Source organism: Pseudorca crassidens, chromosome 2, assembly GCF_039906515.1.
Source record: "Pseudorca crassidens isolate mPseCra1 chromosome 2, mPseCra1.hap1, whole genome shotgun sequence".
NCBI classification, from domain to species: domain Eukaryota; kingdom Metazoa; phylum Chordata; class Mammalia; order Artiodactyla; family Delphinidae; genus Pseudorca; species Pseudorca crassidens.
This window is the reverse complement of record NC_090297.1, coordinates 126,928,160-126,994,982: the sequence shown is the minus strand read 5'-3', so window position 1 is coordinate 126,994,982 and position 66,823 is coordinate 126,928,160. Positions and strand designations below refer to the sequence as shown.

The following is a 66,823-nucleotide window of genomic DNA, read 5'->3' as shown; positions in this document are numbered from 1 at the left end:
AAATTGGAAGGAAGTTAGTGAGGATTAGAATGAATCTAGGTAAAACTGTAGATGTGTCAATTGGTTGGAATCTGATAAACATCACTTGCTGGAAGTGAGGGGAAAGGAGAATTGATAAAGTTTGCTAAGGTTTAGAATAATATTTAAGGGGAAATAAGAGAAATCACAAAAGGCCCAGTTGAGGCTGAAAATCATTAATTTTTACAGTGGTTCCATCTGTATAATGTGTATCATTCTATCCAGTTTTGCCTATTGTCCCAATGTTGTAGCAAAGAAGATAATCATAGGCATAGAAGATAATCCAGAATGTAAAGATAGGTGTGCCTTGGAATTGATGATTTCATGAAAGAATTGTGCATATGATCAATTACATGAGTATCCTGGGTTCAGAAGGGGAAAAGGCTGATTGAGAGAAATGAAAGGTCAAAAGGTAGGGCTGTCTAGTGAGAGTCAGAAATAATGGTGCTTAAAAGATGGGAGTCCACAGAGAGTGAATTATTATAGCTAAAAATCTAATCAATGGAACAATTCCAGGTGGTAACAAGGTCCAGGTATGATCACAAGGATGGAAACCTGAATGAAGTAAAAACAGTCATTATTGAGGTATCAAGATGCTACAAAACTAGAATATTAGAAGGATTATCCAAATGGACATGTAGGCCTTCCAAGATGGTGCCAATGTACCAGGCATTTCAAGAATGTGAGCGTGTAAAGTAAGTAGATGTCAGAGACAGAACAACTGTCACAGGACCAGTGATACTTCAAGGACAGTGAAGGCCTGAAAGTGCGATTGGGAGTAGGGAAGACATTAACCTCACTTACCCACCTTTAGGTACATAGGGTGGGAAAATGGTCAACCACCTCAGCTAGGCAGCAGGAAATTGGTGGTCTTGGACCAGAGTCAGGTCTTAATTATGACTAAGGGATTGAGGAAGCATTCTATGAGTTAGGGTACAGAGAGGCTACAGGTATGGTAGTGAAAAAGCAGTGGAGCAATATGGGAATGAGGGTATTGGGGGGACTCTATTTTGGTAACCAGCCAATTTAGCCAACTGTTTGATGCCTAGTATGATTGAACAACTGTAGAGTTGCTCCATGCAACTCTGAGTGACATAGTCCCTGAGTCTCAGGTTCAGAGGTGAAGTCTGGATGCTGAGCCTGTGCATTTAAAGGCCTGAGATGGTTAGTTGTGCGCCTCACTTCTTAGAAATTTTAGGCTGATGCGGGCTGAAGCCTGCTAAGTGAATTTCATCATGAAGAATTTCCATACTCAGCTTTCTGACAGGTGATTATTGAATAACTATGTTCTAGGCAAGGTAAGATACTTAGGACATAGAGATGAGTAAGACAGGATCATGGTCTTTGTGTACGTAAAAAGTTTAGTGTAAGAGTATGATAAGTGAACATCTAGTGGAGCGTGCGTGCGGGAGTGCACGGGAAGGGCACTTAACCCTGTTTGAGAAGATCAAGGAACACTTCCTGACCAGGTCTTCATTTGGACTCAAGAGATGATTTGTATTTAGGCCAAGCTGGGTAGAGTGGAGATGCTGGTAGTTGAGGAAGAAGAGGAAATGGAGACCGTGAGCAAAATGAAAGTGCAAAGGCCTAGAGGCTTCAAAGCATTGGCATGTTTGTAAGTAGTTGAGAACGATGGGTTTGATATGGCTGACGGCTAAAAGAGTTTGGAGATGAGACAGACACACTGCAAGCCAAATCTGTTCTTTTTTGTGAGGGTTTTGGTGAGTCACTGGAGATTTTTAAAGCCAGAAAATGACATGATGAAATTTCCATTTTAAAAAGTTCATTTTAATGGCGGTGTGGAGAATGAATTGGAACCCTTTCCTCTCTAATCACTCACAAAAATTGGCATAATTGTAGCACTTCTCATGGCCAGCTGTATACTACAGATATTTGTGTAACCTGTCTTCTTTATTATTTTATGAGTTCTCAGATGCCAGGGAGCCTCATATTCAAAAGTACAATATCCACAACCATCTCTTAGCATGTTCTTGAACCTAATAGGTTCTCAGTAAGTGTGTGAATGCCAATATACTCTGTTATAGACAACAATCTTTCATATTTATCCTTGTTTCCCTCTTCTCCAGTTCCCGATTCATGCCCCACACTCAGAAATCAACATAGTTTCTTCTAGATATGGAACCCAAAATCAAAATAGATACTTTGACCAAAAATATTTTTCTTTAATTTTGAACTTACGTATATAAAAAGTCTGTGAAGAATAAGTTACATTTGGTTATACACTATTGCTTAACACTGCTTTGGAAAGCCCAGATGAGTGGTGTCTATGCTTTTGTGCATCAGGCACTTAGAATGTGATGAGGTCATTCATTTTGTTTGAAGGGCCAAAGTGACTTGTGGGTCTCCCGGGACCTCAGGAAGAGGGAAGGAAGTGGATTCTCTGCAGCTGGTCCAGGCTGAGACTCCTGAGAAGAACTCTGAGGAATGGCTTAGACTCTGCCTGAAAAATGGAGGCAAGGCCAGCACCCTGCCAGACACCAGCAGTGATGAAAATGACTAGTGACATGAGGGGGACAGAAGGGAAGGAAGCAGAAAATCTACTTGGGTAGGGGTGTCAGGTTCCTGTGAAGCAGTGGCTGGGGGGAGCGGGTGATCCATGGGGGAGGGAGCCAAGTGTATGCACAGGAGTCAGGAGGTTGAGGCCATTTGTAGTGACTGGGAAACTGCACGACCGTCTTGGGAAGACACAAGGTGGGAGCTACCACCATCCCCTAAAGATTCCAAGAGAGAGCAAGGGGCTTGGACTAGGCTGGACATTCCCAGTGTGGAAGGAAGAGATCAGGGACTGAATGAAGAGTGGGGGGTAACTACTGGGCATATACCCTGAGAAAACCATAATTCAAAAAGAGTCGTGTACCACAGTGTTCATTGCAGCTCTATTTACAATAGCCAGGACATGGAAGCAACCTTAGTGTCCATCATCGGATGAATGGATAAAGAAGATGTTGCGCATATATACAGCCATAAAAAGGAATGAAATTGAGTTATTTGTAGTGAGGTGGATGGACCTAGAGTCTGTCACACAGAGTGAAGTAAGTAGAAAGAGAAAAACAGATACTGTATGCTAACACATATATATGGAATCTAAAAAAACAAAAAAGTTCTGAAGAACCTAGGGGCAGGACAGGAATAAAGACACAGACATGAAGAATGGACTTGAGGACATGGGGAGGGGGAAGGGTAAGCTGGGACGAAGTGAGAGAGTGGCATGGACCTATATACACTACCAAATATAAAATAGATAGCTAGTAGGAAGCAGCTGCATAGCACAGGGAGATCAGCTCGGTGCTTTGTGACCACCTAGAGGGGTGGGATAAGGAGGGTGGGAGGGAGACACAAGAGGGAGGGGATATGGGGATATATGTATATGTATAGCTGATTCACTTTGTTATACAGCAGAAACTAACACACCATTGTAAAGCAGTTATACTCCAATAAAGAGTGGCCTTGTTAAACAAAAGGCGGAGCACAGAAGAAAAAAAAAGAAAAGAGTGGGGGTAGGAGTGGTAGAGACAGCAGAAACCCTGTCCTCCCCACTGTTTCCACAGGTTGTTGTGGCCCAGCAGAAAGTACACTGTTACAAAGTCACAAACTAGAACAGTAGGGAATTATGGTTATTGTTATATTTATATCTAATTTGTATCTAGAATTTTTTCATGGCTAATAGAATAATATGAGGTTTGTGCTCACTCCCTTGTATGGGAGAGGGGAGGAAGGAGGTTTACTTCTAGCTTCTAGAATTAAGGTTTTAATACTAATATTGAGCCATCACTATTGTCAGACGCCACATTTAATTATCACAGCAACTCTGGGAATTCCCTGGTGGTCCAGTGGTTAGGACTCCACGCTTCCACTGCAGCGGGCACAGGTTCGATCCCTGGTCAGGGAACTAAGATCCCACATGACCTGCAGTGTGGAAAAAAAAAAAATCATAGCAACTCAAGTAGGTACTCCTGTATCCTTTTACAGATGAGAAACTGAGGTTCAGAAATATATTAACAGCTTGGAAGTGGTTAAGTCAAGACTCCAGTGCTGACCTATGGGTCTCTGAAGACTGTGCTCCTAACCACTGGGCTCTATTGCTTCCTTAGTGCTTGTATAGTAAAGGGATCCTTCTGTACACATCCTGCCTCAGGTGAGCTTTCATAGAAGGCACTCTGGCCTGGGACACAGGTTTTCATTGAGGTGAGAAAGAAGAAGAACTGGGACTGACTCAACAGTTCTGGCTAGCTTTGCCCTGAGAAGTTCAAGTTCCCTTGGGCATGGAAAATGGGAAGGGAGGAGGAAATGTGAGGGTTTTGAGAGGAAATGAGAAAATCCCAGGTTGTAACTTGTGAGGGTGTGATTTGTCCTCCCCACAGTGTTCCCATAAACTCATTTATCTTTAGGGACCCTCTACCTTCATAATGTAAGATTCCCTCCCCCATGTACACATTCCAAAATACTGGTCAAGGGCATTATGTGAAATGGGATGGCATTGAAGGGTATTTTTGTGTGTGTGTGAATTTTTGAATTTTATTTTATATATTTTATTATACAGCAGTTTCTTATTAGTTATCCATTTTATACATATAAGTGTATACATGTCAATCCCAATCTCCCAATTCATCACACCACCACAACCACCCCCCTAGCCTCTTTCCCCCATTGGTGTCCATAGGTTGGTTCTCTACATCTGTGTCTCTATTTCTGCCCTGCAAACTGGTTCATCTGTACCATTGTTCTAGGTTCCACATATATGCGTTAATATATTTGTTTTTCTCTTTCTGACTTACTTCACTCTGTATGACAGTCTCTAGATTCATCCACATCTCTACAAATGACCCAATTTCGTTCCTTTTTATGGCTGAGTAATATTCCATTGTATATATGTACCACATCTTCTTTATCCATTCGTCTGTCAATGGGCATTTAGGTTACTTCCATGTCCTGGCTATTGTAAATAGTGCTGCAATGAACATTGGGGTGCATGTGTATTTTTTTTTTTTTTTGCATGGGTATTTTTGAATTATGGTTTTCTCTGGGTATATGCCCAGTAGTGGGATTGCTGGGTGATATGGTAAATCTATTTTTAGTTTTTTAAGGAACCTCCATACTGTTCTCCATAGTGGCTGTATCAATTTGCATTCCCACCAACAGAGCAAGAGGGTTCCCTTTTTTCCGCACCCTCTCCAGCGTTTGTTGTTTGTAGATTTTCTGATGATGCCCATTCTAACTGGTGTGAGGTGATACCTCATTGTAGTTCTGAGTTGCATTTCTCTAATAATTAGCGATGTAGAGCAGCTTTTCATGTGCTTCTTGACCATCTGTATGTCTTCTTTGGAGACATGTCTATTCAGGTCTTCTGCCCATTTTTGCACTGGGTTGTTTGTTTTTTAATATTGAGCTGCATGAGCAGTTTATATATTATGGAGATTAATCCTTTGTCCATTGATTCGTTTGCAAATATTTTCTCCCGATCTGAGGGCTGTCTTTTCATCTTGCTTTTAGTTTCCTTTGTTTTGCAAAAGCTTTGAAGTTTCATTAGGTCCCATTTGTTTATTTTTGTTTTTATTTCCATTACTCTAGGAGGTGGATCAGAAAAGATCTTGCTGTGATTTATGTCACAGAGTGTTCTTCCTATGTTTTCCTCTAAAAGTTTTATAGTGTCTGGTCTTACATTTAGGTGTCTAATCAATTTTGAGTTTATTTTTGTTTATGGTGTTAGGGAGTGTTCTAATTTCATTCTTTTACATGTAGCTGTCCAGTTTTCCCAGCACCATTTATTGAAGAGACTGTCTTTTGTCCATTGTATATCCTTGCCTCCTTTGTCATAGATAAGTTGACCATAGGTGTGTGGCTTTATCTCTGGGCTTTCTATCCTGTTCCATTGATCTATATTTCTGTTTTTGTGCCAGTACCATATTGTCTTGATTACTGTAGCTTTGTAGTATAGTCTGAAGTCAAGGACTCTGATTCCTCCAGCTCCGTTTTTTTCCCTCAAGACTGCTTTGGCTATTTGGGGTCTTTTGTGTCTCCATAAAAATTTTAAGGTTTTTTGTTCTAGTTCTGTGAAAAATGCCATTGGTAACTTGATAGGGATTGCATTGAATCTGTAGATTGCTTTGGGTAGTATAGTCATTTTCACAATATTGATTCTTCCAATCCAAGAACATGGTATATCTCTCCATCTGTTTGTATCTGTTTGTATCATCTTTAATTTCTTTCATCAGTGTCTTTCTTTCTTTCATGCAGTTTTCTGCATACAGGTCTTTTGTCTCCCTACATAGGTTTATTCCTAGGTATTTTATTCTTTTTGTTGCAATGGTAAATGGGAGTGTTTCCTTAATTTCTCTTGCAGATTTTTCATCATTAGTGTATAGGAATGCAAGACATTTCTGTGTATTAATTTTGTATCCTGCAACTTTACCAAATTCATTGATTAGCTCTAGTAGTTTTCTGGTGGCATCTTTAGGATTCTCTATGTATAGTATCATGTCATCTGCAAACAGTGACAGTTTGACTTCTTCTTTTCCAATTTGTATTCCTTTTATTTCTTTTTCTTCTCTGATTGCCTTCCAAAAGCTAGGACTTCCAAAACTGTGTTGAATAGTAGTAGTGAGAGTGGACATCCTTGTCTTGTTCCTGATCTTAGAGGAAATGCTTTCAGTTTTTCATCATTGAGAATGATGTTTGCTGTGTGTTTGTCATATATGACCTTTATTATGTTGAGGTAGGTTCCCTCTATGCCCACTTTCTGGAGAGTTTTTATCATAAATGGGTGTTGAACTTTGTCAAAAGCTTTTTCTGCATCTATGGAGATGATCATATTGTTTTTCTCCTTCAATTTGTTAATATGGTGTATCACATTGATTGATTTGCATATAGTGAAGAATCCTTGCATCCCTGGGACAAATCCCACTTGATCATGGTATATGATCTTTTAATGTGTTGTTGGATTCTGTATGCTAATATTTTGTTGAGGATTTTTCCATCTATATTCACAAGTGATATTGGTCTGTAATTTTCTTTTTTTTGTATTATCTTTGTCTGGCTTTGGTATCAGGGTGATGGTGGCCTTGTAGAATGAGTTTGGAAGTGTTCCTTCCTCTGCAACTTTTTCAAAGAGTTTGAGAAGGATGGGTGTTAGCTCTTCTCTAAATGTTTGATAGAATTCACCTGTGAATCCATCTGGGCCTGGACTTTTGTTTATTGGAAGATTTTTTAATCACAGTTTCAATTTCATTACTTGTGATTGGTCTGTTCATGTTTTCTATTTCTTCCTGGTTCAGTCTTGGAAGGTTATACCTTTCTAAGAATTTGTCCATTTCTTCCAGGTTGTCCATTTTATTGGCACAGTGTTGCTTGTAGTAGTCTCTTATGATGTTTTGTATTTCTGCAGTGTCCGTTGTAACTTCTCCTTTTTCATTTCTAATTTTATTGATTTGAATCCTCTCCCTCTTTTTCTTGATGAGCCTGGCTAATGGTTTATCACTTTTGTTTGTCTTCTCAAAGAACCAGCTTTTAGTTTTATTGATCTTTGCTATTGTTTTCTTTGTTTCTATTTCATTTATTTCTGCTCTGATCTTTAAGATTTCTTTCCTTCTACTAACTTTGGGTTTTATTTGTTTTTCTTTCTCTAGTTAGTTTAGGTGTAAGATTAGATTGTTTATTTGAGATTTTTCTTGTTTCTTGAGGTAGGCTTGTATAGCTTTTAGAACTGCTTTTACTGCATCCCATAGGTTTTGGATTGTCATTTTTTCATTGTCGTTTGTCTCTAGGTATTTTTATTCACAAACATCTCAAAAGTACTTAAACTGAACCCCTAATTTCCCATTCTCAAATCTGATTTTTATCGTATCTACTTTGTATCAGAAAACGGTGTCTCTATTGAATCTATTTTCATGCCAGAAAATCAGAATTAAAACACCTACTCCAGGACTTCCCTGGTGGTCCAGTGGTTAAGACTCCATGCTTCCAATACAGAGCACCCAGGTTTGATCTCTGGTCAGGAAATAGATCCCACCCGCATGCCACAACTAAGACCTGGCACAGCCAAATAAATAAATAAATTAATATGAAAAAACAAAACAAAAACACCTGCTCCTTCAATGTTACAGAGTTCAAGCTTGTATGGCCCATCACATGACAGGCCAATCAATGGAGAGATGAGGTTTTGGGGTGAGGAATAGTGACTTTATTCAGAAAACCAGCAGACCAAGATCTGTATAGCAGACTAATGTCCTAAAGAAACATCTTGTCTGGGTTTCAGTGCTAGTTTCTTTTATGGTACAGAGATGGGGAGGTGAGGAGGTAAAGTAAAAAAGGCAATAAACTACTGCACTTATTTCCTGGTTCTGACCAGACTCCAGAGGAGATGTGTTAATATTCTTTCCTGCAGCCATTTACAGGTGGGTGTGGTCAGGATATTTTCTGTGAGCTAAACAAAAGTGTTTTAGCTTAATATTCAGGCATGGGGGCAGGGTTCCTGGAGATGAATCCTAATGTATGTTTTAAGCTATAGGCAACCTTCCTTTAGTGATTAACTTGCTGCAGGGCGATAGAATACAAAAGTTAAAGAAACAGATCCAATATGGAGTCAGACTTGTTCTTCCCTATTACAAAAAATATATCTGATTGCCAACAGGCACATGAAAAGATACTCCATCTCGCTAATTATTAGAGAAATGCAAATCAAAACTACAATTAGGTACCACCTTGCACTGGTCAGAATGGCCATCATTAAAAAGTCTACAAATGGGAATTCCCTGGCAGTCCAGTGGTTAGGACTCTGTGTGTTTGCTTCCACTGCAGGGAGCATGGATTTGATCCCTGGTCAGGGAACTAAGATACTGCAAGCTGCACAGCATGGCCAAAAAAAAAAAAAAAAAAAAGTCGCAAGTAACAAATGCTGGAGAGGGTGTGGAGAAAAGGGAACCCTCCTACACTGTTGTTAATGTAAATTGGTGCAGCCACTATGGAGAACAGTATGGAGGTTCCTCAAAAAACTACAAATGGAGTTGCCAGCGATCCCACTCCTGGGAATATATCCAGACAAATCTATAATTCAACAAGATACATGCACCCAATGTTGATAGCAGCACTATTCACAGTAGCCAAAATATGGAAGCAACCTAAATGTCCATCGACAGATGAATGGATACAGATGTGGTATGGAATATCACTCACCATAAAACGAATGAAATATTGCCATTTGCAGCAACATGGATGGACCTAGAGATTATTATACTAAGTGAAATAAGTTAGACAAAGACAAATATTATAAGATACCACTTATATGTGGAATCTAAAAAAATAATACAAATTTACAAACAGAAGCAGATTTACAGACATAGAAAAGAAACTTATGGTTACCAAAGGGGAAAGGGGAGGGAGAAAGATAAATTAGGAGTATGGGACTAATAGATACACAGTGCTATATATAAAATAGACAAACAACAATGGTTTACAGTAAAACACAGGAAACTATATGTAATATCTTGTAATAACCAATAATGGAAAAGAATCTGAAGCTGTATACCTGAAACTAACACAGTATTTTAACTCAACTACAGCTAAATTAAATAAATAAAAATGAAAAGATGCTCAACATTATTATTCATTAGGGAAATGCAAATTAAAACCACAAAGAGATACTATTACACACCCACTAAAATAAGATAAAAAAGTCAGACTGTCCATGAAAACATTAATCAGTCGATCTAAGAAAGAAATGGAAAATTTTATTTGAGCCAACTTGAGGATAGTAACCTGGGAAGAAGTCTTTCAGAAATCTGAGGACTGTTCTGCCTATTAAAGGTCAAAGCACAGTTATATAAGTTTTTGAGACAGAGGGCTGTACATTAAATGACATATTATTGACAGTTTGCACAATTCAGATCTACAGGTACAAAGTAGTGGGTGGCCTCTTAAGATCAGGGAATGTTATCGCCTAAGGAGTTGTGACCCTTGCTGAGATTAAGAAGGAATGTTATCTCCTAAAGAGTCCTGGTTAATGCAGAGGCATAATACCTACTAAAGGGGAGACAGGAGGCTGAAATGGCAAAGAAAAATTTTATGTTTAAAATTTTCTCATCTTGCTATAAAATATGGATTTTATTTCATCAGACAATAACAAGTATTGATGAGGATATATAGAAACTGGAAGTCTCATGTATTTCTAGTGGGAATGTAAAATCACACAGCCACTTTGCAGTTTCTTTAACAGGAACTTTGCAGTTAAACAGGAACTTACCATAGGACCTTGCAATTCCACTTCTCTACCCCAGAGAAATAAAACAATGTCCACACCAAGACTTGTAGATGAATGTTAATAGCATCCATATTCATAAAAGACACCACCTGAAAACAATCCAAATGTCCATTGACTGGTGAATGGATAAATGTGTGTTATATGCACACCTTCAAGTGCTACTCAGCAATAAAAAGGAACAAACAGAAACTGTAACTCAGATTAGGACTTGAACCCACGATCCTTTTTTTTTTTTGCGGTACGCGGGCCTCTCACTGTTGTGGCCTCTCCCGTTGCGGCGCACAGGCTCCGGACGCGCAGTCTCAGCGGCCGTGGCTCACGGGCCCAGCTGCTCCGCGGCATGTGGGATCCTCCTGGACCGGGGGCAGTAACCCGTGTCCCCCGCATCGGCAGGCGGACTCTCAACCACTGCGCAGCCAGGGAAGCTCGAACCCACGATCTTTTAACTGAGATCACACACCTGGTCTCAGGACTTAATGAAGCTCAGGTTCTTGATGTCTCATTGCAGAATGAATTCAGTGAGAGACAAAGTTATAGGTAAGAAGTGGATTTATTGGACTTCTGTGGTGGTGCAGTTGTTAAGAGTCTGCCTTCCAATGCAAGGGACACGGGTTCGAGCCCTGGTCTGGGAAGATCCCACATGCCATGGAGCAACTAAGCCTGTGCACCACAACTACTGAGCCTGCGCTCTACAGCCTGTGAGCCACAACTACTGAAGCCCTCGTGCCTAGAGTCCGTGCTCTGCAACAAGAGAAGCTACTGCAATGAGAAGCCCGTGCACAACAACGAAGAGTAGCCCCTGCTTGCTGCAACTAGAGAGAGCCTGTGCCCAGCAAAGAAGACCCAACACAGCTAAAAATAAATAAATAAGAAAAATATGAAAAAAAAGTGGATTTATTTAGAGAGAAACACACTCCACAGAGTGTTAGCCATCTCAGAAGGTGAGAGTGAAACCAGGGTATGGGGTTGTCAGTTTTTATAGGGGTAGGTCATTTCATAGGCTAATGAGTGGGAGGAATGTTCCAGCTATTTTGGGGAAGGGACGGGGATTTCCAGGAATTGGGCTCACTTTTTGACCTTTGTGTTTGGCCTTGGAACTGTCACGGCACCTGTGGGTGAGTCATTTAGCTTGCTGATGTGTTACAATGAGTGTGTACTGAGGCTCAAGGTCTAGTGGAAGTTGACTCATCTGCCATCTTGGACCTATTTGGTTCTAATCAGTTTATGTTGTGTCCTCGGGCTATGTCATTCTTTTAAAGGTTGTCCCCTGCCCCTTCCTTCCTGTTTCAAAACTACAATGACATTGATGAATCTCAAAAACATTGTGCTAAATGAAACAAGCCAGACACAAAAGTCTATATAGTATATGATTCTATTTCTATGAAATTTCTAAAAAAGAGAAAACTGTGGAGACAGATATCGAAACTGAGCAGGACCCTTTGGGACCCTCCTGGGTACAAAAGCCCCTCCTTGCTTGGTCGTTGTGCTTTCCTTCACCACAATCCTGCGTCAGTAGATTGGCTTTGCTGTGCAAAATTTAGGTTCAATAACAACATCAGATTAGTTGTCTCACGTAGGGGTGGGAACAAATAGGTGCAAATGGGCACAAATGAACTTTTTGGGTGATTGTAATGATCACTGCACAACTGTATAAATGTAATAAAACTCATCAGACTCTAGGCTTACAATGGATTAATTGTATGGTAGGTCAATTATACCTTAATAAGGCTGTTAAAAAAACCTTTGTGGTACTTTTTGTTTACAACAATTATCTTGGTAAAAGCAGACACCCTTCCCATGACCTATAAGGTCTTGCTTTATTTGGCTTGTTTGGTTTTGCCTCCCTGCCCAATTACCTTGCTCACTGATTTCCAGCAGCGCTGTACTATCTTCTGCCTCAAGGACTTCCTACTGCTGTCCTCTGCCTGAGATACCTTTAACCTTCCACTCTAGCTGGAGAGCTATTACTAATCTTTTACATCTTAGTTTAAATGTCACTTCCTCAGAGAGATTTCCTGATAAAATCCCTTCACAGTTTAAATTAGGTCTGTCATTTTCTCTTACTAGACTGCTCCTTCAAAGCATTTTTCAGTCTGTAATCACGTATTTACTTGTGATGATTTAATTGCTATCTTTCCACTTGAATGTAAGCTCTAAAAGGGCAGGCACTATACCTATTTTACATATCATTTTCAGGAAGTATGCTCTAACGTTAAATTGATTCATATAAATTAAACAAGCAGGGACTTCCATGGGGGCGCAGTGGTTAAGAATCCACCTGTCGATGCAGGGGACACAGGTTCGAGCCCTGGTCCAGGAAGATCCCGCATGCTGTGGAGCAACTAAGCCTGTGTGCCACAACTACCGAAGCCCTCGCGCCTGGAGGCCGTGCTCCACAACAAGAGAAGCCACCACAATGAGAAGCACATGCACCGCAATAAAGAGTAGTCCCCGCTCGCGGCAACTAGAGAAAGCTCGCGCGCAGCAACGAAGATCCAACATGGCCTAAAACAAATGAATAAAATAAAAAATAATTAAAAAGCCAGTTCTTTAAAAATAAAATAAACAAGCAGATTAATTCATTTAATTACCCAGGATTACATATTGCAACTATAATATCTTGAAGGGTTCACTGCAAAGTGCACTGCTAAAATTAAAATATTTTATTGATTTTTCTTTTTACCAGTTGCAATTGGTAACATTTTCATTTTAAATTGGAGCATAGGATTTTTTCAGGCTAAAGTTATTGCAGGCAAGCTCTATGGTATAGAGGTTTGAGTCCTCATAGTTGTGCAAATGTTTCTATATACTTTGGCAAAGATACTCCCTTAATTGGCCATGTATCTGTAGGGAGCTGAACCATTGCCAAAACCTCATTTGAGAGGAATAATATTCAGGGAAGAGTTCTAAAGGATATGTAGTCCTTCCACATTATCAGATACCTGCTTACTCGTACTTGGCTATTTTGGTCCCTCCTAAAATTGCTTTCAGTGACTTATAACATCATTTAATACACAGAGCAACATTATAAGAAATGCTCCTCCTGACTTTATCACAGAAATGCAGTGTTCTATATTATCCAGCCCTTGTTTTTTTTATGAGAACCCACTGTCTTTCAGGTGCTTCAGACCTGAATATCCAGCTACCTCCTGGGCATCTCCACTTGGATGCAGAACCAGGGATGAGAGTGAAATGACTGAGTATAACGTTTACACACAGAATCCTCTTCTATTAGAGTTAGTAGGAATGACAGGCCTTTAAATTTTTAGCAGGATATAATTTTCCCTCAATAAAATATTAGTGGGTACCCCAATATGTAAAACAGATAAAAAAGCAGCAGTGTGGAGAGGGGGTGTGCACCTTTCTTTTGGAACATTCCAGAGAAAACGGGTCCCGGGTTTTCGTCTCTCCCACCCTCGGAAAGGAGAGCCCGAGTCTCCGCCCTGCCGAGTTCCTGCATTGGAGCCGTGTGGATGAAAGGCTCTTGGTGCTGCAGCCAGGAGTCAGTGCTGTGACTCTGACTTGGGAGAGCCAACTTCAGGACACTGGTCCACAAGAGACCTCCCAGCTCCACATAATATCAAATGGCAAAAATCTCCTAGAGATCTCCATCTCAACACCAACACCCAGTTTCACTCAACAACCAGCAAGCTACAGTGCTGGACACCCTATGCCAAACAACTAGCAAGACAGGAACACAACCCCACCCATTAGCAGGGCTGCCTAAAATCATAATAAGTCCACAGACACCCCAAAACACACCACCAGACGTGGACCTGCCCACCAGAAAGACTAGATCCAGCCTCATCCACCAGAACACAGGCACTAGTCCCCTCCACCAGGAAGCCTACACAACCCACTGAACCAGCCTTAGCCACTGGGGGCAGACACCAAAAACAACAGGAACTAAGAACGTGCAGCCTGCAAAAAGGAGACCCCAAACACAGTAAGATAAGCAAAATGAGAAGACAGAAAAACACACAGCAGATGAAGGAGCAAGATAAAAACCCACCACACCTAACAAATGAAGAGGAAATAGGCAGTCTACCTGAAAAAGAATTCAGAATAATGATGGTAAAGATGATCCAAAATCTTGGAAATAGAATAGACAAAATGCAAGAAACATTTAACAAGGACCTAGAAGACCTAAAGAGGAAACAAACAATGATGAACAACACAATAAATGAAATTAAAAATACTCTAGAAGGGATCAATAGCAGAATAACAGAGGCAGAAGAGCGGATAAGTGACCTGGAATATAAAATAGTGGAAATAACTACTGCAGAGCAGAATAAAGAAAAAAGAATGAAAAGAACTGAGGACAGTCTCAGAGACCTCTGGGATAACATTAAACACACCAACATTTGAATTATAGGGGTCCCAGAAGAGGAAGAGAAAAAGAAAGGGACTGAGAAAATATTTGAAGAGATTATAGTTGAAAATTTCCCTAATATGGGAAAGGAAATAATCAGTCAAGTCCAGGAAGTGCAGAGAGTCCCATACAGGATAAATCCAAGGAGAAATACGGCAAGACACGTATTAATCAAACTGTCAAAAATTAAATACAAAGAAAACATATTAAAAGCAGCAAGGGAAAAACAACAAATAACTTACAAGGGAATCCCCATAACGTTAACAGCTGATCTTTCAGCAGAAACTGTGCAGGCTAGAAGGGAGTGGCAGGACATCTTTAAAGTGATGAAAGGGAAAAGCCTACCACCAAGATTACTCTACCCAGCAAGGATTTCATTCAGATTCGACGGAGAAATTAAAACCTTTACAGACAAGCGAGCTCAGAGAATTCAGCACCACCAAACCAGCTTTACAACAAATGCTAAAGGAACTTCTCTAGGCAGGAAACACAAGAGAAGGAAAAGACATACAATAACAAACCCCAAACAATTAAGAAAATGGTAATAGGAACATACATATCAATAACTACCTTAAATGTAAATGGATTAAGTACTCCAACCAAAGACACAGACTGGCTGAATGGATACAAAAACAAGACACATGTATATGCTGTCTACAAGAGACCCACTTCAGACCTAGGGATATATAGAGACTGAAAGTGAGGGGATGGAAAAGACATTCCCTGCAAATGTAAATTAAAAGAAAGCTGGAGTAGCAATTCTCATATCAGACAACATAGACTTTAAAATAAACACTATTATAAGAGACAAAGAAGGACACTACATAATGATCAAGGGGTCAATCCAAGAAGAAGATATAACAATTGTAAATATTTATGCACCCAACATAGGAGCACCTCAATACATAAGGCAAATGCTAACAGCCATAGTAGGGGAAATCGACAGTAACACAATTATAGTAGGGGGATTTAACACCCCACGTTCACCAATGGACAGATCATCCAAAATGAAAATAAGTAAGGAAACACAAGCTTTAAATGACACATTAAACAAGATGGACTTAATTGATATTTATACGACATTTCATCTAAAAACAACAGAATACACTTTCTTCTCAAGTGCTCATGGAACATTCTCCAGCACAGATCATATCTTGGGTCACAAATATAGCCTTGGTAAATTTAAGATAATTGAAATTGTATCAAGTATCTTTTCTGACCACAACGCTATGAGACTAGATATCAATTACAGGAAAAAAATCTGTAAAAAATACAGACACATGGAGGCTAAACAATACACTACTAAATAATCAAGAGATCACTGAAGAAATCAAAGAGGAAATCAAAAAATACCTACAAACAAATGACAATGAAAACATGATAACCCACATCCTATGGGATGCATCAAAAGCAGTTCTAAGAGGGAAGTTTATAGCAATACAATCCTATATCAAGAAACAAGAAACACCTCCAATAAACAACCTAACCTAACAACTAAAGCAATTAGAGAAAGAAGAACAAAAAAACCCCAAAGTTAGCAGAAGGAAAGAAATCATAAAGATCAGATCAGAAATAAATGAAAAAGAAATCAAGGAAATGATAGCAAAGATCAATAAAACTAAAAGCTGGTTCTTTGAGAAGATAAACAAAATTGATAAACCATTAGCCAGACTCATCAGTAAAAAAAGGGAAAAGACTCATATCAACAGAATTAGAAATGAAAAAGGAGAAGAAAAAAGTGACACTGCAGAAATACAAAGGATAATGAGAGATTACTACAAGCAACTATAGGCCAATAAAATGGACAACCTGGAAGAAATGGACAAATTCTTGGAAAAGCATGACCTTTTGAGACTTTCAGTAAGAAATAGAAAGTATAAACAGACCAGTCACAAGCACTGAAATTGAGATTGTGATTAAAAATCTTCCAGGAAACAAAAGCCCAGGACCAGATGGTTTCACAGGCGAATTCTATCAAACATTTAGAGAAGAGCTAACACCTATCCTTCTCAAACTCTTCCAAAATATAGCAGAGGGAGGAACACTCCCAAACTCATTCTATGAGGCCACCATCACCCTGATACCAAAACCAGACAAAGATGTCACAAAGAAAAAAAACTACAGGCCAATATCACTGATGAAGATAGAGGCAAAAATCCTCAACAAAATTCTAGCAAACAGAATCCAACAGCACATTAAAAGGATCATACACCATGATCAAGTGAGGTTTATTCCAGGAATGCAAGAATTCTTCAATATATGCAAATCAATCGTGATACACCATATTAACAAACTGAAGGAGAAAAACCATATGCTCATCTCAATAGATGCAGAGAAAGCTTTTAACAAAATTCAACACCCATTTATGATAAAAACTCTGCAGAAAGTGCACATAGAGGGAACTTTCCTGAACATAATAAAGGCTATATATGACAAACCCACAGCCAACATTGTCCTCAATGGTGAAAAACTGAAACCATTTCTACTAAGATCAGGAGCAAGACAAGGTTGCCCACTGTCACCACTCTTATTCAACATAGTTTTGGAAGTTTTAGCCACAGCATTCAGAGAAGAAAAGGAAATAAAAGGAATCCAAATCGGAAAAGAAGAAGTAAAGCTGTCACTGTTTTTAGAAGACATGATACTATACATAGAGAAACCTAAAGATGCTACCAGAAAACTACTAGAGGTAATCAATGAATTTGGTAAACTTGCAGGATACAAAATTAATGCACAGAAATCTCTGGCATTCCTATACACTAATGATGAAAAATCTGAAAGTGAATTAAGAAAACAGTCCCATTTACCATTGCAACAAAAAGAATAAAATATCTAGGAATAAACCTACCTAAGGAGACAAAAGACCTGTATGCAGATAATTATAAGGCACTGATGAAAGAAATTAAAGATGATACAAATAGATGGAGAGATATACCATGTTCTTGGATTGGAAGAATCAACATTGTGAAAATGACTCTACTACCCAAAGCAATCTACAGATTCAATGCAATCCCTATCAAACTACCACTGGCATTTTTCACAGAACTAGAACAAAAAATTTCGCAATTTGTATGGAAACACAAACGACCCCGAATAGCCAAAGCAATCTTGAGAATGAAAAATGGAGCTGCAGGAATCAGGCTCCCTGACTTCAGACTATACTACAAAGCTACAGTAATCAATACAGTATGGTACTGGTACAAACACAGAAATATAGATCAATGGAACAGGATAGAAAACCCAGAGATAAACCCATGCACATATGGTCACCTTATCTTTGATAAAGGTGGCAGGAATGTACAGTGGAGAAAGGACAGCCTCTTCAATAAGTCGTGCTGGGAAAACTGGACAGGTACCTGTAAAAGTATGAGATTAGAACACTCCCTAACACCATACACAAAAATAAGCTCAAAATGGATTAAAGACCTAAATGTAAGGCCAGAAACTATCAAACTCTTAGAGGAAAATATAGGCAGAACACTCTGTGACATAAATCACAGCAAGATCCTTTTTGACCCACCTCCTAGAGAAATGGAAATAAAAGCAAAAATAAACAAATGAGACCTAATGAAACTTCAAAGCTTTTGCACAGCAAAGGAAACCATAAACAAGACCAAAAGACAACCCTCAGAATGGTAGAAAATATTTACAAATGAAGCAACTGACAAAGGATTAATCTCCAAAATTTATAAGCAGCTCATGCAGCTCAATAACAAAAAAAAGAAACAACCCAATCCAAAAATGGGCAGAAGACCTAAATAGACATTTCTCCAAAGAAGATATACAGACTGCCAACAAACACATGAAAGAATGCTCAACATCATTAATCATTAGAGAAATGCATATCAAAACTACAATGAGATATCATCCCACACCAGTCAGAATGGCCATCATCAAAAAATCTAGAAACAATAAATGCTAGAGAGGGTGTGGAGAAAAGGGAACCCTCTTGCACTGCTGGTGGGAATGTGAATTGGTTCAGCCACTATGGAGAACAGTATGGAGGTTCCTTAAAAAACTACAAATAGAACTACCATATGACTGAGCGATCCCACTACTGGGCATATACCCTGAGAAAACCATAATTCAAAAAGAGTCATGTACCAAAATATTCATTGCAGCTCTATTTACAATAGCCAGGAGATGGAAGCAACCTAAGTGTCCATCATCGGATGAATGGATAAAGAAGATGTGGCACATATACACAATGGAATATTACTCAGCCATAGAAAGAAATGAAATTGAGTTATTTGTAGTGAGGTGGATGGACATAGAGTCTGTCATATAGAGTGTAGTAAGTCAGAAAGAGAAAGACAAATACTGTATGCAAACACATATATGTGGAATCTAAGGGGAAAAAAATGTCATGAAGAACCTAGGGGTAAGACAGAAATAAAGACACAGACCTACTAGAGAATGGACTTGAGGATATGGGGAGGGGGAAGGGTAAGCTGTGACAAAGTGAGAGAGTGGCATGGACATATATACACTACCAAACGTAAAATAGATAGGTAGTGGGAAGCAGCCGCATAGCACAGGGAGATCAGCTCGGGGCTTTGTGACCACCTAGACGGGTGGGATAGAGAGGGTGGGAGGGAGGGAGACGCAATAGGGAAGAGATATGGGAACATATGTATATGTATAACTGATTCACTTTGTTATACAGCAGAAACTAACACACCATTGTAAAGCAATTATAGTCCAATAAAGATGTTAAAAAAATAATGATAAAAAGCAGCAGTGTGGGTTGGGTTGAGGAGAAGCCATGCTTTAGTTTTTTCCTCCCACACAATTATCTTTGATCCCCTGAAGTAGATAACAGCGAAGTTAAAAACCACTGATCTAGTCCAATCCCTTCATTGTTGTGACTCCCACTGAAAAACAGGCATACGATTCATTTAATTGAATGTAAACATAGTAAACGACTTCTCAGAAAGCTCTACAGGAAAATTTCCTCAAATACTTAGCAGACATTAATACAGTCTACAGTGACAGGAGGCTGCCCAAGATTAGCAGTATGTGAGTTGGATCCGTCAATGCTGCATGAGGATTCACCAAATGTGCTCTGGCTTGTTTATCATCTTGTCTCCCGAAGGGTGGCTTTTTTTTTTTTTTCCCAAAGATGTGACTTTTTAATATTTCACCCCAAATATTCCTTTCTTTTCTTTTTTTTTGAATTTTTATTTTATATTGGAGCATAGTTGATTAACAATGTTGTGTTAGTTTCAGGTGTACGGCAAATGATTCAGTTATAAATATATATGTATCTATTCATTCTCAAATTCTTTTCCCATTTAGGTTATTGCAGAATATTGAGCAGCATTCCCTGTGCTATACAGTAGGTCCTTGTTGGTTATCTATTTTAAATATAGTAGTGTGGCTTTTGAAGGCTTCTCTAAAAATTGAGTCACAAGGGGGAGCTCTTTGTTAATGTTCATGTTTTGGGTGGGACTTCTCAAAGTTTCCCACTGAAGTATAATATTAATACTTTAATATTACTAAGTCTGGGCAGCCCTGGGCACTGAGCAAAATACTTCTGTGAGGTTTGGGAGAGAAGGAACATATGGCAGCAAAGCCCTCACATGGCCCAATTTCTTTGAAGTCCCCTGATTTATCTCAAAAAATAATGCAAATACTGTATTCTATTCCATAAATTGTCCACATTTATTTTAATACTAAAACAGTGTTTTACATTATTTGGCACTTAAATTATTAATATCCCACATTTTTCTCTATCCCACTATACTCCTTGAAAAAATTAATGCTTCTAAAATGTGTGCAGTTCTAACTAAGGTCACTTGTGCTCTCCAACTCAGTAAATCCAACAATCAAATCTCCTATGTACTCCTATTTTCCTCCATCCTGGTTGCCTTTGATACGGTTGATCTTGCTCACCTTCTGAAGTACTCTTTTCTCCGGTTCCCTGAGACATAGCATTTATCTCCTCTGCTGGACTCTGCTCTGAGCCCTAGTCTCTTCCCTTCTCTCTTTTCTGTTTCTCCTTTTCCCCTCTCTCCTTTTTCTCTTTCTTTTTAAAAATTAATAAATAAATAAATTAATTAACTTTTGGCTGCACGCGGGCTTTCTCTAGTTGCGGTGAGCGGGAGGCTACTCTTTGGTACGGTGCGCGGGCTTCTCATTGCGGTGGCTTCTCTTGTTGTAGAGCACGTGCTCACACGCGGGCTTCAGTAGTTGTGGGACGTGGGCTCTAGAGCGCAGGCTCAGTAGTAGTGGCTCAAGGGCTTAGTTGCTCCACGGCATGTGGGATCTTCCTGGACCAGACATTGAACCCGTGTCCCCTGCACTGGCCGGCGGATTCTCGACCACTGTGCCACCAGGGAAGTCCCCCTTCTCTCCTCTTCTATTTAACTCTCCGTAGGTTATTTTATTCAATGTTTTGGCTTCAAATACTTTTTACAAGCTAATGCATTCCAATTTTCATCACAACCCTGATTTCTCCCCTGAGCTGTGGACTCCTGTATCGAACTATTTATGTGATATTTTCACTGGTATTTGTAACAGCTGCTCAAACCTCATGTGTCTAAAACAACTCCACCATGCCTCACTTTGAGGCTTTTTTCATTCATTGTGCTGCATGCTCAGTGGGCATTTCCACTGAGTCTTCAGTTGGCGGAGGGGGGCGCGGATTTCCTCTACTCCTTTAGGTTCTGGTGGCTGCTCTGAGTATTAAACTGACATGAGACAGATTAACAGAAGAAAATCAAACAAAAATTTAATAACATATACATGGGAGAGACCCAGGAAAACTGAGTAACTCACCAAAATGGCCGAAGCCCTCACATTAAATACCATCTTCAGCTGAAGACCAAACAGGATATTGGGGTAGTAGTTTGGGACTTTAAAGGGGAGGAAGGCAATTCACATGGAGATGGAAAAGAAAATGTTTGGAAAACAGGTGTTTGCTGGGCCATACAGAGACAATGGGACACAGAGTGACCTCTGATCTCTAGGTCCTGCCAAGTCTCCCCCAGCACACCTAGCCCATATTTTTTGTAGACATCTCTGGTAATAGCACTATTCCAGGAACAGACCCTTTATCTATTCTTTATGCAACTAAGTGGGAGGTAAAAAGAAAGACTTCCTGAGACTTCTGCTTTCTTAAAAATAATCCTCATGCCAAAGAGATACATTTTGGGGTGGCAAATTTTGCTTCCCTACAGTAATTTTATCATGCTTAATCTCTTCTTCTGAAAGTCCTGTTATTCAGATGTTAAATTTCCTAGATGGGTCCTTAAATTTTCTTTGCTTTGGTATTGTCCATCATTTTATTTTTTGGTCCCACTTTCTGTGAGAATTCCTGAACTTTATCTTCTATTTATTTATTTATTTTTTTGATTTCTACAAGCTCCTTCTTGTTCTATTGCTCCTCTTACAATAATATTCTGTTCTTGTTTTATGGGCCCAACACTATCTTTTTTCTCTTAGAGGACATGAATTATAATTCTTTTTTTGTTTGTTTGTTTGTTTTTGGCTGTGCCATGCAGCTTGCGGGATATTAGTTCCCTGACCAGGGATTGAACCCACGCCCTCAGCAGTGAGAGCACCGAGTCCTAACCACTGGATTATAATTCTTTTGACATTAATTCCCTGAATTTCCTGAATTATAATTCTTTGGATGTTAATTCACGCATTATTTTTATTCCTCCAACTTCTTTTCTTCTGTGTTTGTTTTGGTCCCTGCCTTCTGTATGAGATGATTTCCTGAAACATATGTTGACCCTTGTCTTTTTGTTCACATTTCAGAGCACAGTACCAAACTGTTGATTTGTGACTTTGTGTGCTTGTGCAGGACTTTTCTGCCAGTGGGATTGATCATGATGTAATCAGGCTGGGATTTTAGGCTCTCCACTTTTTTTGCTGGGGTCTCCTAAAAGTTAGAATCCAGAAATTTTTCTCTAGAGCCATTCAGATTTTCCAGAGAAGTGCCACTCTTATGCCTGGATGCAGGGCAGGGAGAAGGGATCTGGGGCTCATCCTTCAGAATGGAGACTTTAACTCTCCTGGTTTTATCTACTTGCCCCATCCCTACCCTTTGCCATGCTGGATGCCTCTAGATCCTGAGCTTTCCTAAGGTTCTGTGGCCTTTTATGACATTTATGTCTATGTTAATTTAGGCTGTAAACTTTCTCTACTGTTAGCCAGTTACTTACCTTCCATATGCTTTTTATTTATTGAAAATGTGATGACATTGCCCATCTGTTGTTGTCTTTTTTCCCCCTTTACTGTTGTTTTAAAGAGATGAAATAAAAATAATCACATGTTCTATCTGCTATGTTTAACCAGAAGTTTTAATAAGACTTATTTTTTATACAACATACTAGAAGATACTTCAGAATGCATATTTCTTTTCTTGAGGGATAGTCTACTTAGTTTAACCAAGCTGCCTTTGAATAGTGGAGAAGATAATTCTGAATATGGAAAAATACTTCTAGTTATGAATGAAAATTATTTCTCTGGAAGAGTCAAGCTGAGTAAATGTTGATCTTAATCTGGAACTTGGAAAGAAGGCATTACGTATGAGTAGTGGTAAGAAATGTTGACCTAAAGCAAATAGACTGCTAGATATTTCTCCAGGAAAGATGAGTTTATTGGGGTCAGCAGAAAATGGCAATTCCGGGTCTGCAACCATGGCGAGCCATATGAAAGTCCCCACATGGCAAGGGAAGGAGAACACTTTTATAGTGGGGAAAAGGAAGATGGGACGGCGATAGTAAAAAAAGAGTCCATGGCTTTTCATTGACTGAGTTCTTACCAGGAAAGAAGAGGAGTCTTTCTTCTTCCTGTTGGGCTCTGCTAAGGACAAGAGAGCTCCCCTTCCTGGTTTCCCAACTCTACTTAATTGAGGTTTCTATCTATTAATTTTTTCTTTTTATAGAAACATATGCAGAAGAGAAGGAAATTGGATGTGGACTCAAGTTCCAAAGTGGACTCTGGAGAACTGTCTCAATTACAGAGGTGTCAGGTAGTCAGATGACTACCATTCAAGAAGTTTGCCACTGTACTGCGGCTCTCTAACCATCAGAAAATACTTTACTTCTGGAGAGGACTGATTTGAGCAACTTTGTGCAAAAGCATTCAGAGGAGGGCTGAACACCAATTAGAGGGGAAGTAACTATGTACAATTTAGATGAGGGACAAAAATTCAGTTCCATCCATCCATCTATCCATCCATCCTCCTATCCATCTTCAGTTGTTTGGTTGCTTGATTAATTCAACATGTATTTATTGAACCCTTATTTTGTACCAGATTTGAGCTAGATGCTGGGGAAATAATGGAGGCCAAAACAGATATGGTCTCTGTCTTTCTGGCACTTACACTCTAATGGATATGATAAAGGTTAATTAACTAATGGTTATAAATGTGTAATTACAAATTGTGAGAAGGGTTCTGAAGCAAACGCACACAATACTATAAGAAAAAATAATAGGAGACTTGACCTAACCTGGGGAACAGGGCATCTCCCCTGATGAACAGGTGTTTCAGTTGTGTCCAGGTTGATGGGTTGAAATCACCATGGTGGGGGTGTTTATACTGTGAGAATCTACAATCACTACACTTTCTTTAGACATTTGCCAGCATCCCCTTGGGAGAAGGGGAAGGTGATGTATGCACTAATCACCTACTAGGACTCAGACACTATATATATATATATATATATATATATATATATATATATATATATATATATATCTAGGAATATAGCTTAGGTAGTTTTATTCCTAGATATTTTATTCTTTTATTCATTTCTTTTTCATTTATTTCTGATCTGATTTTTATGATTTCTTTCCTTCTGCTAACTTCGGGGTTTTCTTGTTCTTTCTCTAATTGCTTTAGGTGAGAGGTTAGCTTGTTTATTCGAGATGTTTCCTGTTTCTTAAGGTAGGATTGTATTGCTATAAACTTCCCTCTTAGAACTGCTTTTGCTGCATACCATAGGTTTTGGGTCGTCATGTCTCCATTGTCATCTGTTTCTAGGTATTTTTAAATTTCCTCTTTGATTTCTTCAGTGATCACTTCGTTATTAAGTAGCGTATTGTTTAGCCTCCATGTGTTTGTATTTTTTACAGATTTTTTCCTGTAATTGATATCTAGTCTCATAGCGTTGTGGTCAGAAAAGATACCTGATACAATTTCAATTTTCTTAAATTTACCAAGGCTATATTTGTGACCCAAGATATGATCTATCCTCAAGATTGTTCCATGAGCACTTGAGAAAAATGTGTATTCTGTTGTTTTTGGATGGAATGTCCTATAAATATCAATTAAGTCCATCTTGTTTAATGTATCATTTAAATCTTGTGTTTCCTTATTTATTTTCATTTTGGATGATCTGTCCATTGGTGAACGTGGGGTGTTAAAGTCCCCTACTATGAATGTGTTACTGTCGATTTCCCCTTTTACGGCTGTTAGTATTTGCCTTACGTATTGAGGTGCTCCTATGTTGGGTGCATAATTATTTACAATTTTATATCTTCTTCTTGGATTGATTCCTTGATCATTATGTAGTGTCCTTCTTTGTCTCTTCTAATAGTCTTTATTTTAAAGTCTATTTTGTCTGATATGAGAATTGCTACTCCTGCTTTCTTTTGGTTTTCATTTGCATGAAATATCTTTTTCCATCCCCTTACTTTCAGTCTGTATGTGTCTGTAGCTCTGAAGTGGGTCTCTTGCAGACAGCATATATATGGGTCTTGTTTTTGTATCCATTTAGCCCATCTGTGTCTTTTGGTGGGAGCATTTAGTCCATTTACATTTAAGGTAATTATCGATATGTATGTTCCTATTCCCATTTTCTTAATTGTTTTGGGTTAGTTATTGTAGGTCTTTTCCTTCTCTTGTGTTTCTTGCCTAGAGAAGTTCCTTTAGCATTTGTTGTAAAGCTGGTTTGGTGGTGCTGAACTCTCTCAGCTTTTGCTTGTCTGTAAAGGTTTTAATTTCTCCATCAAATCTGAATGAAATCCTTGCTGGGTAGAGTAATCTTGGTGGCAGGTTTTTCTCCTTCATCACTTTAAATATGTCCTGCCAGTCCCTTCTGCCTTGCAGAGTTTCTGCTGAAAGATCAGCTGTTAACGTTATGGGGATTCCCTTTTGTGTTATTTGTTGTTTTTCCCTTGCTGCTTTTAATATGTTTTCTTTGTATTTAATTTTTGATAGTTTGATTAATATGTGTCTTGGCGTATTTCTCCTTGGATTTATCCTGTATGGGACTCTCTGTGCTTCCTGGACTTGACTGATTATTTCCTTTCCCATATTAGGGAAGTTTTCAACTATAATCTCTTCAAATATTTTCTCAGTCCCTTTCTTTTTCTCGAACCCCTATAATTCGAATGTTGGTGCATTTATTGTTGTCCCAGAGGTTTCTGAGACTGTCTTCAGTTCTTTTCATTCTTTTTTCTTTATTCTGCACTACAGTAGTTATTTCCACTATTTTATATTCCAGGTCACTTATCCGCTCTTCTGCCTCTGTTATTCTGCTATTGATCCCTTCTAGAGTATTTTTAATTTCATTTATTGTGTTGTTCATCATTGTTTGTTTCCTCTTTAGTTCTTCTAGGTCCTTGTTAAATGTTTCTTGCATTTTGTCTCTTCTATTTCCAAGATTTTGGATCATCTTTACCATCATTATTCTGAATTCTTTTTCAGGTAGACTGCCTATTTCCTCTTCATTTGTTAGGTGTGGTTGGTTTTTATCTTGCTCCTTCATCTGCTGTGTGTTTCTGTCTTCTCATTTTGCTTATCTTACTGTGTTTGGGGTCTCCTTTTTGTAGGCTGCAGGTTCATAGTTCCCGTTGTTTTTGGTGTCTTTCCTCAGTGGCTAAGGTTGGTTCAGTGGGTTGTGTAGGCTTCCTGGTGGAGGGGACTAGTGCCTGTGTTCTGGTGGATGAGGCTGGATCTTGTCTTTCTGGTGGGCAGGTCCACGTCTGGTGGTGTGTTTTGGGGTGTCTGTGGACTTATCATGATTTTAGGCAGCCTCTCTGCTAATGGGTGGGGTTGTGTTCCTGTCTTGCTAGTTGTTTGGCACAGGGTGTCCAGCACTGTAGCTTGCTGGTCGTTGAGTGAAGCTGGGTGCTGGTGTTGAGATGGAGATCTCTGGGAGATTTTCGCCATTTGATATTATGTGGAGCTGGGAGGTGTCTTGTGGACCAGTGTCCTGAAGTTGGCTCTCCCAAGTCAGAGGCACAGCACTGACTCCTGGCTGCAGCACCAAGAGCCTTTCATGCACACGGCTCAGAATAAAAGGGAGAAAAAGTAGAAAGAAAGAATTATTAGAAGTAGAAAGAAAGAAAGAAAGAAAGAAAGAAAGAAAGGAGGGAGGGAGGGAGGGAGACAGGGAAGGAGGAAGGAAGGAAGGAAGGAAGGAAAAATGAAAGAAAGAAGATAAAGTAAAATAAAATAAAGTAAGATAAAATATAATAAAGTTATTAAAATAAAAAAATAATTAAGAGAAAAGAAAAAAATTAAAAAAACAAGAAAACAAAAAAACAACAACAACAAATGGATGGATAGAACCCTAGGACAAATGGTGGAAGCAAAGCTATACAGACAAAATCTCACACAGAAGCATATACATACACACTCACAAAAAGAGGAAAAGGGGAAAAAAATCATATATCTTGCTCTCAAAGTCCACCACCTCAATTTGGGATGATTTTTTGTCTATTCATGTATTCCACAGATGCAGGGTGCATCAAGTTGATTGTGGAGCTTTAATCCGCTGCTTCTGAGGCTGCTGGGAGAGATCTCCCTTTCTCTTCTTTGTTCTCATAGCTCCCAGGGGCTCAGCTTTGGATTTGGCCCCGCCTCTGCGTGTAAGTCGCCAGAGGGCGTCTGTTCTTCGCTCAGACAGGACGGGGTTAAAGAAGCCGCTGATTCGGGGGCTCTGGCTCACTCAGGCCAGGGGGAGGGAGGGGCATGGAGTGCGGGGTGCGCCTGCGGCGGCCGGCGTCACATTGCACCAGCTTGAGGCGCACCGTGCGTTCTCCCTGGGGAGTTGCCCGTGGATCACAGGACCCTGGCAGTGGCGGGCTGCACAGGCTCCCCGGAAGGGGGGTGTGGATAGTGACCTGTGCTCGCACACAGGCTTCTTGGTGGCGGCAGCAGCAGCCTTAGCGTCTCATGCCTGTCTCTGGAGTCTGCGCTTTTAGCCGCGGCTCGCGGCCGTCTCTGGAGCTCCTTTAAGCAGCGCTCTTAATCCCCTCTCCTCGCACACCAGGAAACAAAGAGGGAAGAAAAAGTCTCTTGCCTCTTCGGCAGGTCCAGACTTTTCCCCGGACTCCCTCCCGGCTAGCCGTGGCGCACTAACCCCCTGCAGGCTGTGTTCACGCCGCCAACGCCAGTCCTCTCCCGGCGCTCCGACTGAAGCCCGAGCCTCAACTCCAGGCCCCGCCCGCCGTGGCGGGTGAGCAGACAAGCCTCTTGGGCTGGTGAGTGCCGGTCGGCCGTGATCCTGTGTGTGGGAATCTCTCGTCTTTGCCCTCCGCACCCCTGTTGCTGTGCTCTCCTCCACGGCTCCGAAGCTTTCCCCCTCCGCCACCCGCAGTCTCCGCCTGCGAAGGGGCTTCCTAGTGCGTGGAAAGCTTTCCTCCTTCACAGCTCCCTCCCACTGGTGCAGGTCCCGTCCCTATCCTTTTGTCTCTGTTTATTCTTTTTTCTTTTGCCCTACCCAGGTACATGGGGAGTTTCTTGCCTTTTGGGAGGTCTGAGGGCTTCTGCCAGCGTTCAGTAGGTGTTCTGTAGGAGTTGTTCCACGTGTAGATGTATTTCTGGTGTATCTGTGGGGATGAAGATGATCTCCGCGTCTTACCCTTCCGCCATCTTCCCGGAAGCCCTCTTCCGCCATCTTCCCGGAAGCCCAATAATAATATTTATAAATGTTATAGGATTATGAATCATCCTTGGGACCTGTGTTTCACTCTCAACCGAGGAGAGACTCCTCGCCGCCCCTTCTGAGGGAGACTGTTTCAGCATCAGCTGCAACCATGACCATTTTAAAGGCCCAAGTCAGAGCCCTAGCTGGATTTTCCAACCTCTCCCATTGAACTGCAGCACAACAGGTCAGTCACTTGATTGGTCGTTCCTTCCCTGTGTGTGAGATCTGATTCGAAATACTTGATCGGGAATGGTCAGACTAGAGCTGGGCTGAGTTTCTTAAAGCAGATCCCAGTATCTCCACTATCAGGATTTGAGGATTCCTGAAATTAAATTCCATGTACACTGTTGTGAGAATGTATGAGGTGGAGGATGTTTTATTTGCTGTTATGTGAATTTTCAGATAATGAGGTAATTCCCATTCGTACAGAGTTGCAATTATAATTAAAATTTGGTTCAATAAGAGACAAAGCAAACATTTTCATAATCTGTTTCATTTCTCAAGTTGACATATTTTTCTTTTTTATAAATTTATTTATTTATTTTTGGCTACGTCGGGTCTTCGTTGCTGCGCGCAGGCTTTCTCTAGTTGCGGCGAGAGCGGGCTACTCTTCGTTGCGGTGCGCGGGCTTCTTATTGCGGTGGCTTCTCTTGTTGTGGAGCATGGGCTGTAGGCACGGGGGCTTCAGTAGTTGTGGCACACGGACTCAGTAGTTGTGGCTCATGGACTCTAGAGTACAGGCTCAGTAGTTGTGGCACACAGGTTAAGTTGCTCTGCGGTGTGTGGGATGTTCCCGGACCAGGGATTGAACCTGTGTCCCCTGCATTGGCAGGCGATTCCCAACCACTGTGCCACCAGAGAAGCCCCTCAAGTTGATATCTTGATAAAACCTGATATTTCCCCAACTATTTACCATGAAAATATGATTCCCAGTTAAAATGATTCCTATGCAGTAGCCTTTTCCTGGTATCACTTGTTCTTTGAGAACTGGGACAATGTTTAGAAGTATATTCAAGGTGTAGAGGAAGGAAAACAGCAGGAAGACAAAGGCTTCCTGAAGGAGGAGGTGTCCAGCTTTGGGCTTCGTCGACAAGCAAACTGAGGTGGCAAGAGGCAAATAGAGGAGTTGCTTCCCAAGGCAAGTAGCGAGGCAGCCTGGGCTTTAGTGTTACCTCTATGTGGGTTCAAATCCCTGTTCTGCCTCTACTTGCTGTGTGAATCAGGGCAAATTACTTAACTTCTGTGAGTCTTTGATTTCTCATCTAAAGATCACTACATGGAAAAAGATAGCAACACTAAAAATAATGAGGTAATAAAGACATCTAAGTTTTGTTTTCTCCTTCAAGAACTTGGGTATAGATAGCTTAAGTATGATACGTGTATGGCTGTTAGCCAGAACTGGTGTCATCTTGGGCCCTTACAATTTCTCCTGTCCTTTCACTGACCCTACCCAGGACTGTACTGTGCAGTGAATCACTTCTCTGTTGTCAAGGGCTTTGTAGTTAATAGATATTGTTTAATAATCACTAGGACCAGGTGGCCTCTATGCTCCGTTAGTCCCCAAACAATAAGGAAAACCTTCCCTGACATATTCTGGTGCTCATGAGACTAGTTAGCCTGTTCATAAATCTTAGCTTAGGAATGCATGTCCCGTATCTAAGCACGTACCCCCCTAAACCCTAGGTAAACTGTAAAATTGTTCCAAAGGCCCCTTGGTGGTATGGAGTGCAGCTGTGAATGCTTCCGGATCGTTGTCTGCCTGATTCAGATCCCACCCTGTGAGTAAGTTACCCCATAATAAACTGATCCATTGATTATACGGAGCCACCTGCCATATTTTTCAGTCTCAAGATGCCTTCTCAGTTTGGTGGGCACTGTTTCCTCCATCCTCCAGCAACACTGCTCCTGTTGGACAGCTTTAGCTTGTTTTGAAGATTTGGAATTAGGTGCTTCTCTGACTGGGGTTGTTGCCAATAAAAACCTAGAGACACATCAACAAGTTATATCAGGAGGTCCACTCTTTTTATTATTATTATTATTTTTTAACATCTTCATTAGAGTATAATTGCTTTACAGTGATATGTCAGTTTCTGCTGTATAACAAAGTGAATCAGTTATACATATACATATGTTCCCATATCTCTTCCCTCTTGTGTCTCCCTCCCTCCCACCCTCCCTATCCCACCCCTCCAGGTGATCACAAAGCACCGAGCTGATCTCCCTGTGCTGTGCGGCTGCTTCCCACTAGCTATCTGTTTTACGTTTGGTAGTGTATATATGTCCATGCTACTGTCTCAGTTTGTCCCAGCTTACCCTTCCCCCTCCCCATATCCTCAAGTCCATGCTTTAGTAGGTCTGTGTCTTTATTCCCGTCTTGCCCCTAGGTTCTTCTGACAGGAGGTCCACTCTTGATGATTGAGAATAATTCTTCCTTTGCTATTATTTGCTTACTGCATCCTGGAAGGTCCATCTGAGAAGCTTGAGGGTGGTGCGGTGATAGTGGCAGCGATGGTGGTGGCAGCACACCTCAGGGTTTGGGTGGGGGTGGGGCACAAGGACAAAAGAGTAATGGTAGTTGGAAAGTGCTACCAGACAATCCACAGAGAGCAAAGGCCATACTCTCTGATTAGGCAACAGGCAATCATTTTCAAATCCTTTAATTCAGAGAATTAAAAATGTCTTCAGACTCCTCAGCTGTTAATAGGTAATTTACTGTGTAAGTAACACACTATATTGTTAAGTAAACTTAATGTTTACTTTTGAGGTAGGTGATACTATTCTTTTCTCCTCATTTTCCAGCTGAGGACTTGAGGCTCAGAGAGGCTAAGTAATTCGGCCAAGGCCTTACAGCTAATGGAAGAGCTGGGATTATAATCCAGGTTGAATACTAGAGTTAGCACTTTGAACCAGTACACCTGGCTCCCAGTTATGGATTAGTTAGTTGTATTTACTCTGATTGCCACAAAGACTGTCTGTGAAATAGGTGTTGGTGGACTGTCATTGTTCATTTGCAGAGCTGAGGTAACCTGAGGTAATTTATCAAGTTGGCAGAAGAAAAGAATGTGGGTAGAAGAGGAGAGACAAGGAACGTCAGCCAGTGAGGTCACTGTTCAGTCATCAAATATTTATTTTGCAGTCTTTTTATCAGGCAGTGTTTTAGCTGAACATGGTTCCTCTCAAGAACTCACCATTCATTAGGAGACAGACAGAAATAGAAAATTATACTATAGCAAGAACAGAACAATGACAGAGTAGTACATGAGGCACAATCATTACGAAGGGGCAGTCAACTCTGCTTTGGGGAATCAGGGAAGGCTTCACAGAGGGTGAAGATCAAGCTCTCTCTAGAAAGACAGTCAGGTATGGATTCGAGGGGCTGGAAGAGGCAACAGCTTGTGCCAAAGTGAGGGGGTACAGCACAGTCCGTAGTCTGGTAGTACTAGATGGCAGGGTTTGAAGTGGAGGGGTAGCTGCAGGACAGGATTCTGGTGACCTAGGCAAAGGGACTCAGGTCATGAAGAGTCTCCTCTTCCAGGCTAAGGAATTTATTATCTCTAATCAAGGGACAAACTTTGAAGGATTTTTACATTGGAAAGCAACGTGTCTGCTCTGGATCCTTTCTGGTTGCCCTTTCCTATACACTCCCCATCATCTTTGCTTTGCTCTGTGGCTTAGGAGGCTCACCTCCTAACACGTCAGTTGGTGTATTGGTAACCTAGGATTGCCATAGCAAAGTACCACAGAGTGGGTGGCTTATTCTTTCACAGTTCTGGAGGCTAGGAGTCCGGAATTGTTGGCAGGGTTGCTCCCTCTGGAGCTTTTGAGGGAGAATCTGATCTGTGCCTCTCTCTTACCTTCCAGTGTTTGCTTGCTTGGCGATCCTTAGATGCATCACTCCAATCTCTGCCTGTCTTCACGTGGCATTCTCCACTGTGACTGTGTCTCTGTGTGTCTTATCCTCTTTTTATAAGGATCCTCTTTTTATAGTGGATCTAGCTCACCCTACTTCAGTATGATCTCGTCTTAACTTATATACATTTGCAAAGATCCTACTTCCAAGTAAGGTCACATTCACAGGTACCAGGGGTTACGACTTGAATATATCTTTTGGTGTGTGGGGGGGTGCAATTAAATCCACAATAGTCGGTAACCTTGCCCTCTAAATTTTGGTTGGGTTAGGCCACTGGGGAGCACGGGCAGCGGGATGGAAGAGCCTAAGATTCGGCAATTAATTTCCCTAGTACTTTTGGAGTCACCATGGACTGCCTTCATTGGTCAGCTGGAGGTCATAGTTCTTGAGAGGCGGCCCTCTGTACATAATCTCTCTCTCTCTCATTCATAATTGTTTTCTCCCCTTTCCTCATTAGGCCTACGGACGGTAGAAGCACCTCATTGTTACTAGTGTGGCAGAATTTCATTCTACTTATGATTTCCCTACACTCTGCCCAAACCACTTGACATAATCTTTATATTAAATTACCTAATTTGAGTTCTATCTTATTCCTGCCAGGATCTTGATAGAAACAATGACAATATTTTTTATTTTAGAATAATTGCTTAGGTAGGAGGCAAAAAAAAGGGGATACTGAGAATAGAGAGAAAGATAGTACAATAATTCAGATAAGAGATGATTAGACCTAACCTTGGATGATAACAGTTATGATGGAGAAGAGAAGTGAAAAACACAAGATATTTGGGAATAGAATTAATATGACTTGGTACAACCCTCATAACCAAGCAGATTTATCCTCGCCAAATACTTATTAAGTAAGGAGAAATTCTGTCCCATAGTTTTTCTGGCACCAATTTCATAAAAAAGTGAAGATTTACAGATCAGTAGAAGGGAGGCGAGCAGGATAGGTGCCCCCCAAGCTTTCAAATAACGTGACATGGAGGCAGGCTTGGAGGAATCAGGAACTATTCGAGTTTTTAAGGGTTTCAGTGTCCTGTCCCACTGGGTCAGGATGGCATTTCTGGCTCCATCCCATTTTCCAGGGCCCATTAGGCGATACTGGTAAGGAGTACATGGTCCAAAGAAAACTTCCCAAGCTAGTCTGGGATCCTTGAGGAACAGAAGTGGGACATTGGGCTTCGTGCCTATGCAGGCAGCAAGTTCATCCATGTAGGAAATGTAGTCAAGTTTGTCTCCACTGGTATCTTTCATCAAACCCCTGATAGGAAAGAAGATGGATTACTTTTGATTTTCAAGTTATGAGTTACCCCACCTCCCACCATTTTGTTTCTTTCTATTGGAGTCAAACCATGTCAGGAATGTTTTTCTGTGTTGAAGAGAAAAAAATAAGAGGAGTTTATTTGCATAGGGTATTTGTGAGCATAATTAATTTTGTTAAAGGAGATGGTAGAAGGAGGCAATTGGAAGAGGAGATTTAAATAATGTTTTAGGTTCTTGAATTTGATAGGAGGATAAAATCAGATCAGTTAAAATATCTTATTTGTTGAATAAATAAACATGATAAGAAAGCATCACATATATAGCTACCTAAATTATTTTTATTGATGTTAATTGTGAGTTGAGAGGACCGTAATTGGCGTAGCAGTACTGAACATGATACAGATATAAGTACAGTTGACCCTTGAACAACGAGAGAGTTAGGGGCACCAACCCACCATGTAGTTGAAAATCCACATGAAACTTTTGATTCCCCTCAAACTTAACTACTAATAAATTATTAGTAGTTAACTGGAGGCCATACTGACAGCATAAACAGTAGATTAACACATACTTTGTATGTTGTATGATTCTACACTGTATTCTTATAATAGAGTGAGTAAGCTAGAGAAAAGAAAATGTTATTAAGAAAATCATAAGGAAGAGAAAATATATTTACAGTACTGTACTGTACTCATCAATACCATGAGTTTATGTCATCTGTTTATAAGATGAATTGTCAATTGGTAACTATATCAATATTGTCTTATATGATACAAAATACTGTAGATGTTGTTTGTATCCCAAACACTAGACATCATTTTCATTTTCATCAAAAATGAAAAGATAATGTGAAAAAGAAATTCATATTTATTTACAAGTATAATGAATCATACATTGATAATGAAAAAGCAGCAGCAATGTGATTATTTCATGGAACCCTAGCCTATATACTAATGAATGAATCATTATAAAATTTTTATGGTATACAGCATTACAGTCATATTCATAGTACAGTATTGGAAACATTGTTACATTAAAAAAACCCACTTACCTGTGATGATAGGCTGATAGACAGTTTCTCCAAATATGAGAGAAAGAGGCATACTGTACAGTAATGTAATTCTTTGAAAGCAAAGTTAGAAAATAGTAAGAAAACTAACACATTATTAATTTTATATTACTGTAAATATCACTCACTTTATACCTATGTAAGGATGGGCTATCCACTTTCAGTACAAGTCTTACACACGATGTTCTACATGACAGATACTTAAGCAACGATGACGATGATGACACAAAAACTTCTCATACAATTCTTGCCGTGCAGTTTTTAGATTTTCACATGAAGACAGACGCACAAACACAACAGATAAATCTATTGACAGTAGGGCATGATGATTATTTACTATTCATTAAGGGGAAGTGGGTCATCATAAAGGTCTTCATCGTCATCTCCACATTGAGTGGGCTGAGGAGGCAGAGGAAGAGGAAGCTTGGTCCTGCTGTCTTGGGGGTGGCAGAGGCAGAAGAGGTGGAGGAGATGAAGGGGAGGCTGAAGAGGCAGGTACATGTAGTGTGACTTTATGGAAACACACTGTAATTTCTGTCTGACTTTTTTGCTTTTTCATTTCTCTAAAAATGTTTCTATAAGGTACCAATTCTTCTTCCATCATTTGCTTTGGTTTCAGTGCCTGTATCATAGAAGGGTCCATGTTATAAAATAAGTCAAAATCAGTCTTAAATAATTGGAGCCCTTCTGCCAGATTGTCTGATGTCACTTTGTTTTCTGGCACTGCTTCTTCTATGTCTTCTTCCTCATCATCTTGCACTGGTTCAGAAGCACTCATCTCCATCAAGTTGTCTTCTGTTAATTCCTCTGGTATGGTTTCTATTAGCTCTTTTGTGTGTGTGTGTGTGTGTGTGTGTGTGTGTGTGTGTGTGTGTGTGTGTGTGGCCGCGCTGTGCGTGACATGCAGGGTCTTAGTTCCCAGACCAGGGATCGAACCCTTGCCCTCTGCAGTGGAAGCACAGAGTCCTAACCATTGGATGGCCAGGGAATTCCCTCTGTTAAGCTTTTTTTTTTTTTTTGCCTGTGTTGGGTCTTCCTCTAGTTGCGGCGAGCGGGGGCTACTCTTCATTGCGGTGTGTAGGCTTCTCATTACGGTGGCTTCTCTTGTTGTGGAGCACGGGCTCTAGGTATGCGGGCTTCAGTAGTTGTGGCACGTGGGCTCAGTAGTTGTGGCTCGTGAGCTCTAGAGCGGAGGCTCAGTAGTTCTGGCAGACGGGTTTAGTTGCTCTGCAGCATGTGGGACCTTCCTGGACCAGGGCTCGAACCAGTGTCCCCTGCATTGGTGGTGGATTCTTAACCACTGTGCCACCGGGGAAGCCCTCTCTCTTAGCTCCTGAATTTCTCCAAGATCTTTATCTTGAAACCCTTCACCCCCTGCTTTTTATTTTTATTTTTTTTTGCCATATCTACAATCTCTTTCATGGTTTTCTTAATTGGCTCTGTCATAAATCCTGTGAAGTCACGCGCAAGATCTGGACACAGTCTTCTCCAGCAGGAGTTTATTGTTTCAGACTTGATGGCTTTCACGGCTTTTCCTATAACAACAATGGCATCTTCAATGGTGTAATCCTTCCAGACTTTCCCGATGTTCTGTTTTCTTCCATAGCACTGACAATTCCTTCCATAGAGCACTTCAGCGCTTTGTGTTGAAATCATGGGTTCTGGGTGGCCAGGGGCATTATCCAATATCAAAAGAACTTTAAAAGACAGTCCATTACTGGCAAGGAACTTCCTGATTTTAGGGACAAGGCATGGAAGGAACCAATCCAGAAAAAGGGTTCTCATTGTCCAGGCCTTCTTGTTGTACACCCAAAAGACTGGCAGCTGGTATTTATCTTTTCCATTCAAGGCTTGAGGTTAGCAGCTTTATAGATAAGGCAGTCCTAATCATAAACCTGACTGCATTTACACACAACAGTAGAGTTAGCCTACGCCTTCCTGCCTTAAATTCTGGTGCTTAGTTCTCTTCTTTACTAATAAATGTCCTTTGTGGCCTTTTTTTCCCCTCTAGAATAGGGCACTTTTGTTTGCATTAAACACCTGTTCAAGCAGGTATCCTTCTCTTAATGGTGTCTTGGAACTTTGTCTGCTGCCTCTTGGTCAGCAGAAGCTGCTCCTCCCATTATCTTGACATTAAAAAAAAATTAATCAATTAATTAATTAATTTTTGGCTCCATTGGGTCTTCGTTGCTGCGCACGGGCTTTCTCTAGTTAACGGTGAGTGGGGGCTACTCTTCGTTGTGCTGTGCGGGCTTCTTATTGCAGTGGTTTCTCTTGTTGCAGAGCACAGGCCCTAGGCGCGCAGGCTTCAGTAGTTGTGGCACGTGGGCTCAGTAGTTGTGGCTCGCGGGCTCTAGAGCACAGGCTCAGTAGTTGTGGCGCGTGGGCTTAGTAGCTCCGTGGTATGTGGGATCTTCCCGGACCAGGGCTTGAACCCGTGTCCCCTGCATTGGCAGGTGGATTCTTAACTACTGCGCCATGAGAGGAGTCCCTATCTTGACGTTTTAAAAGACAAATCTCTTTCTAAAGTTATCAAACCATCCTTCTCTGGCATTACAATCTTCCTCACTTTTCTTTTGCTTTAAGTTGTTGTGTAATGACTTCACTTTTTCTCAAGTCATGTTAGTCTATAACTATGCCTTTCTTACAGTAATTCTGCACACATATAAAAGCTGCATTTTCAATACAAGATAAAAAGGTATTTCACAAAAGTGCAAGGTTTTCATGCCTGCTGGCATAGCTACAGCGATGGCTTCACAAATTTTCTTTTTTAAAATAACAGTCCTTATGCTGGATTCATTTATCTTGAAAAGACAGGCAACTGCAGCTAGCAAACCTCAATCTATTGTACATATCAACTTTTTCTTGTAATGTCATGACTTTTTTCTCCTCCTTGGGAGCATTTCTAGCATCACTAGTGACACTTTTGTATGGGTCCTGTGGTATTATTCAAGGTTTACTAAACACGATGGAAAATACGTGATAACTGCAAGAGATCACTTTTTACTGAGACACGAAATTTACTGGAGAGATGAACTGCTCTTGCAGAGATGATTAGCATCACATGACATATTAAGCTGATAGTTGAAACACCTGAGCTGATCACAATAGCAATAGGAGGTGGCTATGAAGTTATTGCAGTAGTACAGTATATACTACAGTTAAGTTTCTGCTGTTATGATTTAATACTGATCACAATAGCAATAGGAGGTGGCTATGAAGTTATTGCAGTAGTACAGTATATACTACAGTTAAGTTTCTGCTGTTATGATTTAATACTGCATCTTTACATTTATTTACATTTCTCTTGATTGTGAATGGTGCCATGCATGGTCTGTGTTTATGTGTGCAAGTTTTGATAAATTTTAAAATAGATTTTTGTATATTTGATGGTAGTAAATAATAAAATAGACTAGTATTTACATATATTTTGCGCATTCATAACATACCTAAATTTTCTTAATTTTTTCAGTATTTCTAGGCTTTGTGATTCATCTGTGAGTTTTTTCAAATTGTCACAAACCTCCCCCAATTTTTCCAATATATTGAAAAAATTCTACACGTAAGTGGACCCACGCAGTTCAAACCTGTGTTGTTCAAGGGTCAACTGTATAGTGTATATGAAGGCTCTGTTCCCACTTATTTCTGTTGTTAGTAAACCTTCATGATGTGCCAATGTCATTCTTTCAATTATTCATTCTTTCCTTCAATTAATCAATCAGTCTTAAGTGTGTATCACATGACAGGCACCATCCTAGGTGCTGGGAGTTCAACAGTGAGTAAAACAAAGTCCTTGCTATCAAGGAACTTACATTCTAACAGGGAAAATCATCAGGCTGTAGAAAAAAAACCCCAGCCAAATAGATATAGAATATATCAAGCGGTAATAGGAATTATGAAGAAATATAAAGGAGGGTAAAGGGGAAGAGGCAATGATGAGACTGAGTGGTTTGCCATTTTATACAGTGTTCTCAGCGAAGGCTTCTCTCTTATGAGGTGATATTTGAGCAGAGTGAACCTACAGGTACGGGGTGGGGGCAGAACATTCCAGGCAGAGGGAACAGTAAGTGCAAAGGTTCTGAGGGGGCTATGCTTGGCATGTTGGAAGAGCAGGGAGCTGTCTGGAGTGACTGGAGCAGTATGGGTGAGGTGGGAGAACGGGAGGCCATGAGGGCATAGAGGTAGCTGGTTGCCTATAGGGGTGCAGAGCTGCAGGGAAGTTTCTGGGAGTGAAATGGGAAGCAGTCAGAGGGTTTTCAACAGAAGAGCAATGTTAGCATTGGTCACTCTTGTGCAACGTCAAGGTTAGACTGTAGAATAGCAGACGGGAGGTACAGAGACCAGATAAGAGGTGACAGCAAGTGTCCTGGTGAGAGATGATAGTGGCCTGTTCTGGGGTGGTAGCAGCCAGGGTCGTGAGAAGGGTCTGGATTCTGAATTTATTTGAAGGTAAGAGTTGACAGTATTTGCTGAGGATGTGAGAGAAAGAGAGGAAAAAAGATCATTCCAAAGTTTTTGACTGTTCAACTGGAATAAGTAGCCATTGACTGAGAAGGGGAAAGTCTCAGAGCAGCCCACGTGCAGGTGGAGGTCGAGGGTTAGTTTTTAGACATATTAAATTTCAAACACCTATTACATATCTAAGTGGAGCTATCTAGAGGGAGTTGGATTAAGAGTTGGAGTTCCGAGGAGAGATTTGGGCTAGAGATCCAAGTTTGGGAGCCATGAGTGTATGATGGCATTTAAAGCCACAGGCCTGGTGAGGCCACCTAGGAGTGAGTGTTAATAGAAGTGAGAAGAGGTCTGAGGATTAAGGCTGGGATTCACCATTTTTCAGGAGTGAGGAAGAGGAGACACCTGTAAATGCCTAGAAAGAGCAGCCTGAGAAGTAGGAGGAGAACAAAGAGAACAGGGCTTTGGGGGCAAGTGAACAAAGGGTTGCCATCTGTCCTGGGCCAGACTCAGTGGAGTGACCTGGTCCCTCCATTGGACACATCTAAGGCCACAAATCTAGTTGGTGGAAAAGTAGGGACTGAAAACATATTCTTCTGACTCATAATGCAATTATTTCCATCCTACCACATTGCTTCTCTAGGAATGGCTTTTATATTGAAAATCTTTTTTTTTTTTGTAATGGAATATATTGGTAGCAGGCTATATTTCATACCTTTCTATGAGCTGCTCCTTTTTCGTAGCCTCAGCCATCAATTTTTGAGATGGAGGTATCTTACAGAGTCCTGTAAGGAAAGTCAGAAACAACAGTAAAGTCACATGTGCCTCTTCCGTTGAGTTCTCCTCCCCCTGATTTCTGGCCCCCCACTGCTCCAACCTCAAAACATGTGGTCATCAAAGCTTAGAATGGAATTAGAGTGCAGAGGGTAATTTTTTGGAGGTAAATTCCCCCTCTGAATTCACTTAAGCAGGGTACTGTACTGCTGGAATTGTGAGGACAGATGCCCCGTGGCTGAGCCTGCACTGCACTGGTCATCAGGACCTGCCCCTCTTCATCTGCTTGCACTTTACATATATTGACATATAATATTATTTACATTATATTGTATATATACCTCCACATTATATTTGTGTGTGTGCATTAAAACTATTAGCTGGTTAACTGTAAACACTTAAAATGACCCCATTCTTATAACCCTGCTTTGGTATGTCTTCATTTTGTTACATGGGGAGGCTCAGGCATGGAAGGGGCCAGGCAGTCTCTCAATCTCACAAAGGCTCTGTCTGCTTGAGCTGTTGTGAGGATGTGCTTGTTCTCAATAATCCACCTAGACACGGACAGTCTCTCTTTTCTGGCCAGTCCTGCCCTTGTCAGTTGCCAAGTTGCTGACCCTAGGGTGTGGGGTTACTAAGCTACATGAGAAAGGTCTGACTTAGCTCTGTAGTATACTTGCCACTAGGATCATTTTATCCTGTATAAAGCTGGAAAGACTTCACTTGGTGGTTCCCAGACTGCCTCTTGGAGGCTTTCTGGAGAGGCTTGCAATCACTGCTATGGTGTGATCTAATCAAGTTTTGTTTTCTCAGCTCTGTCATTCCTTTTTTTTTTTTTTCTGAACGGGGGAGGGGGAAGGGCTGAGCTCTGTCATTCTGATAAGCATTTTTGAGCTCATTATAAAATACCTAAAAAATCCATGTACTTAAGAGTCTTCTGTGTTGTTTTTGTTTTGGGATTGTCTTTTTTTTTTTATTGAACATAACATGAGATCTGCCCTCTTAACAAAATTTCTGGTGTGTAATACAGTATTGTTAAGTATAGTCACTGTGCTGTACAGCAGATCTGTAGAGCATATTCATCTAGCATAACTGAAACTTTATACTCATCAAACAACAACTCCCCATTCCCCTTCCCGCAGTCCCTGCTAACCACCTTTCTACTCTCTGCTTCTATGAGCTTGACTATTTCAGATTCCTCATATAAGTGGGATCATGCAGCATTTGTCCTTCTGTGACTTATTTCATTTAGCATAATGTTCTCCAGATTCATCTATGTTGTCACAGATGGCAGGATTTTTTTTTTAAGGTTGAGTAATATTTCATTGTCTGTATATTCTTTACCCATTTATTCACTGATGGACAGTTAAGTTGTTTCCATATCTTGACTATTGGGAACAATGCTTCCATGAATATGGCAGTGCAGATATCTCCTTATGATGCTGACTTCAATTCTTTTGGATATATACCCAGGAGTGAGACGGCTGGGTCATATGGTACTTCTAATTTTAATTTCTTAGCCACCTCCATACTATATTCCATAGTGGCTGCACTATTGCATTCCCACAAATAGTGTAGAAGGGTTCCAATTTTTCCACATTCTTGTCAACACAGGTTATCTTTTGTTTTTTTGATAATAGCCATTCTTATAGGTATGAGGCGATATTTCATTGTGGCTTTTTTAAAAAATTAGTTACCTATTTCATACATATTAATGTATATATGTCAATCTCAGTCTCCCAATTCATCCTACCCCCTGCCCCCACTTTCTCCCCTTGGTGTCCATAAGTTTGTTCTCTACATCTGTGTCTCAATTTCTGCCTTGCAAACTGGTTCATCTGTACCATTTTTCTAGGTTTCACATATATGCGTTAATATACAATATTTGTTTTTCTCTTTCTGACTTACTTCACTCTGTATGACAGTCTCTAGATTCATCCACGTCTCTACAAATGATCCAATTTCGTTCCGTTTTATGACTAATATTCCATTGTATATATGTACCACATCTTCTTTATCTATTCTTCTGTCGCCAGGTATTTAGGTTGCTTCCATGACCTGGCTATTGTAAATAGTGCTGCAATGAACATTGGGATGCATGTGTCTTTTTGAAATATGGTTTTCTCTGGGTATATGCCCAGTAGTGGGATTGCTGGATCATATGGTAATTCTATTTTTAGTTTTTTAAGGAACCTCCATACTGTTCTCCATGGAGGCTGTATCAATTTACATTCCCACCAACAGTGCAAGAGGGTTCCTTTTCTCCACACCCTCTCTAGCATTTGTTGTTCGTAGATTTTCTGATGATGCCCATTCTGACTGGTGTGAGGTGATATACCTCATTGTAATTTTGATTTGCATTTCTCTAATAATTAGTGATGTTGAGCAGCTTTTCATGTACCTCTTGGCCATCTGTATGTCTTCTTTGGAGACATGTCTATTTAGGTCTTCTGCCCGTTTTTTGATTGGGTTGTTTGTTTTTTTAATATTGAGGTGCATGAACTGTTTATATATCTTGGAGATTAATCCTTTGTTGATTTGTTTGCAAATATTTTCTCCCATTCTGAGGGTTGTCTTTTCATCTTATTTGTAGTTTCCTTTGCTGTGCGAAAAGTTTTAAGTTTCATTAGGTCCCATTTGTTTATTTTTGTTTTTATTTCCATTACTCTAGGAGGTGGGTCAGAAAAGATCTTGCTGTGATTTATGTCACAGAGTGTTCTTCCTGTTTTCCTCTAAGATTTGTATAGTGTCTGGTCTTACATTTAGGTCTCTAATCCATTTTGAGTTTGCTTTTGTGTATGGTGTTAGGGAGTGTTCTAATTTCATTCTTTTCCATGTAGCTGTCCAGTTTCCCAGCACCACTTATTGAAGAGACTGTCTTTTCTCCATTGTATATCCTTGCCTCCTTTGTCATAGATTAGTTGACCATAGGTGTGTGGCTTTATCTCTGGGCTTTCTATCCTGTTCCATTGATCTACATTTCTGTTTTTGTGCCAGTACCATTTTGTCTTGATTACTGTAGCTTTGTAGTATAGTCTGAAGTCAGGGAGTCTGATTCCTCCAGCTCCGTTTTTTTCCCTCAAGACTGCTTTGGCTATTCGGGGTCCTTTGTGTCACCGTACAAATTTTAAGATTTTTTGTTCTAGTTCTCTAAAAGATGCCCCTGGTAATTTAATAGGGATTGCATTGAATCTGTAGATTGCATTGAGTAGTATAGCCATTTTCAAAATATTGATTCTTCCAATCCAAGAATGTGGTATATCTCTCCATCTGTTTGTGTCATCTTTGATTTCTTTAATCAGTGTCTTATAGTTTTCTGAGTACAGGGCTTTTACGTCCTTAGGTAGGTTTATTCATAGGTAGTTCATTCTTTTTGTTGCAATGGTGAATGGGATTGTTTCCTTAATTTCTATTTCTGGTATTTCGTTGTTAGTGTATAGGAATGCAAGACATTTCTGTGCATTAATTTTGTATCCTGCAACTTTACCAAATTCATTGATTAGCTCTAGTAGTTTTCTGGTGGCATCTTTAGGATTCTCTATGTATAGTATCATGTTATCTGCAAACAGTGACAGTTTTACTTCTTCTTTTCCAATTTGTATTCCTTTTATTTCTTTTTCTTCTCTGATTGCCATGGCTAGGACTTCCAAAACTATGTTGAATAAGAGTGGTGAGACTGGACATCCTTGTCTTGTTCCTGATCTTAGAGGAAATGTTTTCAGCTTTTCACCATTGAGAATGATGTTTGCTGTGGGTTTGTCATACATGGCCTTTATTATGTTGAGGTAGGTTCCCTCTATGCCCACTTTCTGGAGAGTTTTTATCATAAATGGGTGTTGAATTTTGTCAAAAGCTTTTTCTGCATCTATTGAGATGATCATGTTGTTTTTATTCTTCAATTTGTTAATATGGTGTATCACATTGATTGATTGGCGTATATTGAAGAATCCTTGCATCCCTGGGATTAATCCCACTTGATCATGGTGTATGATCCTTGTAATGTGTTGTTGGATTCTGTTTGCTAGTATTTTGTTGAGGATTTTTGCATCTATATTCATCATTGATATTGGTCTGTAATTTCCTTTTTTTGTAGTATCTTTGTCTGGTTTTGGTATCAGGGTGATGGTGGCCTCACAGAGTGAGTTTGGGAGTGCTCCTTCCTCTGCAATTTTTGGGAAGAGTTTGAGAAGGATGGGTGTTAACTCTTCTCTAAATGTTTGATAGAATTCACCTGTGTAGCCATCTGGTCCTGGACTTTTGTTTGTTGGAAGATTTTTAATCACAGTTTCAATTTCATTACTTGGGATTGGTCTGTTCATATTTTCTATTTCTTCCTGGTTCAGTCTTGGAAGGTTATACCTTTCTAAGAATTTGTCCATTTCTTCCAGGTTGTCCATTTTATTGGTATAGTGTTGCTTGTAGTAATCTCTTATGATGCTTTGTATTTCTGCGGTGTCCGTTGTAACTTTTCCTTTTTCACTTCTAATTTTATTGATTTGAGTCCTCTCCCTCTTTTTCTTGATGAGCCTGGCTAATAGTTTATCAATTTTGTTTATCTTCTCAAAGAACCAGCTTTTAGTTTTATTGATCTTTGCTATTGTTTTAATATAATTGGAAAATGCTGTGAAAGCACTTTAATTAGCCTTAAGTAAACATTTGTAATAATTTAATCACAAATGCCATGGAATTTTTTCTGTAATACAAATAAATGAGATTTCCTAATCACCTCCTCCCCTCCACTCCTCACCCTCCCAGTTAAAATATCATGTTTGTCAATTTAGGAGAACATTTTAAAGTATGGTTGATATCTAATACATTTTTACAGTGTGACAGAAATCAATATTACCTAATATTGTGTTATATGCTATTTATTAATTATTGGTGATTGTTTCTATTCATTAAGGGTATAATTCTGCTAAAGGACAGCTGGTTGGCTCAACTGTGATTGCTGTTTATATTTTTACAAATGCAATAATACAGTTACAAATGGAATTCTTTAAAATGCTTATGAATCTAAAACTTGCCCTACTTTACAGAGGTATGATAATAATAGCAATAGTAAGAACAACAGCTATAAGTTAATGAGCATTTACTCTGTGCCAAGAACTGTGCTAATTGCTTTGTAGACGTTATTCATTTTACAAAACCTTTGTGAAACAGGTTTTATTCTCATTTTACAGAAAAAGGGACTGAGATTTAAAGAGGTCCTTGCAAAGCTAATGAGTTGAGATTGGACCCCAGTAGCCCTGACTCTATCACCTCTGCTCTTACAGTAATAACTGATAGCAATCTGTGTCCAGTGTCTACAGTGTTTTTATGGGCATTGCTTAAAAGTCACTATCTCCTTAGACCTCAACTTTATTCACAGCGTATATTATTTCAGTGTCTTTCTTAGGAAGCGATATAAAACTCTACTGATAGTCATAAATGGAAAGACTTAGGAGTAAATGGACTAAACTAGACTTGATTTGACTAGAGTAGTATAAAACAGGATCCTGAAGCTTCTAATATTTTCAGTTACTCTGAGAAATGTGATTTTATTTTGTTGTCCAAATTTATTCTATCCACAGAGTCAAAGCCTCTTTTTCCACTCAGTCACATTAATGACATAAGCACACCCACCATAATATTACACATATATAAAATTAATTCTTCACTAAAATTTTTTTGGATGTTTTATGTTACTTTAACTCACATTTGTTTGATTTTAGCTAAATCTCAGGGGACTGGTTTCAAGACTCATTTGTTCACATAGGGCTTTAAATAGAGTCCAGGTACCTTTGAATACTCTTGTGGCCCATCGTGCTTGGAGCTCCGTGCCTGCTAAGATGGATCCTGTAAGGCTGATGAAGCCAATCATAGCCAGTGTTGTCCTCTCTAGGTTTGAGGGAAAGACCAGCTTATACAGGAATGTCTTCTTTGTACAAAGGCTTTTGAGAGGTTCTTCCAGAAAGGGAAAAGAAAAGGTGTATCCTGTAGTGAAGATCACAACATCGATGTTTTCTTCCACTGTCCCGTCTTCAAAGAGAGCAGAGGTTTCTGTAAACTCCTTCACGCTGGTTTTCATAGTGACTGTCCCACAGAGGATACAGGTTGGCAGCTCATCATTCACAATTGTTTTTGGTTTTTTCCTTTGACACAGAGGAGAAAATTATTCACTGTGGTTATATTTATAAGACACTCAGCAAATGATTTATTTAGTCAATTCAAAATATCTGCCACGTCAAGGGAGTAAATTGACCAATGTCTAATTCAGAGCTGTCTATCTGACTTACTGTTTCTATAACATCTTTTGTTTTCCTGCTCCCAGTAGAAGGCATGTAGAAAATGACTAAATCTACTCTTTCCTGTGGGGTTTAAAATTCTCTGTCTCTTGGGTCTAATTTCTGGAGCAATGTCAGGATCAAGTACACAACAATCCATTTGATAGTCAGTTTTGGGTCCACATCACCCAGGCCTCAAAGGATTGGCATTTGGCAAAGAGGAAATTACAAAAAAATTTTTGGATTAAAAAAATTGAATCTACTGATAGATTTTCATAATAAATATTTTCATTATGAACATCATTCTACCTAATTGCAGCAGACATAATGTCTATAAAATTTACATATTGAATCATTCGTTGTTATTAATTTTCTTCGTAAGTTGAAAGCCATCTTACCCAAGAAAAAATATTTGGGTCATGCATATAATAAAAATCACATTTAATGACTTTACATGCATTTCAGTTTTCCTTTTCCTTGCCAATGTGTAGCTCTATATAGATGTGTATTAAAATATATAACTCTAGGAATTTCTATTGGAAATTCATACCTCTAATCATTCAGGCAGAGTAGACATTTATTAAAGGTTAGTGAGAGCTGGCCATCTGCACTCACTGTTGCTGCAAATATTCTATTTGTGGATGGCAGCCATCCTGTGAACCCTCAAGGCCAATTTAAATTTCGTAATTTTCAAACTGGAAATAAAGTTTCCATCCTTCATTTTCTTCTAGACTCATCAATTACTATTTTGCTACCAGACAGAGAGTACTCCTGTTTCAAGAACTTCTGTGGTACTGATAGACATTGTCTTAAAAGAATAAGCTTGGATAAACAAAGGCAATGTCACAATTATTGAACATTTTGAGTTCTGAATAAAATAGAATGAGAAATATTGATTAAATAACTTTACCATTAAATAAAAATATAAGTACCCTTTAGTAATATTTAGTCCATAATTCGTATGATCAAATCTTTTATTCAAGCCCCTCTCTCGACTCCACTTTAGTACACATGAAGGCAGAACTTGTGCAGTAAAATTGTGGCGTCTTGTATCCATCATATTAAATGGGTAGCCCCCATTTGAAGAGCGGCTGACGACCCAGGTACCCGTTCTAGTACTGAGAAGAACCTAAAAAGTAAGGCAAGAAGGATAAATACATGTGCATCATTTTTGTAGTATTTTTCTTCAATATGTTTCAAACGATTTATAACATTCTGGTCTTATAACAACAGAGGACTGGTGAAGTTGTACCTAGATCTCCAAATGACTAGGTGTTCCCCCGCTGTCATTATTTTCATAAATCACTTTGACCTGACCTATGTATCGGTTAAGTATTTTCATCATGTTTAAAGTAAAGAATTATAGTACTAGCAGACATGTGCTATTGAGCTGGCAATGTTTTACATGTAAATAATATAGGATTTAAAGTGAGGTTTTGAGCAAGCAATTTTAACTAAATTAAATAAAAATCTATTATTTCTAAATCTAATCATTGTCCTATAATTTATGATAAAGTGGAATAGATTTCTAATTTGTGGATCTATGCTTGGAATTTCTAAAATCATTATGCATACTTCTTGGGCAAAGTAACGGGTGCTTTTACCTCAAAACGAAGTACAAATCTGACTCCTAATTGAAAACTTGGAGATGTTCAGAAAACAACCTCCCCTTTCTCTTTTTACATGGATTTTCTTTCCAGAATTACAGAGAGAGAGTGTGAAAGAAAGACAGTTGGCATGGGTAGAACAATTTGCTCATTTGATCTTGTTCCAGGGGTACCTCTGAAAAATACTTAGTGGTCTGGCATTCACACAATTTTCTTAGACCCTTCTTGGACATCTCTTGGACATCTTTTCAGTTCTGTAAAGCGTGTGTTATGAGAGGCTTTAGGGATTTTCAAGATTTTTTTTTCACTTACCCTGTGTCCACATAATTTAGCGATTGGCCGGTGTGTTTTATAATCTTGAATACCACTCTCCAGATACCAGAAATGATGCTGGGGGTGGGAGTGCAGATTCAGAGATGGTGTACCTGAGCTGCGGTTCGACTGAGCTCCACTGCAATGTCCCCTCCAGTGTTCCCAAGACCGATCACTAAGACGCGTTTGTCCTGAAAGCCTGTTGGGATCTTGTACTCTTGACTGTGCAGGATCTGGCCTTTAAACTTATGGATTCCTGAAGGGACAGAGGGATCAGAAATATCTAGAGTTGTAACTCCTTCGTTGGCAGGCACAGGGTCTGTGGGAAAAGGCAAGTCCCAGAAATATGGCAGCCCTTTGTTCTTGCTCCCAATTGCAGGCAGTAGAACCAGCATATCATCCCCTATCCCACTGGATGCTGTAAGCTCAGATACTGATTTAGTATAACATGCCTTGTTAAAAACATAGGAGAACTTATATTTCATGCGTGTTCCGTTTTAAAGCAATTACTTAGGGAAATCAAGCTTACTGCAGACAATAATAAGAAACATCTCATGCATGACCTGAACATCCTAGACAAGAAGTAGTCTGTTGATGCATGTTATTTTACCCAATAGATATATTCTATCAGAATGTGATTTATGTATATAACATGTTTACAAATTGAATTAAGAAATTTTCTTTTTTACAAAAAGAAATTGTGTGGCATGTTCTCATGTAAATAAAGTAATTATTCTTGTGATTTAGGCTTGTTACTTCATGCTTATTTTACTTTGTGTCTTATTATATGCTTAATGTCTTATTATACTGTATGCTTATTTATACTTTATTCTTTTGTTATTTATATTTGTATTTCTGACTGATCTTTCAAGCTCCTAACACTCTGTCAATGGAAGTATCACTATTACGATATTGATATACTATATATGAAAAGGGCTACCAAATATTTTTCCTCTTGATTTTTTTTTTGGTAATTATCTCCTTGGCATATATAACAGACATAAACCATGGATTCATATAAACTAGGAATGGTAGTAACAGTGGAAGCAGAGCTATTTACAGTGGTGGCTGTGTCACTGGCAAAGTCCATTAACAATTCCCTGGAAATAAAAGTAGAAACTGGGTAATAAAGTCTAACCTTTTTCTTTTCCTTTGTACTTAGTCTAGTTTCACCTGCTCATAGGATACCATGTGAAGAGGCCTTGTACCCAGCATTTCAGACCAGAGTTCCTAGTGTGAAATGGCTGTGCCTGACACTTCAGCTCAGCAGACCATGTGCAGAAGTGCATTCAGGAAATGCCTCTGAATCTATACTACCACCCACCCTGAGTCATTGGGAGGGAGTGCCAGATAGATGAAGAATGATGGGGCCAGGGGGCTGCTAAGCTGGCACACCAATTGACCCCTAGGAGCCCCAGCTAATATTGGACATGGGGGGAAAGCCTGTTGAATTCTTAGTTGACACTCATGCCACTTACTCAGTTCTGAACACCAGATCAGGTAAACTCAGTCACAAGAGTTGTAAAATTATGGGGGTCTCAGGGAAGGTCCAAGAACGAGCATTCATAGAACCATCAGAATGTAAACTGGACAAACATAGGCTCACCCATTCCTTCCTGCATGTTCCCGAGTGCCCCGTACCTCTGCTAGGAAGAGATATCTTGGGAGCTACTATACACCTAATGGGAGACAAATTGGAGACTGGTGTCCCCTTAGACAAAGGGCACAAGATGATAATGTTAATGGCTGAGGACAAACCTCCCCAGACAGAGCAAGTTGATCTCCCTGGAATAAATGCCAAGGTCTGGGCCCAGGGATGGATGGGATGAGCTGTAGGAGCCAGTCCCATGATAGTCCATCTAAAATCTGTACATACATGGCCCAATAGAAAACAGTACCCACTCTGCTGGGAGGTCTTGTTGGGAACTGCCTGTGTCACAGGGCCTAACTGACCAGGGCCTTATTAGACCATGTCAGTCAGCCTGTAATACCTCCATTCCCCCTGTAAAGAAACCCAATGGGAAATACCAGATGGTACAGGACCTCAGGGCAGTCAATGAAGCCACTGAAGATATACACCCAGTAGTGTCTAATCCTACACCCTGCTGGCAGCTCTACTGTCCACCAGGACCTGGGACTCTGTATCAGATTTAAAAGATGTCTTCCTCTGTATTCCATTAACCACAGAGCCACAAGAAAGTTTTGCTTTTGCGTGGCAGGACCCAAACATGCAACAAAAACAACAATACTGCTGGACAGTCCTGCCTCAAGGGTTCAAAAATTCTCCCACCATCTTTGGGGAAACTTTAGCTAAAGACCTAAAAGATCTACATCTGGAGGAGGGAACCCTCCTCAAGTATGTAGACGAAATTCTGATTGCCAGCCTTACTAAGGAGGCCTCTGACAAAAATACTATAACCACCCTGAACAACCTAGCAGATAAAGGATATACGGTATCCAAGAAAAAGGTTCAAACACCACAAACTAGGGTGACCTACCTAGGCTTCGTTCTCACAGAAGGCAAGAGAAGCATACCCCAGGAAAGGAAAGAAGTCATTTGCTGCCTCACCCCTCCTGAAACTAAAAGACCGCTTAGGGGTTTCCTGGGGATGGCCAGGTTTTGCCACATCTGGATCCCTAACTATGGTTTAATAGCTGGGACTCTGTATGAAAAGTTGAAAAGAAAAGATAATGATCCTTTTGAATGGAATTCAGAATGTGAAGGGGCCTTTGAAGAACTGAAAAAGCAGTTACTTCAGACTCCTCTCCTGGCCCTCCAAAATTTAGCTAAACCCTTTGACCTTTATATTCATAAAAGAAAGGGAATCGCCCTTGGGGTATTAGCTCAAAAAATGGGACCCCTTACTCAGGTGGTTGCTTATTTCTCCAAACAATTAGATCAAACTACTAAGGGATGGCCTTCTTGTCTAACAGCAATAGCAGTTACTACAACCCTGCTAAAGGAGGCTGAAAAGTTAACATTTGGTCAGCCAATCACTATACGGACTCCACACCGGGTTCAGGCTTCAGTTAAGTTGTAAGGGAACAGAATGGCTAACCTCCAGAAAGTCGATTCAAGTTCAGGCTATGCCTTTAGACAACCCAGTTGTTACCATAAAAAAACTGTCACAGGCTAAATCCTGCTACCCTGCTACCCACAGAAATAGGGCCCTTGGAGCATGATTATATAGAAGCCATAGACACGATCTATTCCAGTCGCCTTGACCTAGGAAGTGACCTCTCCCAAACACTGAAGAGGAATGATTCACAGATGGGAGCAGTTTTATGAGAGAAGGAAAAAGGCTGGCAGGATAGGCAGTGACCTCCCAGACCTAAGTCATAGAAGCAAGAAGCCTACCCCCAGGGACTTCTGTCCAAAAGGCCTAGTTGATAGTCTTCACCTGAGTCTTAGACAGGGAAGATTTTACACAGATATTTACACAGATTCCCAGGATATGCCATCCTTCACACACAGGGCTACCTGGAAGGAAAGAAGTATGCCTGCTGTGGAGAATAAACAGGTGAAACATGGCTTAAAAATACTGAAGCTCTTAGAAGCAGTACAGCTTCCAAAAAAGGTGAGTGATTCATTGTAGGGGTCACCAAGAGAAGGATGCAGAGGTAATAAAGGGAAATGACAAGGCCAATGCAACTGCTGAAAGGGCAGCCCTAGAACCAGTAACTTGGCAACTACCCCTCATACCTCAAAGGCCAGATCCATCCAATTGTTCCTCAATCTGCACAGAGGAAGAATTAAACAGAGCCTGAAAATGGGGCTTCGACAGAGATCTAGGAGGCCATGGGTGGCTAGTTAGTGAACACGGGCAATACTTCTTCACCCAAACTGCAGCTTGTCAAGCCATCAGGGAGGCTCATCAAGGAACTCACTACAGGTATATAATTGGCTAGTTGAGGTCATGGTAACTCCTGGCATGAAAAGTATAATCAGTCGGATAGTTGAGACATGCCCCATCTGCACAGTGAACAACTCCAACACCAGACCCCCTAGAGGCCCCCAGGTGAGGCCCATTCAGACCAGAGGGACATATCCTGGGGAAGATTAGCAGACATTTTACTGGCATGGCGAGAGTACCTGGCAATTTCAGGTATCTCTTGGTGCTAGTAGACTCTTTTTCTGGGTGTATAGAAACGTTACTAAAAGAAATAATTCCCAGGTTTGGGCTTCCAGGGTCCCTACAAAGTAATAATGGTCCAGCATTTGTGTCTCAAGTGATGAAGGGGATAACGGGCACTGTGGGTGGACTTTGCACTCAGCCTAGAGACCTCAGTTGTTGGGGAGAGTAGAAAGCTCCAATCAGACTTTGAAATGGGCCTTAGCCAAGCTATGTCCAGAAACTCAAGAAGACTGGATGAAGTTGCTTCCAGTTGCCCTGCTCCGCATGTGATTAGCCCCAAGGGATAAGTGAAAGTTAAGTGCATTTGAACTCATCTATGGTACAGCCACTACCCGAGCCCAGAGAAGGGACGCCTTAACTTGAAATGGAACAACTCAAGTGTGCCCTCCAGGGAGGAGAAACTATGAAAGCTTTCATGGAATATGGTAACCAGGTGCTGCCTGCATCCACCAACCTGGCCCTCCACCCATTCTGGCCAGGAGACTGGAGACACCTAAAAACCTGGAAAACCAGCAGCCTGCAAGACCAGCTCAGTCCTAAGAGGAACGGACCCCACTCGGTGACCCTAACCACCTACTCTGCCCTGACGTTGCAGGGATCGCTCTGTGGGCACATCACCCTTGAGTGAAGAGGACCCTAAACGCTACCTCTGGAGAGACAACCTGGGGCCATGGACCCCCCCTGACTCATGTGAACCTCTCTCTGACCTGAAGCTTTTCTTCCAAAAAAACAACAAAGTGTGACCAGGGATACTTAGGCCACTGCAGTGAGCCTCCATATCAGGGCACGTTTGCCTACAGGCAAAAGACCTAGATACCTGCATTTTTAGGAAAAACTTGCTCTTGCTAATATTTGGACCATGTATCTTAAATTATCTGGTGTCCTTTGTCTCCAAAGGGTTAGATAAATGATGGTAGCTCAGCAATACGAACAGTTAGTGTTGAGGCCTGGTGACCATCAAACGCATCTAAAAGGCATCTGGGAAGAAGTCTGGTCCTCTTCCAGGGGGGTACAAAAGATGGACCTGCGCCCCCTAGCGCCCCTCAAGAATGAGGAGAAGGACAAAAGAGAGGAGGGATTTGTCACCAGCAGAGCCTAGTCTGGGTAATAAGATAAAGTTTAACCTTTTTGTCTTTTCCTTTGTGCTTAGTCTAGTGTCACTTGCTCACAGGGTTCTGCGTGCAGAGGCCTCGCTTCTGGCCCTTCAGACCTGAGTTCCTAGTGTGAAACGGCTGCGCTGATGCCTCAGCTCAGGGGAGTGTGCAGAAGCGCAGTACGTGACCCTCAGTTGAAGGTGGTGGCGGTGATGGGCTGTGTGCAGAGTCTCTGGGTCCAAACTTCGATCTGGAGTGTGAGCCTGTGCCTGTCTCTGCCCCCTCCCTGCTGACAGAACCCTGCAAAGCAGCCCCACCACGTCCTGGGGGTCGCCTGCTCTAGAGCCAGGTCTCGCACCTGTCCACTCTCTGATCAAAGAATAAAGCTTTCCTCTGCTTCTGAACCAAATTTGGCCTCTTGGCTCGAACAGCACCGGGCAGGAGGACCCTCGTTGGGGACCAGCTCGAAAGGGTCGGTGGTAACAGCTTCAGCAATGAGAGGTGGCAGAGGAAATAAACAGCGATGGGGCCAGCCACCTTCAGACCCTGTGACCTGTGAGATGAAGCACTGACAATGAATCGGAAAGGGAGGCGCTTCACTTTAGAGGGTTCCTCAGCCTCTCACCCCAATGCTTCAAGTACTTTTGCAATTTTAATGTAAAAAGATGAAACTGTCTCCTGGAACCTATCATTCTCCTACCAGACAGTCACTGATTCATTCATTTACTCAATAACATTTATTGAAGAGCTACTATGTATAACACAATGTTTTAATAGGAGTCTTTGCCTGCTGAGGCCCCCGAAGCTGAAAACTAAATGCACTAAATATGGCAACAAATAGTTGCCACATTCCTAGGGAGGTGCTAAACCCACTAGGCAGAATTTGCAAAGAAGGTGTATGCAGACCGGTTTTGTGATCCTTTGCCTCTCACTTTCAGGGATTGAAGTCAAAGTGGCCAGAGGTTGGAAATTGGAGACTTTCAGGAAAGGATTTTAAAGTGCTGTTGCATTTTTTGTCTCCTTGACACGAAGCAATATTCAAGGGGCTTCTGGGAGACCCCTGCGAGACCTCGACCCTTGGAGTCTATGGAGCACAGAGACTGGTGTGTGACCCACGCTTGAAAGGCTGTGACTGGAACTGCCTGCAAGGCGTGACTGCACCAGTAGCAAGTTTTTCATCTACTACTGCTGACAGTGTGGAATACATGTCTCATGTGGACCAGATGAAAGCCATGTAGGAGAGAGCCTGTCTGATGCCAATTTAAAGGCACTTTGCACAAGGTAGCCATCTGGACTGGCAACGAGACCTTAATAGATAGTCTATGGAAATGACCTGGGGAGGAGCTAGGGTTTAGGGACTTGTAAAGTGGCCAGTCTGAGAGTGCTTGGTCTGTAGCAACAGGGGCTGCACGGAACGATCCCTAGTCATGGGGCGTCTCTCTGGAGGAGAGCCTAGGAAAGCACCCCCCAAAGCATGGATCTTAAACACCCCCAAGGCCTGAGAGAACTAGCACCTGGTTGGTGCCAGTGAAGAAAGACTTTTCCTGCCCCCTTACTTCTTCTTGTCCTTGCCCTGACTCCAATTCTGGAAGGGCCAGAGACTGCAGCTGGTGAGTGAAAGGTTTGGAGGAGCAACTGGCAGAGGAAGAGAGCAGCCAAGCGCACCATCTCTTCTCACTGCTGCTGTCAGCACAAAGCAGGAGCCGGCTGGGGGAGGGGAGAAGCTTCATCATTACAGGTAATTGCCAGTTTTTACTATTACACGAGACAGAACATTTCAGCTATAAAAATGAGAAGTTGGGGGACTTCCCTGGCAGTCCGGACAGTGGTTAGGACTCTCTGCTTCCACTGCAGGGGGCACGGGTTCCATCCCTGGTCAGGGAACTAAGATCCTACATGCTGCATGGCATGGCCAAAAAAAAAAAAAAAAAAAGATGACAGAGGGGGACTTTTCATTATTTGAGAGTGAGCAGAAAAGCGGTGGGAATGGCCTGAAATTGCAACCAAGGGCAGGAGAAGGACAAGCCCCACAGATGAGACCTGCAGGGACATTACAAGAAAAAGTACAGTTGGTTAATAACTCTATATTACATGACCTGCACTTTCAACATTGTATAGCCCAAGGTACTGTTTCAGGTTTTAGGTTTAGGAGATGTGAGAATAAAAGGCAGTCTCTACCCTTAAAGAGTTCATCCTCGAGTGAGAAATAGGTAATCAGACAAGAGCTAACTAACGCTTATTCAGACCTTACTAGCAAGTCCTAGACATTCTTCTAAGGATTTTATACATATTAATTAATTTAAACCTCACAACAACCCCATAGGGTGAACAATATTATGATGCAATTTTACTAATGCTGAGAGTGGAGGCACAGAGAGATTAAGCAACTTGCCCAAGCCCATACAGTAAGTAGCAGAGCCAGACGGGAAGTCAGGTCATCTGACTCTGGGCTCAGCTGTCAAGCATGATACTATGCTGCCCCCCAAAACAGGAGGTGTTACGATGCCTTCAGTGGGGCATCAGCCTAGACTGAGTCAAGGAAGTCATCCTGGAGGAGGTGATTTTTTTTTTTTCCAAAGAATGACATTAGAAAGATGATTAGGAATTTGAAAAGCGAAGCCCTAAGAGGGTTTCAAGAAGGGGGAAGAACACGTGCCTCGAATGCATTAGAGAGTGGGGCTTCAACCTATTCACTGAGGTTTGGCTGGAGAGAAGCTTCCTGAGGGCTCAACCTTGGTTCATAGATTTTGTATGTAGCTAACACAATGCTTTTCAAATAATAGGTTCTCCATAATTGCATATTTGAGCAGGGGACCCAAGAAAAAGTATGGAATGCATAGGTAGTTCTGAATCAATGATACGTCAATAATGCCTTGCCCCCTCCCCTGCCCCAAAGGAATCTATTTGGTAAATCAAAACTACTAATTCAGAAAAAAAAAAACGGTCTGCTAGGAGGCACAGGGCCTAGTTTGCCTTGTCAGCAAATATCTCTGGAATAGTTTGCTATTGTGGTTTCTTCATCTTATACTTATTCCCCTACTGTTATGTGTTGAAAAATGCTTAGCAACTACCTTAGGAGAAGGAAGACCAGAAGCTTGAAGTCCATGCACAACGCTCACAGAGTTTAAGAACATTTGTTAATAATTGATCAAATATAATTAGGCATTTGCGACCACTAATCTGTAACTAATGATTACAACTGATGTGTGTTTAGAGAGTCACGTTTACACAACTTCTTGGTGTGGGAGAGAGAAGAATCAAGAGGGGTGACCTGCAGAACTGCACTTTGTGCCACCCATCCCGTGATTCCTGTATGGGCTCTGGGGGGATCCAGCACTGAGATGGAATGGCTGCTGAGGCTTATAACTGGGGTTATAACTTAACTAAGAGGGAGAAATACTTCTTCGTCTGGGGGACGCATCTGCTTCTTAGGAAGCAGGTTCTTCCAAGCAATTCTCAGCTGGTGGATAATAGCTTACTAAAGGTCACGATTCATAACAGTAGTAGCTATTGTTTATAGAGTGCTTACTGTGTGCTCTGTACTATACTAAGTATTTTACATGATGATCTCATTTAATCCTCATCACTACTCTGAGATGGGAACTTATATTTCCACTTTGCTGAGGCTTAGAGAGGTTATGTTCATCCAAGATTAAGCAACTAGCACAGGGTCTGGATCCAGAGCTTTGTTCATAACCATTATGCTAAATGCTACTTATCCAGGGCCATTGCCTGCAGGGAACTGTAGCAGACCAGAACTTCTGGAAAGTTTACATCGTATCCACTCACCAAGATACCTCACTCTGGAAACACAGAGGAAATTGGGATTATCTGTACTGCTGTCCCCCATAACGGATTCTTCTAAAGTCTGGTCATAAACCAAGACCCCCTCAGGGGGAGCCTCTAAAATCTACGTGTGTGGGTTTCTTCCTTCTCCAATATCTGGGTTTTAGGGCAAAAGAAAGCGGCACCTCAATATTTCTACTACAGTTATTCCTCCCCCACCTCCCTGAGGTCATTAAAGTATGTAGAAATGTCTGCTCTCAAGATGATCCAAAACTATGTTGCTACTCTATGTTTAGCCAGTCTCTTTCCTTGGGCCCACTTCTGCCAGTCTGGACACTTCATGCTGCCACAAAGATCATCACCTCTCAGCCCCTGATTGCTCTTCTGCAGCAGTGTTCTTTAGTTATAGTCGCAGTGGGACTGAAGGTAGTTAGGAGTAAAGGATTAGCCACCTCAAACCTGACAAGACACTTAATTCCCAAAGCATCTCTTATTTGACACTTGTGACACATTTCCTCATAGAAACATTGTTATAGAGGCAGTTATATATTCCTTTGGTACTATGTGATTATGTATTTAGCCCATAGACTAGCAGCAAGCCTGAAGCTGACCCACCATTTACAATATTGCTTCTTTGTAAAATTATGTACTGAATTCTCCCTTGGTCCCTAACACATTTTGAAAATAGAATATTTTGTTAATTTGAGATTACGTTTTAAGATTTATATTTCATTTTTTATTGTCTAAGGTTTGCAGACTTTCTTCTTCACATCTTCGTTTCTTAAAGGTTCTTTTAATTCCTAAAAGAAGTTTCAAAACTTCATACTCAATTGCCTTTAGGGCCACTTATGAGTAACGGAAGAAGAGTAGCTTCACTACATTTTAGTAATCCTCACTTGACTTCAAAAGATGGAGATTTGCCAATTGTGAGTATATTAAAAAGAATGTGCCATTGGATCCAAAGCATTTCCAAAGGGGAATTTCTAAAACTCCTTTGTGTGGATAGCCCTGCTTTAAGAGGTGGATGGATTATTATTGTGATGACTATTTTGAAGGGTGACAATATTTCTTTGTATGTATAATTTCTGGTCTATTTCTTAAAAAAAATCCTGTCAAGTTTCCTTGTATTCTCACTTCCTTTAAGTTATTGAATTACAGGTCACTCCTGATTCAAATGACCTGTAATTTAATGACGAAATTCAAAGCCTATATTTTTTCATGACCGATCTGATAGTTTTGAGCCTTCTGTGATCACTGAGCTTGAATCAGACAGGCATGATAAAACTTAAATGATAACGTCAGCATTTATATTAATAAGTAAATAATAAAATCTGACACCTCTATAGTGTTTTATAACTTTCAAAGTTATTTTGTACATATTATTTCTGAGGGTAAACATAAAGTTGTCTATAATCACGAGGAAGTATTTCCAATTACAAATCAGTAACTTCTAGAAGAACCCAGAAGAGTAGGCATGGTTTTAGGCAGAAATGACTCACCAGGAAATGACTCCAAAGGTAAACGGGGATTCAGGAAGTGTCCAGTGCAAACCATGACAGCATCAAAGATAGCTCTGTCCAGCTCCCCCTCTGTCTCTGTGACAACATCCCACTGACCAGTTTCGGAGAAGTCAGGACGCTTTGTTACGCTGCACACTGTGGTCTGAAAGCAAAAGACAAACACTCGCTTTCCATCAGTCATCTTGGGACCTCATAAAATGACCGTACGGTAACCATGTCTGTTATTTCAAGTGGGCCAAGTCAGTCCCACGATAGGAGGTCTGTTAACATTGGCTTATCTTTTCCCTAGAGAAGTTAAATAACTTGTGCCAAGTCTCAAAAGTGGTCATATAGATTAGGACCCAAAACATCTGAATGCCTTCACTGCAAGGAAGAAACATTCAGTTTTTATTCCTGGTGAGAAGGAGATGAATTAAAACACCGAATGTTGAAAAAATTTAGGAAAATGAGTTTTGACCCATTCTAATATCTGTGGTTCAGACTTCTAGTCATTTCTTCCCAATGGGTTTCATGAACTAAATCCATTTTTCCTTTCCTCTCAAAAACATTCTAAATTTTATTCTGAATGAGAGTCTGGATTTAGAGGAAGAACCAGCAAATTCAGTATTTTAGTGACTTATTTGAGTAAAACATGACCAGCAGGATTATTATCTGCCTTATTCATATAGAGAGAAAGTCAAGAAGAAGTTTACTTAAGTATCCCATTTCCATCAGATTGGTGAATGGGCCAGCCCCTACTCATTAACCTTCCATAACCCAAGGTATCTTACTCTAAACCGAATGTATTTCAGAAGGTCAAAGTGCTCAGCAAACTCTTGGAGGTAGTCCCAAAATTTTTCTTGCTTCATGAAATTGGGATAATCTTCTTGGAAGGGGAAGTCGCTGTAACATGACATTTCTTTGCAGACGTTTGTCACTAATGACTTGTAGACCCTGGTCATCCCATCTTCAGAAGTTTCCTGTGGTGAAAGCACAGTTAGCTTGATGGGGTGGTGGGGGGATAGGAGGAAGAGAACAGAGACCATCAGCAGTTAGCGTTCCACTTGTAATTCCAAAGAGTTCCTGGAAAAGTTAGCATTGGGTCCCCATGCTATAGTTATCAGAAATCATTGGTGGGGTTGGAATTGTTAAATACGATATCTTTCTCAATCTACAAAGAAGCTAACAACATTTAATAGGGCTCTCCAAGAATGACACTGCCCTTAAAATATTCCATGAACACAGGCCCACGGTCTATCTTGCTTATCTTCTTCTTCCCTTGCCATGATTATTCCGTCCACTCATGCTCTGCACCTCTTCCTCTTGCCTTTGTTTAAGGAACTCCTCACTAATTTTTCTATTTATTGTCTATGGATATTTTCAACCGCTCTCTTTTTATTGGCTCCTTCCCATCCACACTTAAAATACTGAAGACTCAAATTTTCAAAACAAAACAAAACTCCCTTTCAACCTGTATCCCCTTCCAGCCTTGTCTCTCTCTGTCTTATCTCAGTCGTCATGAAAGAATCATCACATACTGGCAGCCTGTGTTTTCTCCTGGACTCCTCAACTTGTTGTCTTGTCTCGATCTCTGTCACTCAAAAACAAAACAACAAAACAAAAAGATCTATATTAAAGGCACCGGTGAACTTCTCGTGGCCGAAGTTTTCTTCTTCAAGTCTCTTCCTTCACCATCATGTTCTCTAAGAAGCCTTCCATGACCCAACAGATCTTCACAAGGTAGCTATTGTGCCCTGCCCCAGCACACTGTACTTTGAGCACAGAACCAATCACACTGCATTGTAGTGATCTGTTTACTGTTTCTGTTCCCCACCAGACAGTAAGGAGGGCTGGGTCCTTGTCCATCTTGTTTCCCATAGGTCCTGGTAGAGGGACAACACGAGTACTTGTTGAATGGATGAAAATGAATACTACAATTGCATTTTTGAAAAAAAAAGTATTTGTATGACTGGAAAAAATTACATCAAAATTTTGTTAGTGCTGCTGACTCATGAGAATTGATATTATATTTAATTTGTATTTTTCTTTTGTTTAACTCAGTACTGTTTTCTAAAATTAATCTGTATCACTTTACAATAGGAGAAGGAAACCAAACGAACCATGGGGTCAAACAGCAGACCTAATACTTTCTTCCACATTGACATTTGGTGGCTTGAAGAGGCCCATAGTACACCAGAAAAAAATTATTTTTCCCCAGTATGCTATAATCCTAGGGTTGTGATCATTTACATGTATTTGCTTATTCTGTTTTCTTCACCATCCATCAAAGACTGGCAAATGCTGCCTACTCCAAGAAGGCTTCCCTCATTCATACCAGTTTGAAGCACCCTCCCCAACCTTGAGCTCCCACTAAAGGCTGCTCTTCTCTCCCCAACCAAAGCATTTAGTACTTGGGCCTCCCATCTTCTGACACCTTATACCCTACCACTGGGGCAGGTCCCTTTATTCCCTCTGAAGGCCCTGCTATTCCCAGTAACCAGGACCAATTTTGGCCAGAGGCAGGGGGTATTTAGTCATTTCCAGCCCCACTTCCTGATGCTCAAGTCACCTAATAGCTGGCCTAGCCTTGAGCATACCCCACTAGGCTGCATATTACACTCCTAAGAAGGGTGGATTAGTGCCTGTGTTCTTTTTCTTCTGATAATGTGAAAAATACCCCCTAGACCTTTCAAGGTCTGGATTCTTGCCTCACCCTTGCCAATTCTCTTCCCAAAGACCTGAACAATGCCTGGGCGCTGGGGCTCCACTCCCTGATGCCAACTTCTGTCCTTCCTAAAGTGTCATCTGCTCCATATTCACCAATGCCATTCAGCTACCCAATGTGACACGCTGCTACTTTGTCTTACAATGTCCCTGCTCCAGAAATCATTGTAACTTCCAATACTATGTTTGTGTATTAGACTTAACTCTTTCTTCCTCTCTCCTCCAACTGTCTCTTGTCCCTACCCTGCCAGTTGTCCAAGTTCATCCTATCAGACTGCATCCTGCCTGGGGTCAGCACAACACCATAACAAACTTGTGCTGCTGCAGTGAGCTGCTCCCGTAATGATCACCAAGGTAGGCTAAAGCGACCATGCCTCGGCAGGGACAAAGCAAACGGCCAGATTATGATTGGTGGAAGTGGGAGGGTATGAACTACGCACGGTAAACTTCCACAGTCCCCCGATGTCATTACTTCTTTCAAAGCAGGTAGGCTCCAGGTCTTCATCCAAGCAGCATTTGATGGAGGACAGGCCACTCACACCAGCTCCAATCACTGCAACTCGCTTGGCCATGGTGTGTTCTGTATGAGATAGGTTGAGCAGAGCATCTTTATATGACAAAGCTAGAAGGGAACCCTTGTCATAGGAGTCAACTTTTACAGTGATCCTTTCATCTTTGAGCTGAGGCAGAATCACATTTTGTTTAAAGATGAGGACTCTGAAATCATACTGGTTTGGTTTGAATCCTCGCTTCATTTATTTACAGTATGACCTTAGGCTAGTTGTTTATCCTCTCTGTGCCTCAGTTTTCTCATCAGCACAATGGGAGTGGAAATAATAATACCAATTTAAAATATTTGTTATGAAATTAAATGACTGAGATATGTTGGAAGGGTGATAGAAGTGTGTCTGCTACATAGTAAGTGCTCAATTAAATTTTGCTCTTATTATTAGCTAGTGTAGCCAGGACCTTGATCCCCTTAAGACTTTAGATCCTCTCAGTATTAAAAGGACTCTTTGCTAACACCTAGTCCCTCTGAAATGCTAGGAATTGCAACAAGCAAAAATGTTAGTTTTTATTCAAAGCTTCTAAAGTTCTAAAGAATAGCTAGTCATGGACCATGTTCTGCCAGCAAAAAAGATATTACATGCATTTAGGGGAGGTTCTTAACTTTGCACAGAGAAAGGTTGACTCACCATAATACAGAACTGTGGTCATATGGTCATATGGAAATGGGGATGCCATGTTGTCAGGAAAGATTGGAGGAAGTGTGAATGTGTCATGGGGATTTATAACCAGTTTTTCTTGATTTTATGTTTTGGGCTTCTGCAAACATCAACATAGCTTTTGCTTTGATCAGATGGGCTAACCACCGAGTTGATTTCAGCAAATCAGGTTTATGTCACACGGAAGACTTTGAAGTGTCAGGTGTCCTCACTCTCAAGTGCTACCTTTCCCTCAACCCTCGTGGCCAGTCTGAGAAACACACAAAGAGTAGTTGAGACCTCAAAGTATTTGCTTTATAAAATATACTTAACTGATTTGACTTTGCCTATGAAGACAAGGTACTTTTTGAGGAGAGGTCTTGCTGTATAACTCTTATGTGACTTTTGTAGTGTCATGACACTTACCATAGTGGTGTTTGCCTTGAGGAACCTAGGGAGAACATATTTATTGAGCCCTGAATACCAGTAAATGGGAAAACATATAGCATCATCACTGAACACGACTTAAGGCCACTCTGCTAATAAGAGGTTGAGTCTGGAGAGACTTTGGGTATCTGAGTATGAGCCTGGATGTGCACATCTCATTGGTCTGAAAGCCTGAAGTGTCCTGTGATTCCTGCTACTAAGCCTCTTCCCTCACCTGAGCTCAGGTTTGCTGCCACACCTTCTGGTTGGGCTTGGGGGATTTTGTCCTTTTGGTTTTGTAGTTTGCCTCCTAGCCAGATCAGAACCCCCAGGCACAAAACCAAAGTGAAGTTACTGACTTTACAGAGGGCAGAAGACGACTGCTGAGCCCTTGGACCCTTCGGACTCACCTGGTTCCAGAGGAGGATCTAGGCAGGGACTTGCAACAAGGATCAGAGGGATTTCTCAGAGCTGCCTGTTTCCAAATCTTACCTGCCACTCTACCCTTTGTAAGGTTGAGACCTTCATGCCTGGCTTCATTATTTATAGCAAAATTTACACTTTTCCCCCTGAGACTTTTTGTTTATTTAGAAGTCTCTTTTGATTTGGAAGAGTTGGGCAGGCTGCAATAAGAATGGACTTTGGAGGCAGCAGAACTGGGTTTGAACTCTGTCTCTGCCACTGACTAGGCATGTGACCCCAAACAACCCGCTTACACACCTTAAGATTTACTGTTTGCAAATAAGAAAAATAGCCATATTGAAGGATTGTTTGGGTCTTAAACAGTGATAATAATTACACAGAACTGCCTAGCACCAAATATTTACTCAGCATTCATTTCCCACCTCCCTAACTGACTCCCTCCTTTCCTCTCTTCCCGGAAAAGACAGCTCATGCAGATAAAAATTATCAACAAGTTTGGAAACATATAGGCAAACATACCTATGACTTCCTTTGGATTGAGTAAAAGGTTTAGGTGGCTTTTAATCAGAAATAAATGGCCTCCACCAATAAGAACACTTAAACTTCCAGGGCACTAGGTAGAGGTCTGGAATTGGCAGATCCCTCTGTGCTGTGTTTTTGCAATAATAATATGAAAGAAATAGTTGTTAATTGATCTGGTTAAAATGCAAAATGTGCTGCAGTGAATAGACTGGCAGCAAATTAATTCACTCAACAGATGCACCCTGTGTACCTCTAAGGGCAGGTACTGAGCCAAGCGTGGGGACCCCCAAGATGATTAAGAGCCAGTGACTTAAATAATAGTAATAAATATAGACCCAGTGACTGTCCACAGGAAGATGCCACTATATGGAGAGAGGCTGACACACATGATATCATGTGGTACGTCCTGTAATAGCAGTGTGCTCTGGGTACAAATGCTTGTAGACACTCTTGGGCTGCTTAGCTATGCCTGGAGATCTAGTTAGAGACACATAGTAGGCTGTATTTTTCCTGGGCAAAAACACCTTGTCCTTTACAGACTGACTTAGAGACTGTTTAAGTGCCAAATAATTGGTGTCCAAAGTAGATGTGAATTGAAAGGCAGGAGAGAAGACTGCAGGCTTGAAGGGGCGGGAGGACATAAGGTGTGTTAAGCTCTTTGTAAACTGTAAAGTGGGCTATAAACATAAGGTCCATTGTAGGTCAAAAGGTTGCTGACATTTAGTTCCTTAATCGAAAGAAGCTCTAAACTACTGAACTGGACTTTTTTTTTTTTTTTTTTGCATTACGTGGGCCTTTCACTGTTGTGGCCTCTCCTGTTGCGGAGCACAGGCTCCAGACGCACAGGCTCAGCGGCCATGGCTCACGGGCCCAGCCGCTCCGCGGCATGTGGGATCCTCCCGACCGGGGCACGAACCCGTGTCCCCCGCATCGGCAGGCGGACTCTCAACCACTGCGCCACCAGGGAAGCCCTGAACTGCACTTTTGAACAACATGAAAACCCCATCCCATACCTGACAGACCAGAAAATGCAGGAATCATTTTTGAGACATGGAGAGACTTGGATGATTAGCAAATTATGTAGCTGATTATGATTTATATTAGTTTGGACTTGGATCTATTTATATTTCTTATTATCACTCTACCAGTGCTCTTCCTTTGCTATGGTATTTCCTAGCATAACACTTGTGGAGTATTTTGTGTTTCCCAGTGCCTCACAATTCCATCTCATCCAAAAGATGAAATCAGAAGTGAGCCTGGAATCACAGACAGTCCCATGATTCTGTTATTCTCACCCACACCTTCCTTCAGGGTGGTTTTCCCCTACAACATAACTTTGTTTCCTTAGCACGTTCCTTTGCTTCCTGGTTTTCTCTTATTCTGCTGCTTTAACCCTAATCAAGAGGCTCTCGAAGAAGATCACATTCATTTTTAAGGAGTGTACTCACCAAGGAAAGTATTCATCCTCTGTGAAAGCAGCTTCTGGAAACATTTCCTCATAAAAAAAAAAAAAAAAAAATCCAGGACACTTACCTTGTTGGCATAGAGCAGATATTTTGACAAATTATTTCTCACAGCCCAAAGCCAAAGATAGTGTTTGTCTTAAAAAAAAAAATTCCAAACACAAACTCCTTGTTCTAAAAGAAAAATAAAAAATAAACTAATGCTGACTTTAATCAAAGTACTCTCGGTTTAAAACAAAAACCATCCGTTTTTCCTGTCATGCTAGTGACAGCAGAAAGTATACTCACCGAGGAAAAAAAAGTTGTGTAGGGCACCAGCTTGATACTTCCGTGTTCTCGAAGGAGGGCTAAATGACGAGTTAGAATAAAGCCGTCAGATTCGAAGGCCACTAACGACTTCTGCCCCTTCCCCCACCCTCCTAAACGTCACAGTTCCGACGGAGCCCTAAACTTAAAGGGGAGCACTTGGTAAGCGACTGCTCTTCTCATTGTAGCCTTTAGAGGGCGCCAAGTCACTCCAAACCACGATCCCCAGTGAAACAGACGTTCTACGTACTAAATTCTGACTCTTGAATTAGTCCCTTGAACCATCCTAGGAACTGTCCATAGGAGAAAGTCAATTAGGTGACTATCACGTCATCAAGTTCTCCCAAGTCTAGAGTTCCCTAACCCCAGAAGTGTGATTTCAAAATTCAGAACTTATAAGGAATTTAAGCTGTTTCATCCTTTTGGAAAGGGTTAGCAGAGGGAGCTGGTAAAACCTGTTTGAAAACCTGTTTGAAAAAGCGTAAAATTGGTTTTAGGTATTAGCCTAGGGCTAATATCTCAGAAGAGGAATAATTACAGAAGTAAGCACTGGGAATAATAATAATAGGCAACATCTTTTTTTTTTTTTTCTTCTCCATTGAGTGCTTGGAAACAAGCATAAAATACCGTCTTAAGCTCATTAAACAGTTTCCAGACCAGGGGATCAAATGCAGATGCCCACAGGGGTCATGAAGGTAACCCAAATGAGGGAAGAGGGCCGAGATAAGATCTGACTGGAAAGCACATCCCCCACCTATTAGGTTCAGCTAAATGGTGTAATTTGAGAGCATAAGCCCCAAATTGCAAGGTTTTAGGCTCCTTTCAATAGAAACTGCAAATTCAGATTTTTATATAAAATCTTCTATTGGCAACAAATTAATTTTTCTTTTGAAAAATATTAAGCCCACAGAAAAGTTGAAAGAACAATTTTATTAATGCACACTAATGTATCCTTCACCCATTTCATCAACTAGCAACCACTTAACACATTGAAATTGTCTTCCCCCTCTCTTTCTTTCTCCACACGTACAGAA

General features: G+C 40.7%; 1 protein-coding gene across 1 annotated transcript; it reads right to left on the bottom strand.

The window, feature by feature from the left end:
• Positions 1–31,658: 31,658 nt before the first annotated feature.
• FMO4 (flavin containing dimethylaniline monoxygenase 4) lies at positions 31,659–65,903 on the bottom strand. The gene is given in 10 exon segments (XM_067728623.1): positions 31,659–33,370; positions 33,372–33,726; positions 39,965–40,034; positions 45,802–46,154; positions 47,219–47,415; positions 48,319–48,461; positions 58,721–58,883; positions 59,512–59,700; positions 61,885–62,024; positions 65,772–65,903. Coding segments are annotated over 9 exon segments (1,674 nt in total). The 5' UTR covers positions 62,017–62,024; positions 65,772–65,903; the 3' UTR covers positions 31,659–33,298.
• Between the last annotated feature and the right edge of the window lie 920 nt (positions 65,904–66,823).